Source organism: Vicia villosa, linkage group LG4 (assembly GCF_029867415.1).
Source record: "Vicia villosa cultivar HV-30 ecotype Madison, WI linkage group LG4, Vvil1.0, whole genome shotgun sequence".
In the NCBI taxonomy this organism is placed as follows: Eukaryota; Viridiplantae; Streptophyta; class Magnoliopsida; order Fabales; family Fabaceae; genus Vicia; species Vicia villosa.
In genome coordinates, this window is record NC_081183.1 from 141,932,285 (window position 1) to 142,004,373 (window position 72,089).

Below are 72,089 nucleotides of genomic sequence, written 5' to 3' on the forward strand. Positions count from 1 at the left end.
AGGGAATAATGGGAGAGTATAAAGAGAGAGAGAGAGAGAGGGAGAGAGAGAGAGAGAGGACAGAGGGTAGAGATAGGAAGGAAACATTTCATTTATTCAACAAAAACATACATTGAATGGTTAGTTTCTAACTATATATAACTGTCTTAAGCAGTTATAACAACCCAATCAACTATTAACAGATGGATACAACTAATATATGCATCATATCCCTCCCCTTAAAATCTTCCTTGTCCTCAAAGAACAACTACATCATCAAAATAAGGAAATTGAAGCTTGAGTTTGTATAGCAATTCCCAAGTAGCTTCTTCGATAGCCTCCCCTTTCCACTGAACCAAAACTTCAGTAACCGCCCTATTATGCCTTTGAATAGAGCACCTCTTCAAAATCTTAAATGGCTCTTTAGGATCATCCAAACTTCCCCACTCTTCAGGAAGCGAAACCACAAGAATGTTCTCATCAGGACACGATTTCAAAAGAGACACATGGAATAAAGGATGAATCCGTGAATTAGATGGAAGAATCAAGGTGTATGCAACCTTTCCCACCCTTTGTAGCACCTGGTAAGGACCGTAAAACTGAGGAGAATGCTTTTCGGACGCACGATATTGAGCAGAAGATTGTCTATAGGGTTGTTGTTAGGAGTAAATTAATGGTAAATTTATGTGTTAATAGAAGTGATTTAGTCTCCAAACCAATGCAAAATGTGATGAATCCATAGGTTTTTATGAAGAATTGAACTGAACAAGTTTAGTTCGTGCGTAAAGCAAATCGAATCACTTGTGGGTGTTATTGTTGCAGGTTTAGAGCTGAATTGAAGCTTGAGAAGAACATGAGGAGGAAAGAGAGCTGGAAGTCTCAAAGGCAGAAGAAAAGGATGGAAATTATGTGTTAATAGAAGTGATCTAGTCTCCAAACCAATGCAAAATGTGATGAATCCATAGGTTTTTATGAAGAATTGAACTGAACAAGTTTAGTTCGTGCGTAAAGCAAATCGAATCACTTGTGGGTGTTATTGTTGCAGGTTTAGAGCTGAATTGAAGCTTGAGAAGAACATGAGGAGGAAAGAGAGATGGAAGTCTCAAAGGCAGAAGAAAAGGATGGAAATTGCAAAGAGCGCGCCGCGAGAGTCCAAGAGCGCGCCGCGGAAACATCTCTGTTTTGAAGCGCGCCGCGCCAGCCCGTTGCCGCGCCGCGGCCTCGGCGTTAAAAGCCCAAAAATTCTGTTTAAAAGCCCTAGCTTCCAAGAGAGAAAGGGTGGTTAGAGAACTTTGTGAAGAGCGAAATTAGGAGAGCATTCTGAGATTGCAGCCAAGAATAACAATTGAAGGCCAATTCTTTACCAATCGAAGACATTCCATTGATGAAGATGAATCCTTCTATTAATTCTTGTGTGTTCTTCATGTCTATGGAGAGCTAAATCCCTCTTGTTGAGTCTAAGGTAGTAGTTAACCTATGATTATACATTACCATTGATTAATTCCTGTGAACAATTATTTGAATTCATTATCAATAAGAAACCTTGTTTTTATTCTTAAATTATCGTTGAATCTTTGATCGAAAGAAAGGATTTAACTTTTGCCCTAGGTTACTATATTGATTCAATTGCAATTTGCAGAGATGGAATTGGGATTGGGTTTTCATAATTATCGTTCTTAATCACTATTATCGATATTGATATTTGGAGAGATCGAATCTCATACCGGTAAAAGTTTATCTAATTTGATTTGCAGACATGGAATCTTATTTGAGGATAAGTGAAGATAGTGATTCAAAGGATTGTTCTATTGGGAATTAATTGATAATTGTATAGGATTAGGTTGATGAACCCTAAAGGCTCAACATCTTTCTTTATTTGTTAACACAAAGTCCTTTACTTACTTTTATTTTATTATTTGCTTTTGATATTATTAGAAGTATAAAACAAACCAAACCAAATTTCCTAACTCAAAATAAACAACTATAGAACGGCAGTGATATTAACCAATCCATGTGGATACGATATATTACAAAAAATATTTACCCACAAATACTTTCAACAAATTGGCGCCGTTGCCGGGGATTGGTGTCAATATTGCACGCATTGCAATAGTTTTTATTTTGAGTTATTTCCTTATTTTTAGTTATATTATTTTTAGTTATTTACTTATTTTTAGATTTTTTTTTGTTTAGTTTCTTAATTTTAGATTTTTAGTTTAGTTCCTTTATTTTAGATTTTTAGTTAGTTGCTTTATTTTAGATTTTGTTATTGCAATAGTCTTTTAATTTTGATTTTTTTATTATTATTTTTTTATCTTGTTATTTCACCTGTTTGCTAGTGTTTTTAGATGTTTGTTTGTCAGAATGTTTGATCCAAATATAAATGCTGCGATTCATGCTCAAAACGAGATCCTATTTCAACAAATGGAGTATCTCCTTCAAAGTGTGTCACAGTTCACACCTCAAGTTAATGAGTTTCATGATATTGGATGGTGCACACCGGAAGGTGCGATGGAATATCATATGGCTAACCATGAATACCAACAACAAGGGTTTTCACACTATACTCAAGATTATCAAAGAGGACCCTCTGAGTTAGAGGAAACCATGAATCAATTCATGCAATTCTCTTTAACCATTCAACAAAACCGGGAAACTCAAGATGCTCAACTTACCAAATTCTTAACCGAGCAAAACGTAAGTCAAGTCTCAACTTTTCAAAACCCTACGACTTATGTAGAAACTTGCAATGCTACTTCTATAAGGAGTGTAAAAGTGATTGGTGAGGATGTTGGAAAGAAGAGATTGGAGGAGGAAGTTGATGACAAAGAAGATGTTGTTGAAAAGGATAACATAGAGTATGTAAACATCGAGAAAAATATAGAAGTTGAGTATGAGCTCTCAATGAAGCTGCCTTATCCAAGACCTCCTAAAAAAGTAGATGACGTGTTCGTCGAAGGAACAAAAAAGGAGGATATAATCAAAGAAGTCGTGAATGAGTCAGAAACTTCAAAAGTTGAAACTTGTTCAAAAGAGAATATGATGGACTTAGAGTTGAAGAAGAGTAGTAATGCAAATGAGCATAAACTCTCATTGGAATTACTTCCTCCACAAGTTCCTAATAAAGAAGGGAAGGAGAGTCATTGCTTTCGACCAATGGAAATGTTTAGCCGTTTGCAAATCACCATCCCATTTTTAGAAGGTTTAAAGTTAAAGCCAACATTTGTCAAGGATAGGTTCTCACCGACGAAGAAATTTACGGATAAGGAGGTTATCTCTCTTGAGGAGAGGAAAAAACAAATGAAGGAAGAGAAATCGCGAGTTGAAGTGGTAAGAATTAAGGATGAAGAAACCAAACAAGCAAACATGAAATACTTTTGGGGTTTCACATTGGTAAGAAAAGTACCAAGGAAAAGAGACAATGGTTGATGATTCAACCATGAACCGTCAAGCTATGTGACGTTAAACGAAGCGCTTCGTGGGAGGCAAACCACGCTTCTAATGTTTTATTTTGTTTTGTTTATTTTTATTTCAGGAAATAATAAGGGGACCTTTCTGGTGAAAGCTAGGAAGAATCAATTGATATGGCAATACCCTTTGTGAGTCAACCCTCCCGGGTTTGTTCTAAAACATTGAGGTCAATGTTTAGTTCAAGTTTGGGGGTGGATTTACTCTTTTGCATTTTTCAAATTTTTTTTTTGTTTATTGTTTCTTTTACTCCCAGTTAGAGTAAGTAGTCCCATAACAAAACGAGAATCTCAAGCGGAGTATCAACAATGAAGCAACATGTATGAAAGTGGTAGGAAGTGAATGTTCAAACTTTTTCAGTTTCACTTTCTTTTTTCAAATAAGTAACAAAGCAGGTATGAATTTTCAAACTCAAACTCTTAATGTGTGCAATGAAACTTAAGGTGTTAGTAAATACTGTCAGAAGTTCTTTATGGTACATTGTTTATTGGATCAGCTTAGCCTTAACCATTGTGAGGAAAGCTTTCCATTGTTTACTATATGCAGGAGACCATCAATTATTTTGACGTGTTTGTATCATGCTAAACCGTTTGTTGCATCGTTTGTGGAAATCTGTGAAAGTGATTTAGGCACTTGTTTGAATCTGAGAGTTCTTTTAGCCTATTCCAATGAAAAAACTTATTTGCTTCTGTGAGAGTGTGATCCTTTGCTAACCATTCTTTGAGCCTGAGGTCAAGATAAGCATTATAATATACACCAAGGAAAAGATCTGGTGAGTTTTGATCTCAATAAAAAGTTTTGTTCTGGACCATCAACCATAAAATTTGGTGATGTGTTTTCTCTTTGACCTTTTTAGAAAGTAGGGGAGCATTCATATAATCTGAATACAGGTTGATCTCCAAGTTGGGGAAAGTCACATTTAAAAGAAGAGTAAGTACTTATGGTATTCGGTGAAAGATAAAAGAAGTCGTAGCTTGAAAAAAAAAAAAAAAGAGAGAAGTAACAACGTTTGAATATAAAGATTGTTGAAAAAAAAAAAGTGAAAAAGAAGAATCAAGCTACGAATGAATGAAAAAAGATGGACAGGTAAAGGAAGTAGAGTTTTAGAGAAAAAGAAATAAGTTATGAATTGGATGCTTCCCTATATTAGGAACAACCCTTGATTATCTTCTTTTCTTTGAATCTAAACCACATTACAACCATAGAAAGACCTTCTGATTCTCAGATTCCACAAGACTTGATGCGAGCAATTTGGTGAACGTATGCTATGGATCTTTGTTGATTTAATTGTGTGTATGAGTGTTTAACCCTTCTTTTATTCATCATACTTTTTGATGAGAGGATTAGTGCTGATTCAATTATAATTGTGTAGTGTTGTGAACTTCTGGAGGTAATTTGCTTTCAAAGTTTGTTTCTTGTGTATATTCTGAGTTTGCAGGTAGAAGAGGAGTATCTGACTTAGTTGCTAGATTGAACCACTTGAGAAAAACTTTTTGAAAAACGTGTTGCTTGATTGTCGGTAAACTTTGCTGGAGGTAAGTAATTTTCTTTAGGGACAAACAAAACTCTAAGTTGGGGAGAGTTTGTTAGGAGTAAATTAATGGTAAATTTATGTGTTAATAGAAGTGATTTAGTCTCCAAACCAATGCAAAATGTGATGAATCCATAGGTTTTTATGAAGAATTGAACTGAACAAGTTTAGTTCGTGCGTAAAGCAAATCGAATCACTTGTGGGTGTTATTGTTGCAGGTTTAGAGCTGAATTGAAGCTTGAGAAGAACATGAGGAGGAAAGAGAGCTGGAAGTCTCAAAGGCAGAAGAAAAGGATGGAAATTGCAAAGAGCGCGCCGCGAGAGTCCTAGAGCGCGCCGCGGAAACATCTCTGTTTTGAAGCGCGCCGCGCCAGCCCGTTGCCGCGCCGCGGCCTCGGCGTTAAAAGCCCAAAAATTCTGTTTAAAAGCCCTAGCTTCCAAGAGAGAAAGGGTGGTTAGAGAACTTTGTGAAGAGCGAAATTAGGAGAGCATTCTGAGATTGCAGCCAAGAATAACAATTGAAGGCCAATTCTTTACCAATCGAAGACATTCCATTGATGAAGATGAATCCTTCTATTAATTCTTGTGTGTTCTTCATGTCTATGGAGAGCTAAATCCCTCTTGTTGAGTCTAAGGTAGTAGTTAACCTATGATTATACATTACCATTGATTAATTCCTGTGAACAATTATTTGAATTCATTATCAATAAGAAACCTTGTTTTTATTCTTAAATTATCGTTGAATCTTTGATCGAAAGAAAGGATTTAACTTTTGCCCTAGGTTACTATATTGATTCAATTGCAATTTGCAGAGATGGAATTGGGATTGGGTTTTCATAATTATCGTTCTTAATCACTATTATCGATATTGATATTTGGAGAGATCGAATCTCATACCGGTAAAAGTTTATCTAATTTGATTTGCAGACATGGAATCTTATTTGAGGATAAGTGAAGATAGTGATTCAAAGGATTGTTCTATTGGGAATTAATTGATAATTGTATAGGATTAGGTTGATGAACCCTAAAGGCTCAACATCTTTCTTTATTTGTTAACACAAAGTCCTTTACTTACTTTTATTTTATTATTTGCTTTTGATATTATTAGAAGTATAAAACAAACCAAACCAAATTTCCTAACTCAAAATAAACAACTATAGAACAGCAGTGATATTAACCAATCCCTGTGGATACGATATATTACAGAAAATATTTACCCACAAATACTTTCAACAGTTGTAACTTTAGGAAAACCCAATTTCCTTCCTTGAATTCCTAATCACTACGATGTTTATCAGCCTGGTGCTTCATACGTGCTTGAGCGCAGGCCAAGTTACCATGCAATTTTTGGATCATCTCCTCCCTTAAAATGAAGCTTCTATTGACCGCCTGAACCTTGGTACTTTGAGGGCAATAAGCAAGATGCAGTGGGGGTGCTTGGCCATACACAATCTCATAAGGGGTAGCTTGAATCGCTGAATGATAAGTGGTATTGTACCACCACTCAGCCAAAGGTAACTAATTGACGCATTCCTTAGGCAGCTGCCATGTCATAGCCCTAAAATAATGTTCTAAGCAACGGTTCAAGACTTCACTTTGACCATCCGATTGAGGATGATATGCTGTAGTTAAGCTTTGGGAAATGCCCAACTGACTAAGGAAAGAACCTCAAAATTTACTTGTAAACAAGGATCTCGGTCACTCACAATGTCGGCGGGTGCACCATGTAACTTGTAAATTTCAGAAATGAAAATTTCAGCTAACTTGGATGCAGTAAAAGGGTGAGCAATAGGAATAAAATAGGCATATTTGCTCAGCCAATCAATAACTACCCAAATTGTGTCTTTACCATAATATTTAGGAAGTTTTTCAATGAAGTCCATGGCTATACTTTGCCATACTCCTTCTAGAACTGGTAGGGGATGAAGTAAACCAACAACAACTCTGGGTTCATACTTGCATCTAAGGCAAGTCTCACATTGCTGAATGAACTTTATGACATCCTTGGCAAGGCCTTTCCAATAAAACATGCTCTTGATCCTTGCTATAGAAGCCCTGATGCCTGAGTGGCCTCCTTGATATGAAGAATAAAGCCATTGTAGAATCACCAACCATACTTGTTCATCATTAGGAATGGCCAGCTTCTGTTTCTTATACAATAAATTGTCCAAAATAGAAAAATGAGGATGCATGGTTGGATTAGAGAGAACCTGCAGCTTGAGGTCCTGTAAAGTTGAATCTTATTCGTAGCTCTTAAGGAGAGAATCCCATAACTCAAAAGAAGTAGAAGAGACAGACAATTGTAAAGCTTCACCATGAGGGGCTCTATATAAGGCATCTGCAGCCACATTATCCTTACCTTTCTTATACAAAATTTCATAAGAAAGACCCATGAGCTTAGTGACCCATCTATATTGGGGTGGGGTAGATAGACGTTGCTCCAATAGGTACTTCAAACTATGCTGGTCAGTAGGGATGGTAAATGTGTTCAGGGAAGGGTATTGGTGCCACTTAGAAACTGCATGAACCAGTGCCAATAATTCCCTGTCATAAACTGACAAAAGCCTATTTTTAGGAGATATAACCTTGCTAATAAAAGCCACAGGGTGCCTGTCCTGCATTAGTATAATACCAATTCCAGTGCTTGAAGCATCTGTTTCAACCACTTGCATATTAAGGATGTCCAACACCGGGGAATTACTCAAAGCATCTTTTAATGTAGTGAAGGTGGTGTGTGCTTCTTGGGGCCAATGGAAGGAATCTCGCTTGAGTAAGTCAGTAAGAGGAGAAGCAATGATGTTGTAACCCTTAATGAACCACCTGTAGTAACCCGTCAATCCCAAAAATCCCCCCAATTTCTTAACTGTTTGAGGTGCTGGCCAAGCTCTCACAACTTGAACTTTAATTGGGTTAGTAGTGAATCCTGTAGGTGTAATGAAATGACCCAAGTATTCAATCCATGTAGTGAAGAATTCACACTTACTTCTCTTAACATAGAAGGTGTGAGCTTTGAGGAACTGAAACACTTGTCAAAGATGATCCACATGTGCCTTCAACGATGGGTTGTACACTAATATGTCATCAAAGAAAATAAGAACACGCTTCCTTAATAAACTAGAAAAAATAGTGTTCATTGTTCCTTGAAAAGTAACTGGTGCATTAGACAATTCAAAAGGCATCACCACATAATCATACTACCCACTGAGTTTGAAAAGTTGTTTTTGGTACGTCCTCAGTTTTCATTATTATTTGATGATATCCAACCCTAAGGTCCAGTTTAGAAAACACAACTGCACCCTCAATTCCTCAAATAAATCCTCCACCAAAGGAACTGGAAATTTAGCCTTCACCGTCATTTCATTCAACCTCCTATAATCCACACACATTTGCCAACTCCTATATTTATTTTTGACTAACACAACTGGAGAAGTAAAAGGGGAAGAGCTTGGTTGAATTACTCTGGAATCTAAGAGCTCCCTAACCATGCCATCAATGACATCCTTCGGAGCTGGTGGATATCTATAAGGTCTTAAACTAACTGGGTTAGAACCTTCCTTTAGCATAATTTGATGATCATGGATACCCCTAAAGGGCGGCAGCTGAGTAAGTGTTTCAAAGACCTCTTGGAACTCTTGTAAAACAGATTCTCTATGAGCCATCATCACGAGATCCTCTAGCTCCTCAGTGTTTACAGAACAACACATTGCCTTTGTGGAGCAAGGTAGCAACTACAACATATAACAGAAGCTATCTTCAACCCTTAACTGGTGCAATTTAGAAGCAAAAACCACCATACTTTTATTTTCTTTAACAGTCTGCAACTTCACATGCATACCATTCATAGAAAATTCCATAACCATATTGGTAAAATCCAATTGTATGACTCCCCATTTCCTTAACCATTACATGCCCAATATAGCATCACAACTAGACAATGGTATAACAATAGCATCAGTAAGAAAGTCATAAACTTGAAGCTTTAACCAGATACCTTCACATTGTCCAACACCGTGTATAAGACTGCCATAAGCTACAGTTATCCGTAAAGGTCGCATAGGTTGTAAGATATTGAGCCCCTCCTTACATAATTTCTGACTAATGAAATTATGAGTGCTATCGGTGTCTATGAGTACATGAAATCTCTTTCTGCCCATCCACGCAATCAATCTCATCATAGGATGAGAAGATTCTCCCTGAATGGTATTAAGGGAAACACTAGGGTCAACACTATGCGTAGGATCCTTAGACTCTTCCTCGAAAACATAATCAACTTCACTTGAGTCCAAATGGTTTTCCTCCCCAACTTTTATAAGGAAAACTTTCATTTTTTTTCTCTGAGGGCAATCATGTCCAGGAAAGAATTTGTCATGACAGAAAAAACACAAGGTTTGAGCCCTATGTTCATCCATTTCTTTAGGGGAAAGTTTCTTCTGAAACGTATATGCCGATTTTCCCAAAATGCTCTTCTGAGAACCTTCAACTATCTCTTTCTTCTCATGAGGCATCAATTTCTTGTCAAAGGTGTTAGAAACTGTATTCTTCTTCTCACTCCAAGAATTATGGGTTCAATTTGTAGGCACCAACCGTTTCTGCAACAAATCCAAACTTTCTTACAACTTTTCCATACAAGTAGCTCCCAACACTGTATGAGGGGCGAACATCTTCACACCATTACACAATTCTTGTTGAAGGCATCCTAAATAGCATTGTAGCTTATGAGATTCCGTCAAAGTTGTTCTACCTACCAAATTGTCAAACGATTCCTCATACGCCTCCAGCGAACCAATCTACACCAACTTCTTGAGTTCTTCCATGGGTGAATCAAACTCGAGGCCAAATTGCATATTCAATACCTCAGGGAAATTCAACCATGTCATTCGACCATTTGATCCCTGTTCAAGACTTTAGAACCCACAAAAAGAGTTATCAACAAGAGCGATACTCGCAACCGAGACCTTGTTCACTTCTTGTGTTCCATCCAACGCGAAACAACATTCACATTTCGCAATCCAAGATTCCACATCATCGCGATTGAATTTTGGGAAATCCAAACGCGCTATTCGCGTTGCGATTCGTGGTGCTCCATCGCCAGTGCCACCATGGCGACGCGCCACCGTTAACTCTGACATCTGCAATCCAATTCCCCGTATGGTTTCTTGCACATTGGTGAATTGAAGTTCGAAACGATTCTCCAATTCACAGATTTTTCTGGTGATACATGGCTCCACTGATGCCATGATGCGTTCCTCAGTCTCACGTATGATATTCTGTAGCCGTGTCGCTTCTGCCATGAATGATGTTCCCGTGGTCGACAGGCTCTGATACCAAATATAGGAAAGAATCGGAGAGTATAGAGAGTGAAAGAACATAGAGTAGAGATAAGAAGGAAATATTTCATTTATTCAACAACAACATACATTGAATAGTTAGTTCCTAACTATATATAATTGTCTTAAGCAGTATAACAACTCAATCAACTATTAATAGATAGATACAATTAATATATGCATCAGGGTGGACCCCGTTGGTTTGGGTCTGTCTGTCATCCCTATCCCTACTAAGACTAGACAATCTGGTAATCCATAGATCTCTATTAAATCAAAAAGTTATATAGTTTAACAAAAAAATTAGTTAGTAAACAATCCAACACCATTTCCAAATGCGCCAAATAATCCTTAAAAAAAGAGTTGTAATTAAATAAATAATCAAAGAAAACTATGACAAAAATGTTGGAAAATTATCCTAAGAGTGAAGCTTTTGTTGTGAAAACAATGTGAAGGTCCCCATTTCCTATCACACTAGAAACACACTCCCTTGAATTGACAATCCCAAATCTTTGGCGAAAGTAAATGGGAAGATTATTTGTTAATATGGATATGAGAGTAGTTAGATTGTTGATTTCATAGAAGAAGTTGGGTTTGGAGTAGTGATTGTACTAGTTGTTTTCTGGTTACAATGAAAGGGCTAGTTGAGTGAGATGGGCTACTGAGTCCAAGATTTTATGGGCTAGATGTTTCGTCCAAATGCGCCTTATAAGCACGTGTCATAGAAAATGCCTCCCCCAATGTAGCAAAACGATGGAATTGCAGTTCACAATGTAAATTTCCTTTCAACTCCGTGATGAAAAAATGATAAGTAAAGGTTCATGAGTTCCATTAACCTTGTTCATAAGATCCTTAACTTGGGCGTGGAAGTCTGTTACAGACCCATGACAAAACTTGGAAAGGTTACATTCAACATCTTCATACACTATGGGCCAAGGATGTTGAACATCTAAAAACAACGGATTGCCCATTGAAACCATGCACCAACGCAACCATCCATGTGAAAAACAACAATGTGTAGATGTGAAATTACTGGTGTTTTGTGAAAATTAAAAAAAAACAATAAAAACTCAATCTGAAATATCCAATATGTCGCATTAGAACCATCAAATGAGTAACTTTCAACTTGAGAGAGCGAGTGAATGGACCAAAATGTGGTGGCAGAGTAGGTGTTCTGTTACAAATGTTGGACACTTTTCAGTCCACCTCCAATAGGTGTTGATGCAGCGTAGTATGAATGGAATCATAATGCAATTCAAGTGAGGTTTGAAGGAGGTTTCTAAACATGGCTGCCCGAGCATCAAGTTTGGATTGAAGATAGTTTATAATATCAATAGTACTCATGATCGACGAAAGCACCAATGATACACCTATCGAGCTAAGGTGATCAAATTATGGAGTACTACTATATGGCTCTGCGTTTTCAACTACTCTCTTCAAAGCATCAGCTCCCATGTATTTGAGAACCTAGACGCATAAACCACAGATGAATAATATATACATCATGAACTTCAACACTTCAAAACAGAATATACAAGCATTATATATCATTAATAGCAAAAAATTCAAGACTTATACCTCATTTGCATCTTTGAAGAAGGTGGATTCATCTTTCTTTGGCCATCGTACTTGCCAACACCTGCCGTTAACAAAAAATGGAAAGAAAATAAGTTAGTAAGTATAAAATACAATAAGTAACTTATATGTCAAGCAAAAGCAAAAGCATTTAATCCACATGTCTCTCCTGTAATTTATTAAGAGTCCAGATAATGCAAACATGAAAAATAAATTCCTTATTATAAACATGAAAAATAAGTGACAGAATGTATGACCTTTCTCGTCCGAGGCGCCGGGTCAGTTCTTCTGCTAAAGCTTGACCAGGTGGATCATTATCAGTAGCCAGGATAATGCGAACTGCCTAAAAGAATAGGAGAGAGGAAATCAAATTACTAAGCTGTCCCTTCTGCTCTAGAAAGATCTAATTGAAAGGGAATGCAACAAATCCATGTACCTTATCCAAGTAAGCTTTGCAGTTCCACAGGTATTGATATGCAGCATCCTGGTTTCATAAAGATAAGCATGCACAAATTAATAGGTTAAGAGATAAATCAATTGTTTGAAACATGTACTTTAGACAAGTAGTATTACTGATGTTTGCATCACACCAAATAATAGCACAAACCTTTTCTATTGGTGGCAAATCTTTTGAAGAAACCTTTCCAGGTGCGCCGATGGGAACACTAACACAATTTTGATAGCCAGCCTCTTCAAGTGAAAGCTTATCAATTTCCCCCTCAACCTATTATCATTATCAGACTGTAAAAATATCTTCAATTATCTTTTCGAAGGTTCCGTTTGGAGGATTTCAACAAAATAAGAGAGGGATGGAAGGGAATTTACAATGATGATTTCAGTTGCGTGAGTAATATCGTCAAGTCCATAAAGTACCTTGGCTGTGCCTTTTCTCTGAACATCAAATTTAGCATTTGCATCAATATCAGTTTATTCAGCATCAATTGTCTTTCATATAAAAATGTGTAGCTTAGTAAACCCTCTAATTGGTCCTCCAAACATTTTCTTTTCCAATCCTGAATCAATTATGTTGATAAGGTAAATGTGTGCTTTAACGCTGCTACACAGTAAAGGAACCAACTTCCTAGGTATGAAATTATACACTAATATTGTTTCAATGACAATCATATAATAAGAGATAACTCAACTTTAAACTAAAGCACAACTTCAACATGCCAACATGGTTCAAACTGGAAATGGTACCTGCCAAAATCTTTTCTCCATAGCTCTGTACTTACAACCAACAAGCAACCCATTTTGTTTATAGGTAAAAGCAATAACATTCTGCATAAATTTTGCAATACAAAGTTAAGAACTAACTAGTTAGATTTCTAAGAACTAAACCTTGCACATAAAATACTTACAAAAAATACAAAGTAAAAACACAATTGTCATGATGGATAGCATTAGCATACAAGATAAGATTATAAATGTTATCCCTAGAAAGAAGTAAGGATAGCTCCCATTTAGAAATGGTTCATCGACTTCATTTAGTGGGAAGAGAAAATAGTTTCTGTTGATGCACATTATATCCTACACCAATTAGTCAATCAGGGTCTATTTTTTTAGCAATATGTTAAAGAAAAAATATCCCTAAAATGAATGTTGTCATAAATTTCAGCAAGATTCTAGTATGAGTAACAACGCGGATTAACATTTTGTCATTTATAATGCATCATGTAAAATAAATATCAACATCAGAGTACTCAGTCTGTATTCTCTTCTCCTCCTCCTTCTATAACTTTTAGTTTCAAAAAGAACTAATTTTACAATCATAAAACAAGAAATAGAAGATTTTACAACAGCTTGAAAATACCTTATCATCCGACAGTTGCATTACAGCATTTCTGCTTAAGGTTTTCTCTGATATCAGTCTCTCCTTAAAGAAAGCAACAAGCTAAAATAGGGAAAATAAAAATCATAAGCAAATAATCTGACTAGCACTCGAAAGTGCCAATGTATTGACACAGCACGGACAAGCAAGTAGAGAATCGGCTCTGATAAGGTAATTGACAGTTATTCTGACTTCTGAAACAGTATAAAGTAATTTGAATACCTCAGGACCAAGTGGTTCCAATCCTATGCTCTTCTCATCCATTTGTCCAAAAGGCTTATTCTCCATTTCCCTTTCATCTGCAAAAACCTATAACCACATAATATGTATAAGCAATTCGCCACCCGATCAAAAGTTCTATGCTCGTGAAGAGGCACAAACTCATCAGACATGTTATGTTTACCTGACCAGCCCAACCACATGTGGGTCTAAAACACCTCCACATTGCAAATTCACTACAACAACCAAATGCAAGAACACATAAACTCCAATACAGTATACACATAAATAGAGTGAACCGTCATTTAGAAGATGCTTACCAATCAGTGATAATGTGAAAAGACAAACTCCTCTCCATTAACTGTCCACCTTTACACTAGCATATCAAAAACAAACAAAACTCAGAAACAAAACCAAACACATTGAAAAACTAGATTATAGGTTTGTGGAGCAAAAGAAAAATTGATACCTTTGGACAAAAAAGGTTATGGTAGATCCCAGGAAAACAAGAGTTATCTAAGGTAATACCAAGCGGTTCCATTTTGTGCTTCAATATTTGAACTTTAGGTTCATCAAAAACATGCTTCACACCATCTTCACAAATACAAGTTAAACAATTATGTTAGAGAAACTACACAGCCCATTGGGTTATCCGAAAATTGAAACCAACTACACTTGCAAAAAGTAGGTACCTGTGGTGGAAAGTGGTAATGAATGGCAGCAGAAGGTTTGGGGGGAGATTGATGCATAGGTTATGGGAATGGAGAAAAGGGATTTGGGGAGAGAACGAGAAAGCCAGTGGCTCTGAGAGAGTGACATGTTGAATTTGATTGTGTTTTCATCAATTGAATACCCTCTTGCTATGTCAATATAATTGATTTTGAATTTAATTTTCTGGGTCCTCAAAAGATTTCTAAATTTATATTCATTTGTGCGTGTGTTTTGAGTTCTAACATATTGCTTAGTTAGTATTTTAGAGGGAGATAACATCTTCACGTTATATTTTATTTTATCAATAAAAGAAAATAGAATTTATTAACAAATATATTTGATTTTAGTAGATTTCAAATATTTATATAACTATGATTCAATTAAATAATATTTGTTGATACAATATCCGAAAATATCTATAGCAAGCACATTTATCCAAAAATATCTATAGCAAGCACATTTATTGACATACTAATCAAATCAAATCAAATATTTTTATTTTGTATCAATTGTTATAAAACTAACTAAAACGATAGAGATCAAAGAGAGGTAGAGAAGAGAAAAGTAAGAGAGAAAATAGTATTCTATTATCTTCTTCAAATTAGTTCCCTTTACATTGCAAAGTGGTCCTTATTTATAGGACATTAGGAAGGTGAAAAATCATAACTTTACTATACCACTTAATAGAGAATATGAAAATGAAAGATAAGAATATATATGGACATCCACAATAATATTTCTTCATAACACTCCCCCTTGGATGTCCATTGAGGATATGCCTCGTTAAAACCTTACTAGAAAAACCCAGTGGGAAAAAATCTAGTGAAGGAAAAAGAGTACAATATCCTTTGAAAGTGAACTGCCTCGTTAAAAACCTTACCAGGAAAACCCAGTGGGACAAAACCATGGTGAAGGGAAAAAGAGTGCATAAAATATTTATTTCTCCCCCTCATGCATACATTTATATGTGAGACGATATTCTTTATAGTAGTTGCTAAAAATTTCTTCTTCGAAGTGACTTCATGTAGTGCTAATAGATATGCAGGATTTGATGAAGTTGTTGTCATGATTTGTTTCATAGATCTCCATGAAATTGTTGTACCATCACATGTAAACAAATAACCTCTTTCTCATCTACTATTGTGAGAATCTGACAAGTAACCAGCATCTCTAAGATAACAGAGTATATGTTTTCCTCCGTTCAAATGTCTTCGTGTAGGCGAATAATTATATCTTGGTAATAGATTGACCAGATACGATATATCGAGACGTCTATAATTAACAAGGTATATTAGTGCTCCAATTGCACTACGATATGATACTTCATGACCAAGTAATTTTTGTAATCATTTTCTTGAGGCCTGAAAGGATCTTTCTCTACATCCAATGATATAACAATCATTGGAGTAGGAAACATGTGACATTTGTCCATATAGAAACATTTCAACACTTTTCTATATAGCCTTCTTGATGTACAAATATTCTTTTGTCCAAATGCTCAATTTGCAAACCTAGACATATTTTGTCTTTTCTAGATCCTTCATCTCAAACTCTTTATTTAAGAAATTTATAGCATTTGGAAGCTCTTCAGGAGTTCCAATAATATGTACGTCACCTACATAGATAAATTTTATTACAAATTCTTTTCCACATCATTTTATGAAAATACAAGTACAAATTGAGTTATTTGTATATTTATCATTTAGTAAATATTCACTGAGGTGATTATACCACATGCGTCCGAATTCTTTTAGTCTATAGAGAGACTTGTTCAATTTGATGTAGTAGTTTTCTCAAGATCAACAATTATGTGCCTCTGGTGTATTGAACCCTTCAGGGAGTTTCATGTAAATGTCACTATTAAGTGAACCATATAAATAAGATGTAATTACATCCATCATGTTCAAATTAAGCCCTTCATGTGTTACAAGGCTAATTAATTATCAAAAATCGATTGAATCCACTGCAGGTGAATATGTTTTATCAATCTTAGGTATTTGTGAAAATAATTGAGCGATAAATCAAACTTCATATCATTCTTATTTTTCTTTTTCATAAAAACTCATTAATATCCAATTAGTTTCACACCTTGAAGTGTTCAGACTACAGGTCCAAAAGTGAGTCACTTGTAAAATGAGTTTAATTCTTCTTCAATTGAATATATTTATTTTGGCCAATTCTCACTTAGTCTACAATCTTTAATAGACTTTGACTCATGATCCTCGTTATCACTGATCACTTTTAGCGCTATATTGTATACAAAGACATTGTCAATATTGACTTTATTTGGTTATCTCAATTTCAGTTCCATTCCATTTCATCCATGACATAATTTATCGAGATCTCTTTATTTCATATTTCAAGTACTTGATTTGTTCTTCTGGAACTAAAAATTAAATTATGTCAAAGTGCTCTTAGCATTTTCATATCCTCACTTGGGTCATCTTTAGTTTCTTTTCTTAGTAAAGGACTTTTAACATTGGAACCGACTTTCATACCACGCTTCAGGCGCAGCAACAACTCATTTGCAATATTATATTATCCAATAGGAGAATCCACTTTGAGTGGAGTATTATCAGCTGATAATTTATTTCATAAACTTTGCAAATGAATAATATTTTGAACTTTTGATTCATATTGATTTGTACGAGGATCAAGACAACAATTTATTTTAAATTGTTCATTTGAACTTCTTGTTCATGATTTCAGCTGTTCATTTGAACTTCTTGTTCATGATTTCAGTTGCTTATTCTCTCCCCCTAATATTGGAAAACTTAATTTATATCAAGTAATAATCAGCCTACTGGGCTACAATCAAGTATTTGATTATTTGCTCAAATTATATCCTCAAAATTGAGATTCATATTAATTATATTTTTCCAATATTCTTTCGTGACTCATCTTAATGTATTATATTGGAGCAATTGGAATATACACAACACATCCAAATGTTCACTAAGATGAGAAATATTAGAATAAATTAGGAAGGACTAAGATATAGTATCTTGTTGGCTTGATGCGAATAAATATCTTAATATCATACTTTGGGTGTTTCAAATATATAATTTAGAATTGATGATCTCATAAGTATCAACCATATAATTAACTTTAGACGTCTAAAGAATGGATCTTCGGGTCCATTTTCTTTTTATGAACATATATTACATGATATTCAATATCAATTTTAATAATATATGTGATACTTATACAGGAATTTCTATAAAAAAAAGTTCAGAAAACAAGATCTTAGTCTAATTAGGTGAGAAAATAATTTCACAAACTTTTGGTTGTGAATAGAGACATATGCATGATATTTTAGTCGATGCAACAGTTAATGTCATAAAAACGCAATTTCTCATATTTTTATTTTCTTTTAGAAACACACAAAAATTTAATGGATTGAAGAAACTTCTGGTTCTTCAATACAAATTATTCGCATCATATTATATCCGAGATGACCCAACCGATTTTACCAACGACGCATTTAAGCGTAATTTGTAAACTACTGGTTTACAATGACATGTGCTTAAAGTGTACTAATATAAGTGTAGTCCAAGCCCGAGGGAAAAGTCGGTAGCTTTTCTATTATACATTTTCTGTCCAAATTATGTTGTGTAATACAACGATATTTAATACCTCCAATATAATTTAAAATCAATATAATAGTATCTCATGATTAAACACTTTAATCATACATATGCATATGAACATATTATCATATAATTATAAAAAAATTATCCCTTATAAAATTAAACATATTTAGTCATATAAAATCATATTACTAAAATTATATCGTCATATAATTAATTTATTTTACTATCCTTCAGGGATGATTGACAAGTTCTTCAGGAACTGTATAAATAATTTGTTTTGCTATCCTTCAGGGATGCTTGATAAGTTCTTCAAGAACTATATTAATAATTTGTTTTGCTATCCTTCAAGGATGTTTGATAAGTTCTTCAAGAATTATATAAGCAATTTGTTATAAACAATGATCTAAAAAATATAATCATTCTTCTGGGATACATTAAAATTATGTGTGTCATTCTTCCGGAATGACAATCTTTTAATGAGCATATTACAAGTTATAAAATTTTAGATCGATAAATCAAAAAATCTTTATGAAATCCTTTTGGGATATTTTAGTATTCTTCTTGCAATCCTTCTAGGATGTATGAAAATCACAATTGATATTATCCTAATCAAATAACATATAATAGCTTGAAACTAAATCAAACAAAAAAAACATACCTGGGAGCTTCGTGCTGATAACGTGTTATAAAACTAACTAAAACGATAGAGATCAAAGAGAGGTAGAGAAGAGAAAAGTAAGAGAGAAAGTGGTATTCTATTATCTTCTTCAAATTAGTTCCCTTTACATTGCAAAGTGGTCCTTATATATTTGATTTTAGTAGATTTCAAATATTCCCTATCAATAAAAGAAAATAGAATTTAATTAACAAATATATTTGATTTTAGTAGATTTCAAATATTTATATAACTATGATTCAATTAAATAATATTTGTTGATACAATATCCGAAAATATCTATAGCAAGCACATTTATCCAAAAATATCTATAGCAAGCACATTTATTGACATACTAATCAAATCAAATCAAATATTTTTATTTTGTATCAATTGTTATAAAACTAACTAAAACGATAGAGATCAAAGAGAGGTAGAGAAGAGAAAAGTAAGAGAGAAAATAGTATTCTATTATCTTCTTCAAATTAGTTCCCTTTACATTGCAAAGTGGTCCTTATTTATAGGACATTAGGAAGGTGAAAAATCATAACTTTACTATACCACTTAATAGAGAATATGAAAATGAAAGATAAGAATATATATGGACATCCACAATAATATTTCTTCATAACACTCCCCCTTGGATGTCCATTGAGGATATGCCTCGTTAAAACCTTACTAGAAAAACCCAGTGGGAAAAAATCTAGTGAAGGAAAAAGAGTACAATATCCTTTGAAAGTGAACTGCCTCGTTAAAAACCTTACCAGGAAAACCCAGTGGGACAAAACCATGGTGAAGGGAAAAAGAGTGCATAAAATATTTATTTCTCCCCCTCATGCATACATTTATATGTGAGACGATATTCTTTATAGTAGTTGCTAAAAATTTCTTCTTCGAAGTGACTTCATGTAGTGCTAATAGATATGCAGGATTTGATGAAGTTGTTGTCATGATTTGTTTCATAGATCTCCATGAAATTGTTGTACCATCACATGTAAACAAATAACCTCTTTCTCATCTACTATTGTGAGAATCTGACAAGTAACCAGCATCTCTAAGATAACAGAGTATATGTTTTCCTCCGTTCAAATGTCTTCGTGTAGGCGAATAATTATATCTTGGTAATAGATTGACCAGATACGATATATCGAGACGTCTATAATTAACAAGGTATATTAGTGCTCCAATTGCACTACGATATGATACTTCATGACCAAGTAATTTTTGTAATCATTTTCTTGAGGCCTGAAAGGATCTTTCTCTACATCCAATGATATAACAATCATTGGAGTAGGAAACATGTGACATTTGTCCATATAGAAACATTTCAACACTTTTCTATATAGCCTTCTTGATGTACAAATATTCTTTTGTCCAAATGCTCAATTTGCAAACCTAGACATATTTTGTCTTTTCTAGATCCTTCATCTCAAACTCTTTATTTAAGAAATTTATAGCATTTGGAAGCTCTTCAGGAGTTCCAATAATATGTACGTCACCTACATAGATAAATTTTATTACAAATTCTTTTCCACATCATTTTATGAAAATACAAGTACAAATTGAGTTATTTGTATATTTATCATTTAGTAAATATTCACTGAGGTGATTATACCACATGCGTCCGAATTCTTTTAGTCTATAGAGAGACTTGTTCAATTTGATGTAGTAGTTTTCTCAAGATCAACAATTATGTGCCTCTGGTGTATTGAACCCTTCAGGGAGTTTCATGTAAATGTCACTATTAAGTGAACCATATAAATAAGATGTAATTACATCCATCATGTTCAAATTAAGCCCTTCATGTGTTACAAGGCTAATTAATTATCAAAAATCGATTGAATCCACTGCAGGTGAATATGTTTTATCAATCTTAGGTATTTGTGAAAATAATTGAGCGATAAATCAAACTTCATATCATTCTTATTTTTCTTTTTCATAAAAACTCATTAATATCCAATTAGTTTCACACCTTGAAGTGTTCAGACTACAGGTCCAAAAGTGAGTCACTTGTAAAATGAGTTTAATTCTTCTTCAATTGAATATATTTATTTTGGCCAATTCTCACTTAGTCTACAATCTTTAATAGACTTTGACTCATGATCCTCGTTATCACTGATCACTTTTAGCGCTATATTGTATACAAAGACATTGTCAATATTGACTTTATTTGGTTATCTCAATTTCAGTTCCATTCCATTTCATCCATGACATAATTTATCGAGATCTCTTTATTTCATATTTCAAGTACTTGATTTGTTCTTCTGGAACTAAAAATTAAATTATGTCAAAGTGCTCTTAGCATTTTCATATCCTCACTTGGGTCATCTTTAGTTTCTTTTCTTAGTAAAGGACTTTTAACATTGGAACCGACTTTCATACCACGCTTCAGGCGCAGCAACAACTCATTTGCAATATTATATTATCCAATAGGAGAATCCACTTTGAGTGGAGTATTATCAGCTGATAATTTATTTCATAAACTTTGCAAATGAATAATATTTTGAACTTTTGATTCATATTGATTTGTACGAGGATCAAGACAACAATTTATTTTAAATTGTTCATTTGAACTTCTTGTTCATGATTTCAGCTGTTCATTTGAACTTCTTGTTCATGATTTCAGTTGCTTATTCTCTCCCCCTAATATTGGAAAACTTAATTTATATCAAGTAATAATCAGCCTACTGGGCTACAATCAAGTATTTGATTATTTGCTCAAATTATATCCTCAAAATTGAGATTCATATTAATTATATTTTTCCAATATTCTTTCGTGACTCATCTTAATGTATTATATTGGAGCAATTGGAATATACACAACACATCCAAATGTTCACTAAGATGAGAAATATTAGAATAAATTAGGAAGGACTAAGATATAGTATCTTGTTGGCTTGATGCGAATAAATATCTTAATATCATACTTTGGGTGTTTCAAATATATAATTTAGAATTGATGATCTCATAAGTATCAACCATATAATTAACTTTAGACGTCTAAAGAATGGATCTTCGGGTCCATTTTCTTTTTATGAACATATATTACATGATATTCAATATCAATTTTAATAATATATGTGATACTTATACAGGAATTTCTATAAAAAAAAGTTCAGAAAACAAGATCTTAGTCTAATTAGGTGAGAAAATAATTTCACAAACTTTTGGTTGTGAATAGAGACATATGCATGATATTTTAGTCGATGCAACAGTTAATGTCATAAAAACGCAATTTCTCATATTTTTATTTTCTTTTAGAAACACACAAAAATTTAATGGATTGAAGAAACTTCTGGTTCTTCAATACAAATTATTCGCATCATATTATATCCGAGATGACCCAACCGATTTTACCAACGACGCATTTAAGCGTAATTTGTAAACTACTGGTTTACAATGACATGTGCTTAAAGTGTACTAATATAAGTGTAGTCCAAGCCCGAGGGAAAAGTCGGTAGCTTTTCTATTATACATTTTCTGTCCAAATTATGTTGTGTAATACAACGATATTTAATACCTCCAATATAATTTAAAATCAATATAATAGTATCTCATGATTAAACACTTTAATCATACATATGCATATGAACATATTATCATATAATTATAAAAAAATTATCCCTTATAAAATTAAACATATTTAGTCATATAAAATCATATTACTAAAATTATATCGTCATATAATTAATTTATTTTACTATCCTTCAGGGATGATTGACAAGTTCTTCAGGAACTGTATAAATAATTTGTTTTGCTATCCTTCAGGGATGCTTGATAAGTTCTTCAAGAACTATATTAATAATTTGTTTTGCTATCCTTCAAGGATGTTTGATAAGTTCTTCAAGAATTATATAAGCAATTTGTTATAAACAATGATCTAAAAAATATAATCATTCTTCTGGGATACATTAAAATTATGTGTGTCATTCTTCCGGAATGACAATCTTTTAATGAGCATATTACAAGTTATAAAATTTTAGATCGATAAATCAAAAAATCTTTATGAAATCCTTTTGGGATATTTTAGTATTCTTCTTGCAATCCTTCTAGGATGTATGAAAATCACAATTGATATTATCCTAATCAAATAACATATAATAGCTTGAAACTAAATCAAACAAAAAAAACATACCTGGGAGCTTCGTGCTGATAACGTGTTATAAAACTAACTAAAACGATAGAGATCAAAGAGAGGTAGAGAAGAGAAAAGTAAGAGAGAAAGTGGTATTCTATTATCTTCTTCAAATTAGTTCCCTTTACATTGCAAAGTGGTCCTTATATATTTGATTTTAGTAGATTTCAAATATTCCCTATCAATAAAAGAAAATAGAATTTAATTAACAAATATATTTGATTTTAGTAGATTTCAAATATTTATATAACTATGATTCAATTATATAATATTTGTTGATACAATATCCGAAAATATCTATAGCAAGCACATTTATCCAAAAATATCTATAGCAAGCACATTTATTGACATACTAATCAAATCAAATCAAATATTTTTATTTTGTATCAATTTAATTTTATCGTTACTTCTATTATTCAAATCAAATCAACCACTATATATGTCAGTCAGAGTATTTTTCTTTTGGAGAAACCCTATCACTTTTTCTCGAGGAAAGAAACCATATAAACTTTTTTCTTGACACAGGAAACGCTAATATTACAATATCTCTAATATGAGGAGAAAACAGGAAGTACATTGTGCTGTGGGAATAGACCTTGGCACAACTTATTCATGTGTTGCAGTATGGCAAGAACAACATCATCGAGTTGAGATCATTCACAATGATCAAGGCAATAAAATTACACCTTCTTTTGTTGCATTCACAGAAAATCAGAGATTGATCGGTGATGCTGCTAAGAACCAAGCTTCTGCCAACCCTCAAAACACCGTCTTTGGTATAAACTTCTATTCTTTAACTCTTCCAAAATCTAATTACAAACTATTTATAACAAGTTCATGATCTATTTAGAATTCTTAGGATAGTTTAGGGAATCTTATTCATATGTTTATTTTTTTCAGATGCTAAGAGGTTACTTGGTAGGAAATTTAGTGATCCTATTGTTCAAGATGATATTCTTTTATGGCCATTCAAAGTCATTGCTGGTGACAATGACAGACCCATGATTATGGTTAAGTACAAGGATCAAGAAAAGCAACTATATGCCGAAGAAGTATCATCTATGGTACTCACCAAGATGCGAGAAATTGCTGAGAATTATTTAGAATCACCGGTTAAGAATGCAGTTGTTACTGTGCCAGCTTATTTTAATGATTCTCAAAGAAAAGCAACTATTGATGCCGGTGTTATTGCTGGCCTCAATGTTATGAGAGTAATGAATGAGCCCACTGCCGCAGCAATTGCATATGGCCTTGACAAGAGAACTGGTTGTATTGGAGAAAGGAATATTTTAGTGTTTGATCTCGGTGGTGGCACGTTTGATGTTTCTATACTAACTATTAAGGACAGCGTCTTCCAAGTTAAGGCCACCGCCGGAAACACTCACCTCGGTGGAGAAGACTTTGATAACCGAATGGTGAACTACTTTGTACAAGAGTTCAAGAGAAAGAACAAAGTGGATATTAGTGGAAATTCAAGAGCCTTGACGAGGTTGAGAAAGAACAAAGGCGACATTAGTGCGATATACTCAAAAGCTTTGAGGAGGTTGAGAACGGCTTGTGAGAGGGCAAAAAGGTCACTTTCTTTCCTCCTTACCGCCACTATTGAAGTAGATTCTTTATTTCAAGGCATTGACTTTTCTTCATCAATCAATAGAGCCAAGTTTGAGGAAATGAATATGGACCTTTTTAATGAGTGTATGAAGATTTTTGAAAGTTGTCTAATGGATGCCGAGATGGACAAGAGCATGATAGATGATGTTGTCCTTGTTGGTGGATCTTCTAGGATTCCTAAAGTACAGCAGCTATTACAGGAGTTTTTCAATGGGAAGGAGTTGTGCAAAAGCATTAATCCTGATGAGGCCGTGGCTTATGGGGCAGCAGTTCAGGCTGCATTGTTGAGCGAAGGCGTTGAGAACGTTCCAAAATTGGTGCTGCAGGATGTTACACCTTTGTCTCTTGGCAGATCAATAGTTGGAGATATAATGAGTGTGGTTATTCCAAGGAACACTTGCATTCCTGTCAAAAATACACGAGAATATTTTACCCTTGAAGATAACCAATCGTATTCCTTGATTGAGATTTATGAGGGTGAGAGAACAAGAGCCAGTGACAACAATTTTCTTGGTTCTTTTACTCTATCTGGTCACACCCCAGCTCCTCGTGGTCACACTTACGATGTTTGTTTTTCTATAGATGAAAATGGTATTTTGACAGTTTCTGCCACGGAAAGTTCCACCGGCAAAACGAGTGAAATTACAATAACCAATCACAGAGATAGATTGTCAAGTGAGGAAATTAAAAAATTGGTTCAAGAAGCTGAGAATTACCAACTTGAAGACAAGAAATTCCTAAGGAATGCCGCAGCGCTGAATGCATTGGATGACTACATTTGCAAAATGAGAAATGCTTTAATGAAAAAGGATATTAATCTAAAGCTCTCCTGTCAAGAAATTGAGATTATCAAATCTACAATTGCTGTGATTACAAATTTGGTTGATGAGAATAACCAAGAGGTGGAAATAGATGTTCTGGAGGACCATCTAAAGGGACTTCAGATTACCATGGAAGACATTTTACCAAAGGCTATTTAGTTTTCATTTTATTTTTACCCAACTAAGATTTTGAGGTTTTATAATATTTGGGTACAGACATGTTGTTTAAACCATGCCAACAGCAGTGTACATAATCAGTTAGTGGATTTCCTTTGCTTGAGTAGAGAATATCTCTTTTCCAACTCCACTTTACATTATTTATTTATTAAATAATTACTTATTTCACTCTATGTCAATGCATTGTTGTGACAATTTCTTCCCTAATTTTAGCAAGATAAAGTATAGTTAACACTGTAAAAACAATAATTCATGTTCACTTAACTTCAACCAACCTATGTGAAGAGTTAATCTAACTTTCTTAAGATTTGCTACATTGGAATCCAGACCTGATTTTTGGCTTATGAGTCGTGTATGTGTAAGTCTAACCTTCTGTTTTGCTTTACCTATTACCTATTATAAGTAGTGTTCATAGTTATTGGCAATTATATGAGGCCTGGTTTAGCATAAGGACTTATCATAGAAGTACTTATCTATAAGCTATTTCTATAACAAGAGATAAAATAAAGAGAAACCGTATTCATATAAGCTATAAGTTATTTTTCTGAATCTATCTTGGAGAGCTTATAGATATGTCATAAGCCATTTGCATAAGTTCTCCTAAATAGTTTCACTAGTTCTTATGTCAGTAGGTAATCTCTCTCAAAAAAGTTAATCCAAATAGGCGTTAGATGTATGTTATTTACTAGTATTCATGCGTTAGTGACTTGTTCTGGTAGTTGTCAAACAATATAATCTTGTGATAGTTATCCGTTAAGAAAGCAATAGTAATATCAGTGCTTTCGCCAGGTCCAATTGTCGATACAGTTACACTGAATCCTCCATTTGGAACACGAAGAAAGGGTGCAGATTTGGAGTTTCTATCTGCTGCTATGAAGGTTATAAATATTAATATATGACTAATGAAAAGTCCAATAATATTCCTTTGTTTCATTAGGTTGCTTCTCAAGGTGATCAAATTCGAGGAATAAATTTATGGACGAATACAATGACATCCATAGATATGGTTAAGATCTAGTCATGTAGCCGACCCCTCCTAACGAAAGAAAAACTTATGTTGTTTTGTTGAAGTCTATTGTAGAGTTTGAGTTAGCTTTTCACCTAATGGGAGCTCCTAAGTTAAACTAAGTTATACTTTTTCACTCATGAAAAAGGTTCTTATAAAGATGTAGATGTTTATGGAGAAGTTGAATTGAATGGGACAACTTTTAAAAAGTTGAGATGCATAAGCTAATTTCAACTAACGCGTAATATGAAATCAGTCCGTGTTTGGGTTATGTTGTTGTTATTAATATGTTATGATTATTTGTGCATAATTTACCTTTATCTTCATTATTTAAAAATTAAAATAAGAATAGAACATTTTCCTGGTGTATATAGTTGTTGAATTTGAGTGAAATCGTTTGGAGTTATATTGTTGTCTTCTTCAGGCTAAAAATAACTTGTTGTACACATTTTACAGTCATTAACAGATGGCAAATTTCTTGTACTTGATGGGTTTGTTCAGTTGACTGAGAAGGATGAATGTGCTTACCAGGAGATGATAGATAACTCATCTTTGATATGATGATCATTGTGTCGGGTCTCAATTTATATAGTGTCTCATTGTTGAACATAATATTGAACTACCTTTGGTTTCAATTTAAAAAATGCCGGGAAATTGAAATTGCAGATTTAGGTGTTTCCTTTGATATTCAGTGGTTTTGCAGTTGCTTCTTTCTATTCTTTAATATATTTGTAAAAAATAATTGAATCAGTGGCCTAACATGTATCATATTCAAATTAATAGAATCAAATACAAGTGAGAAAGAAACTTCATTAAAATGATCCACACACATAACACATGATTCTAACATATCAAGATTACACAAAATACTTCAACATCAAAACTGCAGTCCCACCCTAGCCTATCAAAAATAATGCAGCAAAAATAATGATTGCACTTGTGAGCAAAAGAAACTACTACATGATTGCACCAACAAGCAAGGAAAAACCGCAGCTAAAGACACAAAAACGTTGCAACAGAACAGAGATTCCTACTTAAAGAAACACATGCCAAACTTGTTTTAAATCGTCCATCCTAATAAAAAAACTAGATGAATAAATGACCTGAAACGCAAATAGAAACAAAAACATGACACCACCAAATGGAGAAAATTAGAAACAACACAGCCAAAACAAAACAGAATAATTTAATACCAAGAATAACGTACCTTGATACCAACTCCTACAAAGAAATCCTCCTTGATAGAATGATTTGATACTAAAATGAATGTCAAGGAAGCTTCTCAAGTTGCACCAACCAACTACACCAATCAATAACATGACTCAGACTTTAAGCTTTGCGTTTCCTGCATCTGGTTCATCTTCCTCACATCATTTTGATCCAAAGCTATCGATTTACAAGAGAACAAATATTTTTTTATGGAATCAACAAGTGGAGGGTGCCATTCTCACTCAAAGAGTGCACAAAGTAGTAGTGAACCCTCAGATTCTCTCTACTATTTCTAAATTCGTGCTTCCTCATGTTCTCTCGTGCAAACATGTGTTTGAAGTTTGGGATAGAATCCACAAGTATTTCAATGCTCACATGAAAGCTTGAGTTTGTCAACTTCGTGTTGAACTAAAATCTACCAAGAAAGGTAATAACCCAATCACTGAATTTGTTCTGCCTGATAACACTATAGCAAATATATTTGATTTGAGTAAATTTCAAATATTTATATAATTATGATTTGGTCAAATTATATTTGTTGAGATACGATGATGTTCGCCGAAAGGACGGTGTCTTCATGTAAGGTTCTGCCATTACTGGTCCTATTAGTAAGGAGTGTGCTAATCTATGGCCTAGGATTGCGGCCATTGTTTGAGTGGAATCCTGGTTCAACTAGCTTATGTTTTTCTTATAGGGTTTAAAGTCTGCCTTAGATTTATTCTATGCCTGACTTTGTCACCATTTTGGTATTCCTTGACTTGTTGCAAGTATACTTTTGAGGATGTTTTGTTTTTGGCTACACAGATATTATTTGTTTTGAAAATTAAAAAAAAAACTATTATTACCAATCATATCTACATGCATTTTGGGCAAATCAATTACATTTTTATTTTATTTTGTATTAATTTAATTATATTGTGTTTTCTTCTTTTTTTTTTATATGCAGGTTATAAACTACCTATACCTACGTCCAAATAAAAAATAAAAGAGAAAAAAAATGCACTTAATTAAATTTTTACACTATCAATCAACCACAATCATATACTACTATTCAATTAAAACACAATTTTAATTTAAAAAAACTAATATGACATAATTTTAATTAAAACCACAATCATAAATTTTATTTTATCATTAAAAGAAAATAGAATTTAATTAACAAATAGATTTGATTTTAGTAGATTTCAAATATTTATATAACTATGATTCAATTAAATTTGTTGATACAATATCCGAAAATATCTATAGCAAGCACATTTATTGACATACAGCTTGGCATTTATTAACATACTAATCTAATCAAATCAAATCAAATATTTTTATTTTGTATCAATTTAATTTTATCGTTACTTGTATTTATCAAATCACTATATATATGTCAGTCAGAGTATTTTTCTTTTGAAGAAACCCTATCACTTTTTTCTTGAGAAAAGAAACCATATCAACTTTTTTCTTGACACAGGAAACCCAAATATGAAAAGAAAACAGGAAGCGCATTGTGCTGTGGGAATAGACCTTGGCACAACTTATTCATGTGTTGCAGTATGGCAAGAACAACACTGTCGAGTGGAGATCATTCACAATGATCAAGGCAATAAAATTACACCTTCTTTTGTTGCATTCACAGAGAATCAGAGATTGATCGGTGATGCTGCTAAGAATCAAGCTTCTGCCAACCCTCAAAACACTGTCTTTGGTATAAACTTCTATTCTTTTACTCTTCCAAAATCTAATTATAAACTATTTATAACAAGTTCATGCATCTATTTACAATTCTCGGGTCAGTGTAGGGAACCTTATTCATATCTTTATTTTTTTCAGATGCTAAGAGGTTACTTGGTAGGAAATTTAGTGATCCTATTGTTCAAGAAGATATTCTTTTATGGCCATTCAAGGTCATTGCTGGTGACAATGACAGACCCATGATTATGGTTAAGTACAAGGATCAAGAAAAGCAACTATATGCCGAAGAAGTATCATCTATGGTACTCACCAAGATGCGAGAGATTGCCGAGAATTATTTAGAATCACCGGTTAAGAATGCAGTTGTAACTGTGCCAGCTTATTTTAATGATTCTCAAAGAAAAGCAACTATAGATGCCGGTGTTATTGCTGGTCTCAATGTTATGAGGGTAATGAATGAACCTACTGCTGCAGCAATTGCATATGGCCTTGACAAGAGAACTCGTTGTATTGAAGAAAGGAATATTTTAGTGTTTGATCTTGGTGGTGGCACGTTTGATGTTTCTATACTGACTATTAAGGACAGCGTCTTCCAAGTTAAGGCCACTGCCGGAAACACTCACCTCGGGGGAGAGGACTTTGATAACAGAATGGTGAACTACTTTGTACAAGAGTTCAACAGAAAGAACAAAGTCGACATTAGTGGGAATTCAAGAGCTTTGACGAGGTTGAGAAAGAACAAAGGAGACATTAGTGCGATATACTCAAAAGCTTTGAGAAGATTGAGAACGGCTTGTGAGAGGGCGAAAAGGTCACTTTCTTTCCTTGTTACAGCCACTATTGAAGTAGATTCTTTATTTCAAGGCATTGACTTTTCTTCATCAATCAATAGAGCCAAGTTTGAGGAAATGAATATGGACCTTTTTAATGAGTGTATGAAGATTGTTGAAAGTTGTCTAATGGATGCTAAGATGGACAAGAGCATGATAGATGATGTTGTCCTTGTTGGCGGATCTTCTAGAATTCCCAAAGTACAGCAGCTATTAGTTTTTCAATGGGAAGGAGTTGTGCAAAAGCATTAATCCTGATGAGGCTGTGGCTTATGGGGCAGCTGTTCAGGCTGCGTTGTTGAGTGAAGGCGTTATGACTGTTCCAGAGTTGGTGCTGCAGGATGTTACACCTTTGTCTCTTGGCAGGTCAACACACGGAGATATCATGGGTGTGGTGATTCCTAGGAACACTTGCATTCCTGTCATGAAGACAAGATCATATTATTCAGTCATAGATAACCAAACCGAGGACTCAATTGAGGTTTATGAGGGTGAGAGAACAAGAGCCAGTGACAACAATTTGCTTGCTATTTTTCGTCTTTCTGGCATTCCCCCAGCTCCTCGCGGCAGCCTTGTCTCAAATGTTTGTTTTGCTATTGACGAAAACGGTATTTTGACTGTTTCAGCTAATAATAATGTTTCTGGAGTTGCGAGCAAGATTAGAATAACCAATCACAGAGATAGGTTGTCAAGTGAGGAAATTAAAAAATTAATTCAAGAAGCTGAGAATTACCAACTTGAAGACAAGAAATTCCTAAGGAAGGCCACAACCATGAATGCATTGGATGACTACATTTACAAAATGAGAAATGCTTTAAAGAAAGAGGATATTAATCAAAAGCTCTCCTGTCAGGAAATTGAGATTATCGAATCTACAATTGCTGTGATTACAAATTTGATTGATGAGAATAACCAAGATGTGGAAATAGATGTTTTGGAGGACAATCTAAAGGGACTTAAGAGTACCATGGAAGACATTTTAGCTAAGACTATTTAGTTTTATTTTATTTTTTCTCAACCAAGATTTTGAGGTTTTATAATATTTTGGTACAGACATGTATAAATAGATGTTTGGGAGGACAATCTAAAGCATGATCCAGTTACTCTTGTTTCCGTTATGATTAGTTTAGATTTTACTTTATTATTAGTTTACAAGTTTCTTTGAGTCTTCTAAAAAATTTAAATCGGCTGCATATAATCAGTTTGCGGATTTCCTTTCCTTGAGTAGAGAATATCAAAGTTTCTTATTAGAAGATGTTCCCGCCAACCTTGATTATCTAAGCTTGTCTTTTAGATAAATTTCACACTTAGGAACTACTTTTCACATAACACTTAATATCGTCAGTAGTAGCAGCTGAAACACAATTCTATATGCAACTTTATTATAAGTATTAAGTTATTATTGAATGCAAACTATGAAGTTCAATGACTTGAGTGATTAATGGACGCAACGTGAATGTAAGGAAGGACATATTTTTCAATTTAAAACCAACCAAAAAATTGTAATACAAATTTTATGAATCACAAGAATGTCTCCATTTAATCTTCAATAAGATGAATGAAAGAAATATGGATCTCATAGTTAAGACTCTGATGTTTTGAATTAGCAAGACACTAATTTCTCTAAAAACAACTTAAAAATATTTAAAAAATAGTGACACCATCAAAACTATAAAAAAATAGAGATGAAGTTGATTGTAGTAGCTCTTTGAATCCCTACAAGGTTGGTTTTGGGATAGGAGTAGGAAGATATGCTTCAAGTTATTCCCAAAGAACCTTCAAAGCTATGAAAAATTCCGAAACTGAATGAAGGTTAGTAATGTCTTAGTAATGCTTGCATGACCACACTACAACACGCGTGGGCTTTAAAAGCGTTTTTTTTGGGCTTTAAAAGCGCTTTTTTTGGGCTTTAAAAGCGCTGTGAAAGCCAGCGCTGGCGTAGGTAACAAAAGCGCTTTTGAAAGTGCTCTGGTAGACTCCCCCTATAAGAGCGCTTTTCTGGAAAAAGCGCTCTGGTAGACCCCCCTATAAGAGCTCTTTCCTGGAAAAAGCGCTCTCGTAGGGTGGCCTATGAGAGCGCTTTTTCTGGAAAAGCGCTTTTGTAGGTGTCTATTATTTTTATAATTTTTTTATTATTTCTAAACTTGCACTTTTGGCAGCAATATTTCAGAACCTGTAATTTACTATTTTTTGGCAGTATTTTTTCATGAACCTATAATTTATCATTTCTAATCGATATATACCATTATAATCGATATCGATTATATACAAAAAAAGTATTATATTATATACCATTAATGTAAATCAAAATACATATATACATATTTCTAAACCAAAACAACTAAACCAATTCACATATTTCTAAACCAAAACAACTAAATGGGAAACAACTTCCGAGTTCTTATGCAACCAATGTACGCTTCCTGTATTATCTGGAGCTATGTTGTATTGATGCTTTAGTGGAGAACCAGTAGTCACCTGAGCTATGTTGTATTGTGTCACAGAATATGAATCAAGTAACTGTACCCCGAAGGATCCTGCCACAGAAGACTTCGGGGTACAATTACTTGATTCATATTCTGTGGAACATAATCGGCAGGGGCACATTGTGTTCTATCCTTTACCAGTCCATCCACTGTTTGAAGCTCAACCTACAATAGAAAAACGTGATTATTACTAACTACATATAGAAAATCTTGAATCATGTAAAAGTTGATGAAACAGATATAGCAGAAAAGAAAATTAAACCTGCAAACGCTGCTCTGTAGCTCTGGTTGTGCCTCTTAGCACACCCAGTTCATGTTTCAGCACGTGAATTGCTTCACTTACATGGAGCCCTTGTAGGTCTATCATTCTCGCATGCCCTCTACCATTAACTTGCATCTTTGGACCAACTGGATTCCTGAAAAATCATAGAGTTGTACAGTGCTGGAGAAGATTATAACTCCTACATCAACATCACACAAAATTCCAAGCTGCTTCGCCTTCTTCAACAAACTGTTTCTCCGCTTCGAAAACGTAACTTGCCTACTCATAGAATTATCAATCATCCTTATCACGATATTTCCTCTCCCCATTCAAATAAACCCTAACGAACCAGAAAAACACAGATCAAACGAATCAGAACTTCAATTTCATCACCAAAACCAAAAAGCACGAAAATCAAAAGTATAAACATGAAAAACGTAGATCCTGAAAAACTGTAATGAATATTGCAGTTTCATTGTTGCGGTTCAATACAGATATGAGAGAAGACGAATATGGAGGAAAATTGGATCAAGTTTCGGAGAGAGAAAGAAAATCTAGAGAGAGTGAGAGAGAGAAGCGCTTACTGGTTAAACCCTAACCTGAACAGAGAAGAGACGGTTGAAGGCTGGAGATGGAGTGAGGAAGGCGGCGGAGTCGGTTGAAGGCTGGAGAGGGAGTGAGGACGGCGGCAGTGAGGGAGTCACGACGGAGAGGAGACGGTTGCTGGAGGGAGGGAGTTTGAAGACGGAGCAACGAAAGAAAGAAGAAGGTTCGCGTGTTTTGGATCTGAAACAAAACGCGTGTGTTTGTAAAATATAATTTTTTAAATGGGCTACCAGAGCGCTTTTCAAAAGCGCTTTAATAACACCCCCTACCAGAGCGCTTTTTAAAAGCGCTCTCATACCCCCCCCTACCAGAGCGCTTTTTGAAAGCGCTCTCATACCCCCCCCTACCAGAGCGCTTTTTTTGCATCATTGTCCCTTGTTTATTAATTTTGTTTTTAGCGAACCATACGAGAGCGCTTTTGCTAAAAGCGCTTTAGTAGCTGCGCTGCTACAGCTTAAATTTGGCGTAGTGCCATCTATAGGAGAGCTAAGATATTCATACAATATGGTCTGAATGATATTGTTATCTACAGGAATCACTAGTGTTCCTTTCCAAACAGTAAACCAACTCACCACATATTGGATACCTTCCTCAGTTTCCTTGAATTGTGTTATCGAACCAGGCTAGCACAAACATCCTAGATAGAGCATTTGTTGCTAGATTATCTTAACTAGGCTTATACTCAATATTAAAGTCATAACCTAAGAATTTGTGCAACCATACTTGTTGTCCAGGTTTCTGATATTACTGGTCCATTAGACTCTACTAGCTCTTCTGATCAACTCTAAAAGTAAACTTATTACTCCAATTTAGCAGATAATGTCTGAAATTTGCCAAGGCTTCATTAATAGCAAGCAATTATCATATATAAGTTGATTGCTGTTGCATTCTTGGAGCCAATATCTTTGAAAAATAAGCAATATAAGGCACCCTTTTTATCTCATTACATCTCCTATCCCAAATTTCTGATGCATTAGTCTCCAAGATAAGAGGTTGGGAAAAATCAAGTAAGGCTAGAACTGGTGCAATAGTCATAACTTGTTTGAGCTTCTAGAATGATTCTTCTGCTTCATTACTCCACTTGAATTGAAAAACACTCTGCAATAGACTTAGTGTTATTCAATATTCTGAGATGGTGTAACTGAGCCTGTGTGGCTGACTTGGCTCCTTCTCCTTGTAGCGTGAGGAACTTGCCTTGGTGGAAAATTTTGAGTGTCAATGCTGCATAATCTGCCACATGAAGTCCCAAATCTGCTAACCATGTTGATCCTACTATAATGTTTGCCCATGAGATTGGCAATAAGTACAGAAGTACCATAATATCTTCTCCTTGCACATTTAGTGGCAGATTCTATATCTTGCCTTCTACATTCATCATTCGTCTGTTTCCATCACAACTCTAAGGTTATTAGCTAGTTCAATTGCTAATTTGAAAGTTTCAGCTTATAATAATCAGTGAGTATTAATTAAAATGATACTAAGGATTATTTGATAAGTACAATAAAATTTGAAGTTCCTATCTTGATATTACAATATATTAAAAGAAGGCCTGCAAATTTAGGCTTTCATTACACTAACAAAGATACTATTGTTTGTAAGCAAAAATCTTGTATTTGTGGAGATTTTGACTAATTTCATGAACCGAAGCAACTGTGGCTGCCACTGAAACAAGCAAAAATATGCAGTTCAAACTTTGGAGCAAGTACCACTTGAGTGACAATTTTCTTATACGATTTTGTGCAATGTGCATTTGTATAGGGAAGATCACAACTAAAGGCCCAAACCCAACTGCTCCAAGTAGAGAAAGAAACTGATTGAAAAAAGGCATTGCCATGGCAAGGGTGGTCGCAAATATCACAAATATTGTCCTCCAAGTTAGTCTAAACAAATTCAAATCAATTGTTGCATTGCCTAAACTAATTGGATATTCCTTGTTTATGAAACTTGATTTAGGCCATATAGTGCTAGCACTCATTTCAATAAAACGAAAGAATGGTTGACCCAACACTTGATATGCTCCAACCACATGGATTACGACGAATATGTCTCCAAGTGCAACCAACCAATATGGCTCGTAAAATGCAACAAAAATGTTTCCTGGTGTGTGGTCACCAAAAGCGGCGTAGCCAAGACAACTACATAGTAGGAATATCATTGTCATTGCCGATACTCCTATCACATTAACCCTTTTCATTTGTCGATTTTCGGGTGGATGCGACTTTAATGTGTCCTAAAACAAAAATAATACGTTGTTAAAGATATACTATTCGTTGTTAAAGATTCTCCATATTCACGCATTCAGTGTATTAACTGTAATCTCATCAAGATTACATAGAATGCGTCAGTGCGAGAGAATCTCAATGCAGGGAATCCAAATTTCATAACTCAATCTGAATAATGATTTTCTTTACCATTATGTCGTAAATCACAGTAGCATAAGTGCAAGCAAGTGCGATGTTTCCCATTGAACTGCACATCCTCATCACTTTATCTTCAAGAGATAGTTCCGGTCCTACATTGATTCCGGTTATGCTTGTTGGTGCCCATTTTCCTATTGTTATCCATCACTTAATCAAACACAAAACTATGAACTCAAATCCTTTGCAACATTATCCAATCAGTACTATACATATATAAACAAAATACCTGAGATTATACGCGAAAGACAAAGAGCAATCGCGATGAACACATAACCAAACGAGGTAATAGCAGCAATCGTCGAAAGCCAAGTCAATTCATGAAAGTTAGGAATCTGAGACAAGAACATCTGCAATATCCCAAAACCAATCATGTAGGGATTCAAAGAGCTACTACAATCAACCCCATCTCCTTTTCTATGAACACAAACAATCTTCTCCACAGCTGCCAAACTTATCGACGAAGTTATCGTATAACCGACCGTAATTCCAGCAAGTTTAGCATACAAAATCGATCCACAAACCACATGCATGTTCCCACCTAAGTAAACCTTCACAGCTTGCATGTAAGTATAGTTTCTTTTTCCAGTGATTGGATCAGGAAACCTATAGCAATCAGCCATAAGGCCATAGGTAAAAACAGAAATGAATGAAAAGATGAACAAACTTGCAATTCCAAGTATCCATCCTAGTTGAGCCATGGCCCATGATAGAGCTAAAACTCCTGCTCCAATTACTACTGTTATTATGTGTGTTGTTGCTGTTGTTACATTTCCTGTTCTTTTGATTCTGCCATCATCATCGAGTTCTAGTTCCATAAGATGGGAGTTTAATTGATCAGCATCCATCAATGTTTTTTTCGTATCTTTATTATTGTACAATGATTGTTATCAATTTAAGGAAATTTCCCTCAAAGAAAATTGAGTTGTTGTCAATTTTCCTAAGTAAAACATAATCATGAACTGTTACCAAAAAAACAGGTTGTATCTTGTTATAAACCAAGTCTAGATACATTAGTTTTTTAGATATTTTTATATATGATTCTTTGATTATAATTCATTCTAAACAGAGTATTTGTTAGATTTTCCAAGTAATGATTTGACTTTTGAAAGAAAAAATCAAATTATATTTCTTTAGAGACAATATTGATATATTTTAAATTATTAATTCAAATTACTTAATTTGTTTAATTTTCTTTATTATTTACACACTATAATCTATAAGAAATATAGATATTATAAGATAAATAATACACGTTTATTTTTAATATAGTTTTATTTTCATAATCATATAGCATATTTATCTGTAAAAAAAAAGTTAAAATGATATGATTAGTATTTGTACTTGTCAAATAAAATAGATTGTTGCTGCTATATTGATACTCATTTTGACATATACACCGTATTTATATACGATATAGTCCAACTTTTCCATTATTTTATTATTTGCATGTGCCTTTGATCGTACCTGATCAGAAGAATCGTCAAGGCGCAATGTCTGGCTTGAAGAGCAAGATGGGGGGGGGGGGGTACCTGCAAGGTTCTCCGATGCTTAAGTCAGTAGCTATCAGAGAATGAGGTTTAGAGTTAAGAATAGAATACCTGACCCTCTAGTGAAAGAGGGTATTTATAGCCCCCAGCGCTGGGCCAAGGTTCCCTAATTGGGCCAAATCCAACTGGAGGCCCACGTGCTAGGGAACTGCCAGAACGTCCCATGCTAGGGCTGAGTCAGCAGGAGACTCACGTTCTGGATGCACATGGCGTAGGGTTCGGAGATGGTTGACCGAATCCTTCGCTGAGACGTGACGCGTGGTCTTCGTGCGTGGATAACTCCTTGACGGTTATCTAGTAAGTGGGCCCAAAGGTTTGGGCCTGCTCGGCCAGGGTCTTCGCGACGGGCAGCCCCTATCTGTTGTCCAGTAATTGGGCCCAAGGGAAGTGGGCCTGCTCGGCTGGTAATCAAGGGTTGGGCCTGCTCGGCCCAGACCAGAACAGGAGCCCCCCAAGTCATTAGCCTAATAAGGGTGATGACTTTAACGAGGAGGTTTAGCCGAGCACGGGCAACGGTTCCAAATCATGGGCTCCTCGAGGGCTTAGGTCGGTTGCCAGTTGTCTTTGGTTTTTAACCTTATTGGTTGTCACTCGTTAGCGTGATTGACAGGTGTCAGCTGTACAGGCTGTAATCATTATTGCGCCGTTTCTAGGGATGAAAGTAGACGGCGTCTTTTGGAGTTCTCAAGATCTTTGGGACGCGTGGCAGCTTTTCGTGGAGGGAGCCGTCTTTGGGGTGTAGGCAATGATGGCGTCTCCTAGGCTGCCTAGGCCATCATGACACCCTTTGGCCTTCTTTCCCTATATAAGGAGTGAGGAGGTCACTCATTTAGCACTTAACATTTCCCAAGCCTTCAAGATCCGCTCACTGCTCTCCTCCTCGTCTCGTTCATATCTTCTTCGCTTTCTCCAAGTAAGTTCTTCGTCTCCTTCATGTTTTTATTTAAGTTTTATGTATTAGTTTTGAGTGAGGCGAGCATGATTGATGAGCGTGACGAGAAAGGTTTATTAATTAGCCGAGTAAACCTAGAAGATAAACCGTTTTTCTCGTGCGTTTGCCGAGTGAGTTTTGAGTGAATGGAGTTAGAACGTTTGAATGAGACGTCCAGCTTTTAGGATTACTAGAGAGTAGTATGAAGGCCACGAGCGGTGGAGGTTGCACGTCTCGGTGAGGGCATGAGTTTGCCGACTTCCGCTGCGTGCGGCGTATATGCTCTGAGGACACTTTAGCTCGTCGGCCATTTGACGATTGGGGGAGTTTTCCCCGTCCCTTTTCCTCGCCCTTTCACTTGATTTGCGGTGGAAGGGTGGATTTGACCAGTCGAATTCACGGTTTCCTCTGCTTTTCAGGTAAATGGCCGACGAGAACAAGGATGATGTCGTCTTCGACATTTCAGATGGGGAGGAAGCTGTTGGCGCGCAAGAGGACGCTCCCGTCGTAGAGACCTCCCCTAGGGCACTTGAAGAATGGGTGGCCGTTGCTCCGAGGATGATTGCATCGCGCTTCACGAGTCATCCCAAGGAAGCCTTTAACGTCATCGAGGACCTTGACCAAGATGAGTAGCCTTCTTGGGGCGCCTTTGTGCCCAAATCTCACCAGAGGATCTGCTCGCAATTTCCCGGCCCCCGTTTCGCAATGTATGAGTTCGTCCTTAAGGAGGCTGGTCTCCGTCTCCCCTTCACTCATTTGCAACGGAGTGTCTTCAGTTGGTTGCGCCTCTGCCCGTCTCAGCTTCATCCCAACGCTTTAGCGTTCTTAAGGGCCTTTGAGATCGTGTGCGGGTACTTGGAGGTCGAAGCGACTCTGCCCCTTTTCTTCAGAATTTTTCATTTGCAGAGGTTGCGTGATCGGGACGGCAAGTGGAGTTGGGTGTCGTTTAAGCAGCCGAAGAAGCTGTTCGCCATTTACCAGGACTCTGTCAAGCATTTTAAGAGTCGGTATTTTATAATTAAGCCGCTCACTCCTGATGCCGAGAATCATTTGTTCGAGGAGCGCGAGTATATTGAGGATGGGGTGAGGAGAGTGGGCCCAGCTGCTCGGTTCCCGTTAGAGTGGCAACCTGACCATTTTGAGCGTGGGACTGACTATTACATCTTCCGGGACGAGGATCTCAATGAGCGCGATACAGGGGGGTATCAGCGGCTCGCTTCTTTTGTGGACGGGTTTAGACCGGCAATATGTACATATCCCAACGGGGATCCTCTATCCGAGGAGGATGGAGGCCCTATGCTGGAGCCTCGGCACATCAACACCAAAGCTGTCCTCGAGTGCGGAAGTTACGGGGACGCTATGATTTTGTTAGGTGAGATAACTATTATTTGTTCAAACAACACCTTTTTGGTTCTAACTCTTTGTTTTGCAGGAAAAATGGCCGACTTGCACGACAAAGTTACGAAGATGCGGGCCAAGACAAGGGGGCCGCCAAAGTGTCTGGGAAACGATCGCGGGTCGAGGAGGTCAAGGCGGCTGCCGCGAGTGTCCCTGACAGCGGCTCTCCTTCGTCAGTCGGGACGACCTCGCGTGGTTCTCCAGCCGGAAAGAAACAAAAGAATGACGGGACCGGGGAGCTTCGTCCTCTTATCATTGACAACCCCTCCGAGGAGGACATTGTGCTGCCTTCTTGTACTCTGCATAGGGGAATCTTCTCAAAGAAAAATGTTCTCCTCGAGCGCGAGGAGGTGAGGCACATCGTCAGGCGGGACAGGGTGGCTCGAGACAAGGATTTGTCCGAGGACCTCGAAGGGATGATGAGGGTGGCCGCCTTGGCCTTGGCTCTTAACGCTCAGAAAGTCTGTCCTCAGAAGGACTACGATGCTCTCCAGATCAAGTACGATGAGCTGGAGCACGAGTTCGAAAAGTACAAGGACAAGTATGAGGTCCAGAGCGGCATAGTGGAGGATCTCGTTAAAGAGCGTAACAAGGTTGCGGACTTGGAGGCCGAGGGAAAAAGGCTCCGCGAGAGAATTGCTGAGTTGGAGAGGGCTCATCTCCCTGCTGCCGAGGAAGATGAGGACGAGAAAGCCTTGGTGACGCGTTCTCAGCTTCTGGGCAAGGTGAAGGAGCTGGAGATCGACTGCGTCGCTACCTTGGGGGTCGGTTTTAAAGCTGCGGTGGATCAGCTGAAAGTCCTCAACCCGCGTCTGGTGACGAAGGGCATTGGCCAATACCATAAGGTCGTGGACGGGCGAATTGAACCAAACCCGGAGTTCGAGGACTGGGAAGATGAGGAGGAACCCCAGGGCGAGGACGACGGTGCCGAGGACGAAGATGGCGATGTTTGACCAGTCTTTTATTATTGTGGCCTGCGTGCCGATGTTTTATGGCCTGTGTGCCAATATTTTGTGGCCTGCATGCCAAGGTAGCTAGTTGGGCGATGCCCGGATAATTTTTGTAATATTTGGATATCTCCGGCCAATTTGGTCGGTTTTTAATATTCCGTTTTATGCTCCAATGTTTATTTGTGCTTATCTGATCTATGCTTTGTGTTTATGCTCGAATTATGTTTGTGCTCGACCGAGGTTTTATGGCCCGGGCGTGTGGGGAACGGTCCGGGTGCGCAGAGCAGGTGTGCGCTATAAGCGAGCTCGAGGCCGCGGTCGGGGCCAGGTGCTCGCGGCGTGAACGATCCCATCGCGAGCTGGGGTTCTGCCGTGCAGGTACTTCCGCGGAGGGTCTGCGTGTAAGGCCCACCGCGTAGTCGGCTTTGCCTCCTGGTAGGGTTATCCGACTGAAGCTGTCGTGGAGCATACGCGCTTGTACCGTGGCGCGAGTCCTCGCCCAGCTTTCCTCGTGTTCGTCACGAGCGGCCGGGTAGCGTTAGGTTGTTTCTAACTGTAGTAGCGTCTGAGTTTTTCAGCATTCCAAGGTCGAGCTAGTTTTTCGCCGAGAAGGTTCTCGAGGTAATACGCACCGTTTTCGGTTTTATCGTACACTCGGTACGGACCTTCCCAGTTTGGGGCTAGTTTGCCTTCGCGTGAATCTTTCATGTTCCTACGGAGCACTAAGTCTCCGACTTCGAAGGAGCGCTTGATAACTTTGGTGTCATGTCTTAACGCTATTTGTTGTTTCAATTTCGCTTCTCGCAGGGAGGATCCTGTTCGAATCTTCTCGACCATGTCGAGCTCTTCTCTCATGGCTTCGTCGTTGAGTTCTTCCTCAAGAGGTGACTCAGTCCGACGAGATGGTTCTCGGATCTCCACGGGGATCACGGCTTCGGTGCCATAGGTTAGCCTGAATGGTGTTTCGCCCGTGGTTGAATGTGGGGTCGTCCTGTATGCCCAGAGGACGCTGTGTAGCTCTTCGACCCAAGCTTTTTTCGCTTCACCCAACCTTCTCTTCAATCCACGGAGAATGACCCGGTTGGCGGCTTCAGCCTGTCCGTTGGTTTGGGGGTGCTCGACCGAAGTGAAGTGCTGCTTTGTCCCGAGTTTGGCCACGAATTCCTGGAATTTTCTGTCCGTGAACTGGGTGCCGTTGTCGGTTATTATCGCCTGTGGTACCCCGAATCGAGCGAGTATGTTCCTCTTGTAAAATCGGAGTACGTTTTGGGATGTGATTTTAGCGAGCGCTTCAGCTTCTATCCATTTTGTGAAGTAATCTACAGCGACCACCAGGTATTTGTTTTGGTAGGAGCCGACCGGGAAAGGTCCGAGGAGGTCCATTCCCCACGTAGAGAAAGGCCAAGGTGAGGAGAGAGATTTGAGCTCGTTTGGTGGTGCCAGGTGCATGTCGGCGTGACGCTGGCATTTGTCGCATTTCTTGACGTACTCTTTGGCGTCCTGCTGCATGGTCGGCCAATAATAGCCGGCTCTGAGGGCTTTCCTAGCTAGTGACCGTCCACAGAGGTGCTGGCCGTTGATTCCACCATGGAGTTCCTGGAGTACCTCTAGCGCTTGCGAGGCATCGATGCATTTAAGGAGGGGGATGGAGAAACCTCGTCGGTACAGCTTGTTTTCGAGGATAGTGTATGAGCACGCTCGTCTCTTAATTGTTGAGGCTTCTTTCGCGTCGGCGGGGAGCTCGTCTTTTGTGAGGAAGTTGTACACTGGGGTCATCCAGCATTGGTCGTCCCCGATGGCGAATATCTGTAGAGCTCGCGCGTTTTCGCCTACACTTGGCCTGGGCAGAATTTCTTGGATAACCGATTTATTTCCCCCTTTCTTTCTCGTGCTCGCAAGTTTGGACAGTATGTCGGCGCGCGAGTTGTGTTCTCGGGGGATATGCTCGACTTCCGCTTTGGCGAATTTTTTCATCTTATCTCTGACGAGCGTGAGATATTCGGCGAGTACGTCGTTTTTGGCTTGGTATTCGCCGCTGATATGAGATGCGACGAGTTGGGAATCAGTGTAGATCTTGACCTCTCGTGCCCCTATGTCCTCGGCGAGTCTCAGTCCCGCGAGGAGGGCTTCATACTCGGCCTGGTTGTTCGACGTGTTGAAGGAGAGGACTAAAGATACTTCTATGATAAGACCTTCGCCGTTTTCCAAGATAATGCCTGCCCCGCTGCCCGAGCTGCTTGAGGCGCCATCTACGTAGATGGTCCACTTGTCTTTAGTTGCGTTGGGTGAGTCGGCGATAGAGGTCATTTCGGCTACGAAGTCCGCCAGCGCCTGAGCTTTTAACGCCTTCCTGCTCTCATACTGTACGTCGAATTCCGAAAGCTCGAGGGACCATCTTAACATTCTGCCGGCCATGTCTGGTCGGCTGAGGAGTTGTTTGATGGGTTGATCCGTCCGAACGAAGATTGTGTGAGCGAGGAAGTAGTATCGTAGCCTCCTGGCCGCTATTACTAGGGCCATGGCGACTTTCTCGATCTGTTGGTATCGTACCTCGGGTCCCTGTAGGGCTTTGCTGGTAAAATACACAGGTTTTTGCCCGTCTACGGTTTCTCGGATCAAAGCCGCGCTGACTGCCTCGTTTGAGACGGCCAGGTAAAGGTACAGAGGCTCGTTGTCGTCGGGTCGAGAAAGGACGGGCGGCGAGGAAAGCACTTGTTTGAGGTGTGCTAGTGCTTGCTCGCACTCCTCGGACCACTCAAAGGTTGCTTCTTTGCGTAGCAGTTTAAAGAAAGGGAGGGCGTGCTGGGCGGATTTCGCGACGAAACGTGATAGCGCAGTGCGCATCCCGTTTAATACTTGGATGGATTTTTTATTGTTGGGAGTAGGGAGCTCGGAGAACGCTCGGCATTTATCCGGGTTGGCTTCTATTCCCCGTTCGGTCAGATAGAAACCGAGGAATTTTCCTGCTCGAACGCCGAAGGTGCATTTCTCCGGATTGAAGCGCATCTTACAGGATCTGGCCCGCTCGAATACGCGCTCGAGATGGGAGGTGTGGTCGGTGTCCCCTCGAGACTTGACGATCATATCGTCCATGTACACCTCGAGGGTGTCGCCGATCTCCCCTCGGAACACTTTGTTCATCATCCGTTGATACGTGGAGCCCGCGTTTTTGAGGCCGAAGGGCATTACGTTGTAGTAGTAATTGCCCGACTCGGTCATGAATGCCGTGTACTGCTTGTCGCTCCTCGCCATCGGGATCTGGTTGTAACCTGAATAAGCATCCATAAAAGATAATAATTTATAGCCGGCCGAGTTGTCGACCAGTCTATCAATGTTTGGTAACGGATAGGCGTCTTTTGGACATGCCCGGTTAACATCAGTATAATCAACACACATTCTCCATTTTCCATTAGATTTCTTAACAAGTACAACGTTTGAGAGCCAAGTTGAATACTTGGCCTCGGAAATAAAATTTGCCTCTAAGAGGTCTTTTACAGCTTTCTCGGCAGCCTCCGCTTTCTCGGGAGACTGCCGACGCCTACGTTGAACTACGGCCTTTGCGGCTGGATTGATGGAGAGGTGGTGGCAGGCGACCTCAGGGTCGAGTCCGGGCATTTCCGCGGCGCTCCAGGCGAACAGATCAGCATTGGCTCGAAGGCAGGCTATGAGCTGCTTCCTCCGAAGGTCTGGGATCTCTTTACCGATTTTCACTGCTTTGTCAGGGTTTTCGCCCAAGGGGACCAGCTCGAAATCTCCGTCCGGAACTGGTCGGAAGGGGTGAGGTGACTTCGACCTCGACTCTTCCCCAGTCTTTTGTTCTTCTTCTGCAAACCGGGCGTCCAGGTCGACTGAGCTGACGTTGGTTGTCTGATGCTGGTCTCCTCGAGGATGCTTGTCTTCGGCCCTTGGCTTTTTGTTGGAGCTGGTCGGCGGAGCGATCAGTTCTAATCCTTTGACGGAGGCGTCGAAGATTCTTCTGGCTGCTTCAATATCGGCGTTGATGGTGGCCACTCGTCCGGTCCTCGTGTAGAACTTCATCTTCAGGTGGACAGTGGAGGGTATGGCGGTCAGTTCGGCCAGAGTGGGGCGTCCGATGATGCAGTTGTACAGGGTTTTGCAGTCGATCACCAAGAACCTAGTTTTGACTTGCCTAGAAGCCTCCCCTTCTCCGAAGGTGACAATCAGCTCGACGTAACCCCATGGTTTAGTGGTAGCTCCGTTGAAGCCTTGAAGGTCTGAACCCACGTAGGGAGTGAGGTGTGAGTCGTCCAGCTGAAGTGTCCGGAAGAGATGGGAGTACATGATGTCGACCAAGCTGCCTTCATCGACTAGGACCCATCGAACATCGAAGTTCGCCATTCTTGCTCGGACGAGCAGAGGAATTGTGGCGTTTGGAGCTCCGCCGGGTAGTTCTTCCAGGTAGAAAGTGATTGGTTCAGATTTCCCTCGGAACTTTCTCAGTGTGGGGCCGAGGTCTGCGTTGGCGCTGAGCAGCTCATCGAACTTTCTCTTCACTGAACTGATGGTGAGAGGGCCCGGATCTCCGCCGTTGGAGACGACCATGGTGAATGGGAATCCTTCCCATTTGCTGAGTGCGGCAGGTGCCCCGACCGATGGTATGAAATCTTCAGGTCGGGTCACTGACAGGGCTACTTGTAGGGGCCTGTTGTCCGGCGAATTCCCTTCGTCAGAGTTTCTGTGGTCGTCCCTTCGGGAAGGTTCCCCTTTCTGTGTGTATTTTGAAAGGCGACCTTCCTTGATCAGTGTTTCAATAACGTCCTTGAGGTGAATGCAATCCTCGGTCATATGTCCATGGCTCCTGTGGTATTTGCAGTACTTGGACTTGTCAGCTCCTGGCCTCGCGGGGTTTGACTTCGGGGGTCTGATGTTCGACTTTTTGAAGTCAGTGTTTTGGCATTCGGCTAGGATCCTTTCCCGTGAGGCGTTCAGCGGGGTATATTCGTTGAAACGACCAGAAGGTCCCCGGCGTTCTTTGATGTCGAGAGACCTGTCGTCTTTCCTTCTCTCGTGCCCGCGCCTCGAAGTTGAGGGCTCATGGTTTGAACTGCGAGCGGCGTCGTTGTCCCGTGACGCTCTCGTGGTAGCAGCCTCTGCTTCCTCATATCTGATGAAGGCCTGAGCCTTGCGAAGGAGGGCGTTCATGGAGTGGACCTCCTCAATCTTGATGGCCTTTTTGAAGTCGCTTCCGGGGAGGAGCCCTCGTTCGAGTAGGTACCTCTTCATGTAGTCCGCGGTCTGCACTTGGACATCTTCTTTGTTGAACCTGTCGAGGTAGTCTCTCAAAGATTCGTTGGTACCTTGGATTACTGCCTCAAGATTTGCTTCTGATTTCGGTTGCCGACGAGACGCGGTGAAGTGGCTTAGGAAAAGATCCTTCAGTTCAGTCCAGGAGTGGATGGAGTTAGGGGGCAGATTCCTGTACCAATTCATCGCGCCTTTCCTTAGTGTGGTCGGAAAGATGCGGCATTTGATGGATCCTCGTACCACATGGTAGTCCATGACAGCTTCGATGCTCCTTATGTGGTCATCGGGGTCGGTGGTCCCGTCATAGTGGTCCAAGGCTGGTGGGTTTTCCATCCCCCGGGGAAGACGAACACGCCGGATTTGCTCGGACAGGGGACTGCGGAAATCCTCTTCGTCGCTAGGTTCAGGGGAGTTTGAATGTCTGCCCCGCTGGGACTTAGTGCGTGCTTTGCCCGAGATTTTGCGGTTGTCTTTTGGAGAATGCTCGCGGACTTTCTGCACGGCTTTGGAGGGGCCTCGGTGCTCCTGCTCGGGTGAGAGACTCTTGGCTTCAGTGGTTTCAGGTTTCTGATTCTTCCGAGTCTTTCGAGGTGGAGAGCGGGAATAAGACCGCTGGACTGCGCTTGCGACTTCTCCTCGGGGGAGACCGCGAAGAGGAATAGGAACGTGACCGATGGCGTCTCCGTTGGGGGGAGCGATATCGTCGCTTCCTTTCCAGGTCGTGGATGCGGTCGCCCTGTTGGCGGATGAGGCGGTTGGTCTTCTGCAGCTCTTTGAGTAGGAGAATGGCAGTCGGGTCAGCGCCCTCGGGAATGTTGATCTGTTCCTCCTCGTCCGGGCTACGGCTTCTTCGTCTGCCAGAGGTGTGGGTGAACGAGGAAGCGGGTTGCCCGTCTCGGGTATCAGTTTCATTCATCACTTGGAGCTGGTCTGGTTCAGTCTGGGGCCGGGTCTGCCCGTCTTCCCCGTTCTGAACTTGTTCTTCAGGATGGGTTTGTTCGACGTTCTGGACTTGTTGAAGGCCGTGCACATGTTGAATGTGCTGAATCTGTTGCCTCTGTCCGGAAAAAGCACGTTCCTGCCGACGGCGGTTCGTCAGTTCGCGGCTGGAATCTTCAATCAGTTGTTCCAGGACAAAGGGATCAGGACTAGGTGTGTTGTTGTTGGCCATGACGATGGTGAAAGGTTATGCTTTGATCTTTGTTAAAGAAGGGGGAGCAAGGTTCCCACAGACGGCGCCACTGATCGTACCTGATCAGAAGAATCGTCAAGGCGCAATGTCTGGCTTGAAGAGAAAGATGGGGGGGGGTACCTGCAAGGTTCTCCGATGCTTAAGTCAGTAGCTATCAGAGAATGAGGTTTAGAGTTAAGAATAGAATACCTGACCCTCTAGTGAAAGAGGGTATTTATAGCCCCCAGCGCTGGGCCAAGGTTCCTTAATTGGGCCAAATCCAACTAGAGGCCCACGTGCTAGGGAACTGCCAGAACGTCCCATGCTAGGGCTGAGTCAGCAGGAGACTCACGTTCTGGATGCACATGGCGTAGGGTTCGGAGATGGTTGACCGAATCCTTCGCTGAGACGTGACGCGTGGTCTTCGTGCGTGGATAACTCCTTGACGGTTATCTAGTAAGTGGGCCCAAAGGTTTGGGCCTGCTCGGCCAGGGTCTTCGCGACGGGCAGCCCTATCTGTTGTCCAGTAATTGGGCCCAAGGGAAGTGGGCCTGCTCGGCTGGTAATCAAGGGTTGGGCCTGCTCGGCCCAGACCAGAACAGCCTTGAAATTTGAGCCTCCCCACAAATTAAAGCTTAAGGCTACGGTGTAAGTAATCTGGTGTAAGAATTTAGTGTAACTATAGCATATCTCTTGTTGCTATTCTAACACTCTATTCTTACACTATAGCTACACCATATAAAATACATCAATGCATGTGTACTTTTGTATTGGAAAAAGTGAAGAATGATTATTAAATATAATAAAAACAAACAAATTGTATAAAAATAAGGTGTAATTGTAAATTATAGTGTATGAATATCATTCCTGAATAAAATTACGAGTAATGCTATTCTTACACTATTTATTACACCAAATACTTATACCAAACACTATTCATCTTATTTGGTTAATGTAATGTAAAATTTTTGTTAATGCAGTAATGAAGTTGGTTAATGCAACATTCAGGTATTAAAAATAATTTTTAGCAGTCATCAAACTTGGTTATTGCAGTGTAAAAATTTGGTTAACGCAGTAATAAAGTTGGTTAATGCAACATCCAGGTATTAAAAATAATTTTTAGCAGTCATCAAACTTGGTTAATGCAGTGTAAAAATTTGGTTAATGAATAGTATTCGTCCGTACATGAATAGTGTCGTCTGTATATGAATAGTGTCGTCTGTATATACGATGTAGGTGTAAGAATTGGTGTAAGAATAACATTTCTGTAAAATTATAGGAACAACTATGCTATGCTTACATAAAATTTTTACACCGAATGCGTTACACACTTACACCGTATATATGTCATTGGTTTTGTGTTGCACAAATTTCAAAATGAGCCAAAAAAAAACAAAAAAAAACTATTATAAAAATAATGAGTATGTACTTTTAGTATAAAATACAGTGTAATAAGCATGTGTACAAATATATTTTCCCTTATAGGAAAGAGCATGACATATGGTTGCAAGAGGTATATGGTTGCAATTGCAAGCGGTATTGTATCCTAGGTTTGGAACTAGTGAATGAATCTCCAAATTTTGAGGTTGGTGCATTTATTGATGGTTTCTTCGGCCGAGTTATAGGTTGTAAAACAATCTTCTATTTTATATATATATATATATATATATATATATATATATATATATATATATATATATATATATATATATATATATATATATATATATATATATATATATATATATATATATATATATATATATATATATATATATATATATATATATATATATATATATATATATATTAAAACAGAATTCCAACTTATTTGCCATATCATTTAATTTTTGCTACATAAAATTTCTCATCCACTAAAATTTCCCATTACTTGATTCCTATCTAATTTATTTCATCTACAACTATTTATTTTGATATCTTAATGTCACAATAAAACTGTTACAAATTTTTTATTAAAATAATTCTTTAATCTATTTGGTCTACAACTATTTATTTTCATATTTTAATATCACTTTCAATTATTCTATTAAATATTGCATAATTATTACAAATATTTTATTAAAATAACTATTTCCATGATTCCTATCTAATTTAATTGGTCTACAACTATTTATTTTTATATTTTAATGTCACTTTCAATTATCCTATTAAATATTACATAATTATTACAAATATTTTATTAAAATAATTCTTTACATGAATTCTATCTAATTTATTTGGTCTATAATGATTTATTTTTATATTTTAATGTCATTTTCAATTATCCTATTAAATATTATGTGATTGTTACAAATATTTTATTAAATAACTATTTATTTTGATTTTTAATGTAACTTTCAATTATCCTATTAAGTATTACATAATTGTAACAAATATGTTATTAAAATAATTCTTTACATGATTCCTATCTAATTTATTTGGTCTATAATTATTTATTTTTATATTTAAATATCATTTTCAATTATCCTATTAAATATTATGTGATTGTTACAAATATTTTATTAAACACTCTTTCCGTCTTATAATAAGTGTCTCATTTCCACTTTTTTTATGTTTCAAAATAAATGTCTCTTTTGAATTTCAATACAACAATTATTATTTTTTTCACTACTATACCATTATTTATTAATTTTCACGTTTTTCAACTACTCCAAAATCTATAATAAATAAGGGTATTTTAATAAATGATGTTAATTTTATCATTAAAACCAACACATCTAATTATTTTCTTAAAAATCGCGCATAGCTCAAATAAGACATTTAATTTGAGACGGAGGAAGTAACTATTTATTTTGATTTTTAATGTCACTTTCAATTATCCCATTAAGTGTTACATAATTGTTACAAATATGTTATTAAAATAAAACTGTAACCAATTAACCGTTACAAAAAAGAACATAATTATTCCAAGTGAAATATTTTATTATAATTTATTTAAATTCATACACAATAAGTTAGAATAATTACTTTGAAAATTTATATTTGTTTTGGCATATTGTCATGAGAATTTTAAGAAACAACATAAGATATTCCTTTAATAATCATGTCCATCACAAATTTTTGAAAAAAATAGCTAGGCTAGAAGGACGTATCAAAATTAGAGGGAGGAATGCAAGTGGTGTTTCTTCAGAGTGAATAAGAATTCACCTTATTAATATTTGATTCTTTTATATGTATAAGAATTTACCTTATTAATATTTGATTCTTTTGTATGTATTCTATTTTTTAAAACAGTTACCACCATTGAGACTTGGAATTTCGGAAGGCCAACATGTGTTTGTGAGTTTTGTGGAGCTCTCCAATGGTATGAAGAAAGAATACAAAAAAGTAAAAAATCTAGCCATCCAAAAATTTTCACATGTTGCATGGAAGGATGGGTACAACTTCCATTGTTGAAATATCCTCCTATTTTACTCCACAATTTGTTGCTTGATTATGGTGGAGATAGCGTTTCAAAAAAATTTCAACGCAACATTCGAGTTTATAATTCGGCTTTTGCTTTTACATCTATCGGTGGAAAAATTGACCATGATATCAACAAACACAATTGACCATGACCCTCAGATGCAAACCGTTCCGGATTGTTGTGGAAATTTGCTGAACTGGATGGATCAATTGAAGGGCAAACTGAAGTGTAACAGAGCTGCAGCTTTATGGTTAGCAATTTGTTGGTGTATTTGGAAGATGAGAAATGACATAACCTTCAACAATGCAAAGTTTGACTGTGAGGAGTTATTTTACATGATTCGGTGGTACTCTTGGTGGTGGATTGTCTCAGTGTCAAAAGGAAGTATCAAGTGTAATTTCTACGAGTGGTATAAAAATCCTCTATTGTGTGCATGATGATTGTAACTTTACTTTGTTTTTTTGTTTTTCTTGTATAGGGTTGGAGTACCCCCACTACTCCTAATCTTTATGTAAGAGTTGCTTACGAAGAAAAAAAACAATGGTCCTTATGTGTTTCGCATAAATGGTCAAACTTATCACTTACTTGGGTCTCTATGTCTTGAGAGTGGAGAAAAGCCAAAATTCGCACAATTTTATATACATGACACCGAACATGAAGTTTCAAATATATTAGAATTTATCCAAGGTGATAGTGAAAATAGTCTCATTCAAGAAAAACTTGTGACAGATATTATGTTTATGTTGGACACCCACAATGTTTTAGTTAAGTCATTTAGGATGGTTAGAGATAAATATGACAAAGATGTAGTGGGGGAATTTAAACTGCGATTGATTAGCAATAGGGCTAAAGCAAGGGCTTTAGGCCTCAAAAATTTTGGCTTAAAAAAGGCCTCAAAATTTTTTTATTTAGATATAAAAATATATAATGACATTTGCATTACATATATTATTGTAGTTGAATTGTTAATATATAGGCCTCTTTTCCTATTGGTATTTAGTTCAACTCTTAACAACCACAAAATTAATATTTTGAAATACATTTTAAAGACCTCACTTTAAAATTTGCTTTAGGCCTCTAAACGGGTAGGTAAATTTGCTTTAGGCCTCTAAACGGGTTGGGCCGGCCCTGAATAGGGTGAGTGATGGAAGACAATATAACCCACCTTCTTGCTCTGAGGTTGTTGCACTTTTAGTTGATCAAAATTCAAACGAAGAGAGTCATCGATATATCATTGTTGAGGACAAGATATCAGGTCTTCAAAGAATAACAGAATTACACCAAAGTTTCATGGCATTGCAGTACCCATTGTTATTTCCATATGGAGAAAATGGATATAGGATTGGGATAAGTCATCAAAATCCAGACACAGGGAGGTGCTACAAATGAAAAACTGTTACTATGAGACAATATTATTCCTTTCGCTTGCAACAACGAAGCAGAGAGGCACAAAACATTATTACGAGGTGGTCGTTTGTTCCAACAATACATTGTGGATGCTTATGCTTATGCTTTCCTTAATGTACAAAAATCATCTAATGAGAAATGAAAGATAATATTTTATAAATTTTCATTTCTATGTAATTTTGTGTTGTTATTGCAGTCGATGCCTAGTACACCGAAAGTTACGGATGCTGTCAGAGACGCTTTGTACGTGCGGCTTAAGCAATCAATTTCTCATTGAAAGTCAGGGGTGTTGTTGGAGATGCTTTGTACGTTCAACTAAAGCAATAAACTCCCCACTAAAAGTAAGGGGTGCTATCGGAGACGCTTTGTACGTCTGACTAATGCAATTAATTTTCCACAGACAATTGTGACTAACCCCGTTTTTACCGCTAAATACTCCAAATGTTGTCGTAGGTAACATATGTCTACCTCTGATCGGTTTTTCATCTGGTGAAGGAAAGGGGAATCGAACATAAGTCGGGAACGACCTAGACGTCTAATTAACTTTAAAGGAAGACCTCGTAAGTTCGTAAAGATTTAGAGTTATGCGCTCAAGATCCCACAAACACACCTTAAACATGTATAAAAGTAAAAGTAAAACAATTCATTTAAAAAATTATTATATATACATACACGTGCTTTCATTACATGGTATTATACATACACTACGTTTGAGAGAGAGGCCTACAGGTCTACTTCCAAAGTGAAACAATCTTCCCATCTTTGACTACTTGATTTGACCAAATTTTTTCCCCAGTCCCTAGAGATAGTCAAAAGATGGTGGATTTCCTAAGATTAGTTCGGTCTATAAATACAACAAAGTGTATCTATTATTTGCTTCCATGTTACATTTTCTATTTTACATTCTTTTTTTTTTGTGTAAGCAAGACTTTCATTAAAATGGAGAACTAAGGGTTCTCCAACCTTGATACACAAGTAGTGGCCTGAAACCGACAACACGATATTACAATCCAAATATGCCTATGTCATAAAAGACAATGGGTCTTTTGAAAAAACATAAAAACTAACATTTGGAAGAGCAATATCGCCAAAAAAGCTCCATCTCCACACCAAAATCCTAATGTTCCAAACTATATTATTTATGTTCCACACCTCATTTCTAAAACAAAATCCATTTCTAGTCAACCAAATAATCCAAGTAGTTGCCAACCATAACACCCCCAATTTGCCCTTTTTAATTCTTTTAACAAGGCTCCAAGTGTACCATTCCATAAAAGACGGAATACACCCATCCACGGTCCCTCCCGGACAAACCGGAAAATCCACCCACAAAGCAATTTCTCTCCAAACAATCTTAATCACTTTACACCCAACAAACAAATGATCTCTCTCCTCCTTATGCAAACCGCAAAAAACACAATTAGAATTTGGAGAAGAAGAAGATAAAATAATACCTCTACATAATAATTGATCTTTTGTAGGCAACCTATTTGAAGGATAGAAAAACACTTAGAAAGGGGGGGTTTGAATAAGTGTAGCTTTAAAAACTTGACAGATAAAAATAAATTGCACAGTTATTTTTATCCTGGTTCGTTGTTAACTAAACTACTCCAGTCCACCCCCGCAGAGATGATTTACCTCAACTGAGGATTTAATCCACTAATCGCACGGATTACAATGGTTCTCCACTTAGTCAGCAACTAAGTCTTCCAGAGTCTTCTGATCACACACTGATCACTCCAGGAACAACTGCTTAGATACCCTCTAAGACTTTTCTAGAGTATACTGATCCACACGATCACTCTAGTTACAACCTGCTTAGATAACCTCTAAGACTTCCTAGAGTATTCTGATCCACACGATCACTCTAGTTCCTTACAACTTAATGTAATCAATTCTAAGAGTATTACAATTGCTTCTTAAAAGCTATAATCACAAACTGTGATATTTCTCTTAACGTTTAAGCTTAATCTCACTAATATATTACAACAGCAATGTAGTGAGCTTTGATGAAGATGAAGATTCTGAGCTTTGATTTGAACAGCGTTTCAGCAAGTTGATATTCACAGAATAGGTGTAGAATTCGTTAACCTTGCTTCTCATCAGAACTTCATATTTATAGGCGTTGGAGAAGATGACCGTTGAGTGCATTTAATGCTTTGCGTGTTCCGTACAGCATCGCATTTAATGTTATACGCTTTTGTCAACTACCTCGAGCCTTGTTCACGCTGTGTCTACTGACGTAGCCTTTAATAGCTTTTAACGTTCCTTTTGTCAGTCAGCGTAGCCTGCCACTTGTACTTCCTTCTGATCTGATGTTTGTGAATACAACGTTTGAATATCATCAGAGTCAAACAGCTTGGTGCATAGCATCTTCTGATCTTCTGACCTTGAAGTGCTTCTGAGCGTGATACCATCAGAACTTCAGTGCTTCTGATCTCATGTTCTTCTGATGCTTCCATAGACCCATGTTCTGATTCTGCTTCGACCATCTTCTGATGTCTTGCCAGACCATGTTCTGATGTTGCATGCTGAACCCTTGAGACAAAGCTTCTGAGCGCTGAATTATGCATACTCTTTATATAATTCCTGAAAAGGAAATTGCATTGGATTAGAGTACCATATTATCTTAAGCAAAATTCATATTATTGTTATCATCAAAACTAAGATAATTGATCAGAACAAATCTTGTTCTAACAATCTCCCCCTTTTTGATGATGACAAAAACATATATAAATGATATGAATTTGCGATCAGAAAGAGCAGACGGCAAAAGACAAATTACACAGCTATAGCATAAGCATATGAATATGTCTCCCCCTGAGATTAACAATCTCCCCCTGAGATAAATAATCTCCCCCTGAAATAAATACTCGAAGAACTTTAATAAAAGACTTCCCTGATTATTTCGGTAGAGACGATCACATAAGCTTCTGTCTTTAAAGAATTCATAGCTTCTGACTTCTGCTTCCATTGGACAGCTTCAGAACTAGAATTTCTTTAGATCCCTAGAACACTCACAGCTTCTGATTCCTGCTTCCATCTAGGACAGCTTCAGAACTTGAATTTCTTTGATCTTCAGAACATTCACAGCTTCTGATTTCTGCTTCCATTTAGGACAGCTTCAGAACTTGAGTTTTCTGGATCTTTAGAACATTCACAGCTTCTGATTTCTGCTTCCCTCGGATAGCTTCAGAGCTTGAATTTCTACCAACATCACTTCATGCTAGATTTGTATCAGAACATTGTTGAATGTACCAGAGCATCATCAGAGCATCTCTACATCCTGAAATGTTACAGAACAAAAAACTACACGACAAAAGTCAGCATGAACGAGTCAGAACATAAAATGTATATTAGAACACATGATATGTATCAGAGCCATATAGGCTAAAATAATGTTATCAGAGCAAATAGAATTTTGTCAGAGCAAATAGACAAATATGGATCAAATTCTATTTTCAGTGCTTCTGATTCATTCTTCTTTCTTGCTTCTGAAGCTTGACAGCACTCAGCTTGCTTCAGTTTCCATGAGCTTATTCTTTTTACAGAATAACACTTCTTATGGTTTTGCTTCTTGTGTTTGCTTTGAAGATTCTCTTCACTTCTTTATACCTGCAAAACACTTAAACCATATAGAACTTGCAGTTCTTGTTAGTAAATGTGTGGGAGCTTTACCCAGCAACTGATAGATTAATCAAATCATTTATCATTTATCTTTCTCCCCCTTTTTGTCATATCATCAAAAAACACAAAAGATTCAGAGACAAACAAAACGAAACACACGGAGGAAGAAGATGATTTCATTGAAGTACAAACAGCAGGTACAGAAGTACATGAAGATAAGTGAGATCAGATGCACAAAAAACAAAACAGATGCAACGAAAAGAAAGAAACAACACAGACTCAATCTAAGATGGCCCTAGTCTTGACAAGATCTTGGCCAGCATCTCTTTAACCTCATTGTTGTGTCCTTCTTGCCTCACCATGAAAGCGTTATACTTATCATTGAGTGAGCTTTGCTCATCCTGTCTCTTCTGAATTTCTTCCAGAGTCCTTGCAAGACGAGAAGATTCATCAGAAGAAGCTTCACAGCTTCTATCCACAGGGATGACATGTTGATCTGCAGCTTCCATAGATAGATCATTTGCAGGGATTTCCTCAACAGGAACAGTTTTAGCAACATGATCTTCAGCATCTGCTTCTTGCATAGAAGCATCTCCATATTCTGCAGCAGGAATTTCCGAGTCTCCATTCTCAAGTGCCTGAAGAATGGCAGCTAGATTCCTGGGAGCAGAAGGACCTTCAACTTCTGGTGGGTCAACAACTTCTGGAATGACCAAGCTTGGGTCTTTCTCAGAAGGGTTTTCCCTCAGAAAGTCAAATAGGGTCTTGAAATCTCCAAGAAGAACAGGATAATCAGGAATAAAGATAACAATATCCCTGCATGGATTTGCTTCCATTTCAGCAGCCAATCTTAATTGTTCCATCTCATCCAAGAAGGGCTTCTCTTCCAACAGATGTCTTCCTCTGAGACGAACAAACCAGAAGTCTTCATAGTTTCTCAGAATTCCACGAGGCCGTGGGGCAGCAGCTACACAGGCTTCCTGAAGTTCTAAAAACAGAGCATCTGATTCTCTGCGAAGGATCCTCCAGAAGTTCCGCATAGCAACATCATTCAATCCAGAACTTTCAGCAATTCTGAGAGTATCAAAGATACTTCTGAGATTCCTCTTTATGTTTTCAAAAACTACACCAATAGGGTATACAGGGCGAAATTTTATTTGGGTTTTTGAAAAGGCAGGGTTGGAAGTGAAGTACGGATGAGGTTCTCTATCCAACCTATAAGAAGATTCTGCTTCAGTATCAGAATCTAACACTACTACTTCAGCTTCAGGACGAGGCTTGGGAGTGTAGTTGCAATCACGGAGCAGCTGCTCATGTGATGCAGAGGTTGGAAAAGGAGAATCACAAAGATTATTGTGAGAGGTGGAGGGAGTATGTTCAAAGGTGGCATTGGGAGAAGTTTGAGATGGAAAGAGAGTTTGAATGGGTGGTATATCCAAAACATGATCATCAGCAGCTTGGTCAGAAACAAAGTTAGTTGAGGATGAAGGAGAAGGGATGGAGGCATCTGGAATTGGTGAGAGAGAAGGAGAATTGGGTTTGGTTGCATGAGAAGATGGAGGTGTAAGAACATGGACAAAAACCGGTGATTCTGATGTGGCTTTTTCTGGTTCAGGTGTAGGGACAACCTCTATTGGTGCAACTTCTGAACGAACAGCAGGAACAGAATCAGGTTCAGAAATGCATATACCTTTGGAACCTCTCAGAAAAGCTTTGGCCACATCCTCAGTCTTCTTCTGCTTTTTACTCTTCGGCTCTTCAATAATCTTTGCTTTGCCTCTAGAGATTTCTTTCCTTCTGACATAAGCCAGAACTTCTGGTTGATTCTCAGCCTCTTGAGCAGCATTTTCTTCATCTGAGCTTTGAATAATCATCTTCCTTTTTCTGGTTATCTTCTTCTTAACAATTTCAACAATCTCATCATTGTTATTTGCCTTCTTCTTCTTTTTCTTCTTCTCAGCTTCCTTCTTATTCTTCTCAAAATCAGCAGATACGGCCTTAACAACTTTTGCAATCACTTCTTCTGGGACTACTTCATTTTTAGTGGTAGCAGCAACTTTCTTTGCAACCTTCACTTGATTAAAGGAGGGATGATCAAACTTTCTTTTGGTTCTTTCTTCCTTCTTGCGATTCACTTTAATAGGAGCACCTTTGTCTTGATCTTTAAGACTCTTATCCTCTTTTTGTGACTTCAGATACTTAGTTCTGACTTCAGGTACCTCACTATTGAAGAAGGTTTCAAAGTCAGCTAGAACTGGTTTTCTTCTGATTCTTGTTCCAGCTAGAGGTTGAGGAACTTTGAGGATAGTGTCAATTATTTTCATCTTCTTTAAAGAAAAAGCATTCAGACAGGCTCCAGAGGTGACAGCAAGGTCTTTGATAATACCTTCAGACTCCAGACTCTCAACAATCTTGGAATGCACCAGAAGGTTTGTAATAATTCTACCAAAAGGAATGATTGTTCCACCATTTTCTTTTCTGAAAGCGTTTCTGGAATCCTTTACTGCTTTCCACATATGGTTGAAGATAATGTAAATCGCATCAACCTTCTTCTGAGTGGCAATGCAATAAAGAATATACCTTTGCTCATTACTGATGAAATCCGAAGCATGTGTTGCTTTCCTATGGTAGAAGCACCCAAGAAGGATCTTTGCCCAGATTCTGTAGACATCTCTCAAATCCTTGACGTGTTTTGTTTTCTTGACATTTGGATAGAGAGTGGATAGAACATCTCCCAAATCTGCCCTTTGATCAAACTCAAAAACTCCTTCAGGGTTTTTCAGATCAAACATCATTCTTAGGATGTTTTCAGTAATAACAACAAACTTTCCATGGACGAAAGAAAGTATAGATTTTGGAGCAACCACAGCATGTGCCCAGAACTCCTTGACAAGATCCGGATAAACTGGACCAACGAACTCAGCAAACAACGAGGTCCATCCTTGAAAGATGATGTCTTCTTTAAGGTGAAATTGGTTTTCTTCAATGTTGTCAAAGTCAACCATGAGTTCACACAGAACTTCCAATTCATCTTTAGGAATGGAGCATGCAACAACAGGGGTGAGTTCCTGGTTTGTTTCATTATGAATATGGAGAAGAGTAGATGAACCAACAATTTGAGATGAGGAAGCAGCCATTGAAACAGAACGAACAACTAAGAGGAACAAATTTTGGGTTTTCGGTTAGGGTTTTAGAAACGACTAAGAAGATTTCAAAAGAGAGTATGCAAGAAGAAGGAGAGACACGGAGCAAAAAAGAATATATGAGATGATTTGAAAAGAATATATAGAGACGGATTTGAAAAAGAAAAATAATAAAAAATATAAACTGAACAGTTCCAGAATCAAAAGAAATCAATTTTATTAACTGATGAGTGACGTAAGGAGAGAGAACGTGGTAAATGAAATGATTTATAACAGTTACCTAGGTCGGCGTCTTTTCAACTGCACGCTTTGTACTAACCGTACAGACACGTGTTCACCATCAGATAATAGATGACAGCTGTAAATTTCAGAATAGACTTTACGCCTTCAGATTCTGATCACTGCTTCTGATCTGATCAAGTTTCTCTTCTGGAAACACTCCTTCTGAAGTGTGCTGATATAAATCTGAATGATCTTCTGATCCATTACTTCTGATATACACAGCTTCTGGAGATTCACTTCTTTGTTCTGCAGCTTCTGATAAGATAAAACTGTATCTGCAGAAATTCTTAAGCTGCTTTGATTCATCGGAGACAAGTTTATCATCAAACCAGATATTTATTGATTCGTCTACAAACAATGTTTCAGTATTGTATATTCTGTAGCATTTAGAGCATTCAGAATAATCAAGAACGAAACATCAATGCTTTAGAAACAAACAAAACAGATGGTTCCAAGACTGATAAACTATCTTTTCTGATCTCCTACAGACATAGTTTCTTCAACAGATTTAAGTACCAGAACTTGGAAGACAGTTCTTCTTCCCTTCAAGTGTTGAGACCAACTTGAGTCCAGGTGACTTGTCATGTTGACTTTTATCTTCTTTGTTGCCAAGAGAATCTGCAAAAGAAATAGTCTTTTTCTTTGGTACCCATATCTTCTTGGGTCCTTTCTTGTTAGATTTTCTCAAGTTCTGATTGAACTTGGGTTTAACATTGTAATCAATAGGAGGAATAGCATGATAATTTTTAATGTGAGTTTCATGATATTTCCTAGGTTGTGTCACATGCTTTTTGGTGTGTGTTATGTGAAAACTTTGAGCATGTGAAGTGTGCCTAATATCATGGGAGTGGCCATACTTGAACTGATCATACAATGGCTTGTATGTGAATTTCATTTCATCAACAGGTTCAAGTTTGTATGGGGTTTCACCCTCAAAACCAATGCCAACTCTTTTGTTTCCAGACACAGCATATATCATAGAAGCTAGCTGACTTCTGCCAATACTTCTAGATAAGAACTTCCTGAAACTTAAATCATATTCTTTCAGAATATGGTTTAGACTAGGAGTGGATTTTTCTGAATCAGAAGGAGATCCAACATTATTGGATAATTTTAAAAGTTTTTCTTTTAATTCAGAATTCTCCAACTCAAGCTTCTTTGTTTCAAATTCAAATAGCTTTTTTAGCTTTTTCAGCTTTTTGTATTTGAGACTAATCTGAGACTTGAATTCCAGAAGTTCTGTTAGACCGGAAACTAACTCATCTCTAGTAAGTTCAGAAAATACCTCTTCAGAATCTGATTCTGATGTAGATTCTGATCCGTCATGTTCTGTCGCCATCAGCGCACAGTTAGCCTGCTCATCTTCAGAGTCTGAATCATCTTCTGACTCATCCCAGGTTGCCATAAGACCTTTCTTCTTATGAAACTTCTTCTTGGGATTTTCCTTCTGAAGTTTTGGACATTCATTCTTGAAGTGTCCAGGCTCATTGCATTCATAGCACATGACCTTCTTCTTGTCAAATCTTCTGTCATCAGAAGATTCTCCACGTTCAAATTTCTTTGAACTTCTGACGCCTCTGAACTTCCTTTGCTTGTTCTTCCAGAGTTGATTTAGCCTTCTGGAGATCAAGGACAGTTCATCTTCTTCTTCAGATTCTGATTCTTCAGGATCTTCTTCTCTAGCCTGAAAAGCGTTAGTGCATTTCTTGATATTGGATTTTAATGCAATAGACTTACCTTTCTTTTGAGGCTCATTTGCGTCCAGCTCTATTTCATGGCTCCTCAAGGCACTGATAAGCTCTTCCAGAGAAACTTCATTCAGATTCTTTGCAATCTTGAATGCAGTCACCATAGGACCCCATCTTCTGGGTAAGCTTCTGATGATCTTCTTTACGTGATCAGCCTTGGTGTATCCCTTGTCAAGAACTCTCAATCCAGCAGTAAGAGTTTGAAATCTTGAAAACATCTTTTCAATGTCTTCATCATCCTCCATCTTGAAGGCTTCATACTTCTGGATTAAAGCGAGAGCTTTAGTCTCCTTGACTTGAGCATTTCCTTCATGAGTCATTTTCAAGGACTCATATATGTCATAGGCCGTTTCCCTGTTAGATATCTTCTCATACTCAGCATGAGAGATAGCATTCAGCAAAACAGTTCTGCATTTATGATGATTCCTGAAAAGCTTCTTCTGATCATCATTCATTTCTTGCCTTGTCAGCTTTACGCCACTGGCATTTACTGGATGTTTGTAACCATCCAACAGAAGATCCCATAGATCACCATCTAGACCAAGAAAGTAACTTTCCAGTTTATCTTTCCAGTATTCAAAGTTTTCACCATCAAATACCGGCGGTCTAGTATAACCATTGTTACCGTTGTGTTGCTCAGCAGAGCCAGATGTAGATGCAGGTGTAGACTTTTCAATTTCACCAGCCATCTTTTACTGAAGCGTTTTTCTCTTCCTGAATCTTTTCTAAACACGGTTAAGTGCTTGCACCTTAGAACCGGCGCTCTGATGCCAATTGAAGGATAGAAAAACACTTAGAAAGGGGGGGTTTGAATAAGTGTAGCTTTAAAAACTTGACAGATAAAAATAAATTGCACAGTTATTTTTATCCTGGTTCGTTGTTAACTAAACTACTCCAGTCCACCCCCGCAGAGATGATTTACCTCAACTGAGGATTTAATCCACTAATCGCACGGATTACAATGGTTCTCCACTTAGTCAGCAACTAAGTCTTCCAGAGTCTTCTGATCACACACTGATCACTCCAGGAACAACTGCTTAGATACCCTCTAAGACTTTTCTAGAGTATACTGATCCACACGATCACTCTAGTTACAACCTGCTTAGATAACCTCTAAGACTTCCTAGAGTATTCTGATCCACACGATCACTCTAGTTCCTTACAACTTAATGTAATCAATTCTAAGAGTATTACAATTGCTTCTTAAAAGCTATAATCACAAACTGTGATATTTCTCTTAACGTTTAAGCTTAATCTCACTAATATATTACAACAGCAATGTAGTGAGCTTTGATGAAGATGAAGATTCTGAGCTTTGATTTGAACAGCGTTTCAGCAAGTTGATATTCACAGAATAGGTGTAGAATTCGTTAACCTTGCTTCTCATCAGAACTTCATATTTATAGGCGTTGGAGAAGATGACCGTTGAGTGCATTTAATGCTTTGCGTGTTCCGTACAGCATCGCATTTAATGTTATACGCTTTTGTCAACTACCTCGAGCCTTGTTCACGCTGTGTCTACTGACGTAGCCTTTAATAGCTTTTAACGTTCCTTTTGTCAGTCAGCGTAGCCTGCCACTTGTACTTCCTTCTGATCTGATGTTTGTGAATACAACGTTTGAATATCATCAGAGTCAAACAGCTTGGTGCATAGCATCTTCTGATCTTCTGACCTTGAAGTGCTTCTGAGCGTGATACCATCAGAACTTCAGTGCTTCTGATCTCATGTTCTTCTGATGCTTCCATAGACCCATGTTCTGATTCTGCTTCGACCATCTTCTGATGTCTTGCCAGACCATGTTCTGATGTTGCATGCTGAACCCTTGAGACAAAGCTTCTGAGCGCTGAATTATGCATACTCTTTATATAATTCCTGAAAAGGAAATTGCATTGGATTAGAGTACCATATTATCTTAAGCAAAATTCATATTATTGTTATCATCAAAACTAAGATAATTGATCAGAACAAATCTTGTTCTAACAATCTCCCCCTTTTTGATGATGACAAAAACATATATAAATGATATGAATTTGCGATCAGAAAGAGCAGACGGCAAAAGACAAATTACACAGCTATAGCATAAGCATATGAATATGTCTCCCCCTGAGATTAACAATCTCCCCCTGAGATAAATAATCTCCCCCTGAAATAAATACTCGAAGAACTTTAATAAAAGACTTCCCTGATTATTTCGGTAGAGACGATCACATAAGCTTCTGTCTTTAAAGAATTCATAGCTTCTGACTTCTGCTTCCATTGGACAGCTTCAGAACTAGAATTTCTTTAGATCCCTAGAACACTCACAGCTTCTGATTCCTGCTTCCATCTAGGACAGCTTCAGAACTTGAATTTCTTTGATCTTCAGAACATTCACAGCTTCTGATTTCTGCTTCCATTTAGGACAGCTTCAGAACTTGAGTTTTCTGGATCTTTAGAACATTCACAGCTTCTGATTTCTGCTTCCCTCGGATAGCTTCAGAGCTTGAATTTCTACCAACATCACTTCATGCTAGATTTGTATCAGAACATTGTTGAATGTACCAGAGCATCATCAGAGCATCTCTACATCCTGAAATGTTACAGAACAAAAAACTACACGACAAAAGTCAGCATGAACGAGTCAGAACATAAAATGTATATTAGAACACATGATATGTATCAGAGCCATATAGGCTAAAATAATGTTATCAGAGCAAATAGAATTTTGTCAGAGCAAATAGACAAATATGGATCAAATTCTATTTTCAGTGCTTCTGATTCATTCTTCTTTCTTGCTTCTGAAGCTTGACAGCACTCAGCTTGCTTCAGTTTCCATGAGCTTATTCTTTTTACAGAATAACACTTCTTATGGTTTTGCTTCTTGTGTTTGCTTTGAAGATTCTCTTCACTTCTTTATACCTGCAAAACACTTAAACCATATAGAACTTGCAGTTCTTGTTAGTAAATGTGTGGGAGCTTTACCCAGCAACTGATAGATTAATCAAATCATTTATCATTTATCTTTCTCCCCCTTTTTGTCATATCATCAAAAAACACAAAAGATTCAGAGACAAACAAAACGAAACACACGGAGGAAGAAGATGATTTCATTGAAGTACAAACAGCAGGTACAGAAGTACATGAAGATAAGTGAGATCAGATGCACAAAAAACAAAACAGATGCAACGAAAAGAAAGAAACAACACAGACTCAATCTAAGATGGCCCTAGTCTTGACAAGATCTTGGCCAGCATCTCTTTAACCTCATTGTTGTGTCCTTCTTGCCTCACCATGAAAGCGTTATACTTATCATTGAGTGAGCTTTGCTCATCCTGTCTCTTCTGAATTTCTTCCAGAGTCCTTGCAAGACGAGAAGATTCATCAGAAGAAGCTTCACAGCTTCTATCCACAGGGATGACATGTTGATCTGCAGCTTCCATAGATAGATCATTTGCAGGGATTTCCTCAACAGGAACAGTTTTAGCAACATGATCTTCAGCATCTGCTTCTTGCATAGAAGCATCTCCATATTCTGCAGCAGGAATTTCCGAGTCTCCATTCTCAAGTGCCTGAAGAATGGCAGCTAGATTCCTGGGAGCAGAAGGACCTTCAACTTCTGGTGGGTCAACAACTTCTGGAATGACCAAGCTTGGGTCTTTCTCAGAAGGGTTTTCCCTCAGAAAGTCAAATAGGGTCTTGAAATCTCCAAGAAGAACAGGATAATCAGGAATAAAGATAACAATATCCCTGCATGGATTTGCTTCCATTTCAGCAGCCAATCTTAATTGTTCCATCTCATCCAAGAAGGGCTTCTCTTCCAACAGATGTCTTCCTCTGAGACGAACAAACCAGAAGTCTTCATAGTTTCTCAGAATTCCACGAGGCCGTGGGGCAGCAGCTACACAGGCTTCCTGAAGTTCTAAAAACAGAGCATCTGATTCTCTGCGAAGGATCCTCCAGAAGTTCCGCATAGCAACATCATTCAATCCAGAACTTTCAGCAATTCTGAGAGTATCAAAGATACTTCTGAGATTCCTCTTTATGTTTTCAAAAACTACACCAATAGGGTATACAGGGCGAAATTTTATTTGGGTTTTTGAAAAGGCAGGGTTGGAAGTGAAGTACGGATGAGGTTCTCTATCCAACCTATAAGAAGATTCTGCTTCAGTATCAGAATCTAACACTACTACTTCAGCTTCAGGACGAGGCTTGGGAGTGTAGTTGCAATCACGGAGCAGCTGCTCATGTGATGCAGAGGTTGGAAAAGGAGAATCACAAAGATTATTGTGAGAGGTGGAGGGAGTATGTTCAAAGGTGGCATTGGGAGAAGTTTGAGATGGAAAGAGAGTTTGAATGGGTGGTATATCCAAAACATGATCATCAGCAGCTTGGTCAGAAACAAAGTTAGTTGAGGATGAAGGAGAAGGGATGGAGGCATCTGGAATTGGTGAGAGAGAAGGAGAATTGGGTTTGGTTGCATGAGAAGATGGAGGTGTAAGAACATGGACAAAAACCGGTGATTCTGATGTGGCTTTTTCTGGTTCAGGTGTAGGGACAACCTCTATTGGTGCAACTTCTGAACGAACAGCAGGAACAGAATCAGGTTCAGAAATGCATATACCTTTGGAACCTCTCAGAAAAGCTTTGGCCACATCCTCAGTCTTCTTCTGCTTTTTACTCTTCGGCTCTTCAATAATCTTTGCTTTGCCTCTAGAGATTTCTTTCCTTCTGACATAAGCCAGAACTTCTGGTTGATTCTCAGCCTCTTGAGCAGCATTTTCTTCATCTGAGCTTTGAATAATCATCTTCCTTTTTCTGGTTATCTTCTTCTTAACAATTTCAACAATCTCATCATTGTTATTTGCCTTCTTCTTCTTTTTCTTCTTCTCAGCTTCCTTCTTATTCTTCTCAAAATCAGCAGATACGGCCTTAACAACTTTTGCAATCACTTCTTCTGGGACTACTTCATTTTTAGTGGTAGCAGCAACTTTCTTTGCAACCTTCACTTGATTAAAGGAGGGATGATCAAACTTTCTTTTGGTTCTTTCTTCCTTCTTGCGATTCACTTTAATAGGAGCACCTTTGTCTTGATCTTTAAGACTCTTATCCTCTTTTTGTGACTTCAGATACTTAGTTCTGACTTCAGGTACCTCACTATTGAAGAAGGTTTCAAAGTCAGCTAGAACTGGTTTTCTTCTGATTCTTGTTCCAGCTAGAGGTTGAGGAACTTTGAGGATAGTGTCAATTATTTTCATCTTCTTTAAAGAAAAAGCATTCAGACAGGCTCCAGAGGTGACAGCAAGGTCTTTGATAATACCTTCAGACTCCAGACTCTCAACAATCTTGGAATGCACCAGAAGGTTTGTAATAATTCTACCAAAAGGAATGATTGTTCCACCATTTTCTTTTCTGAAAGCGTTTCTGGAATCCTTTACTGCTTTCCACATATGGTTGAAGATAATGTAAATCGCATCAACCTTCTTCTGAGTGGCAATGCAATAAAGAATATACCTTTGCTCATTACTGATGAAATCCGAAGCATGTGTTGCTTTCCTATGGTAGAAGCACCCAAGAAGGATCTTTGCCCAGATTCTGTAGACATCTCTCAAATCCTTGACGTGTTTTGTTTTCTTGACATTTGGATAGAGAGTGGATAGAACATCTCCCAAATCTGCCCTTTGATCAAACTCAAAAACTCCTTCAGGGTTTTTCAGATCAAACATCATTCTTAGGATGTTTTCAGTAATAACAACAAACTTTCCATGGACGAAAGAAAGTATAGATTTTGGAGCAACCACAGCATGTGCCCAGAACTCCTTGACAAGATCCGGATAAACTGGACCAACGAACTCAGCAAACAACGAGGTCCATCCTTGAAAGATGATGTCTTCTTTAAGGTGAAATTGGTTTTCTTCAATGTTGTCAAAGTCAACCATGAGTTCACACAGAACTTCCAATTCATCTTTAGGAATGGAGCATGCAACAACAGGGGTGAGTTCCTGGTTTGTTTCATTATGAATATGGAGAAGAGTAGATGAACCAACAATTTGAGATGAGGAAGCAGCCATTGAAACAGAACGAACAACTAAGAGGAACAAATTTTGGGTTTTCGGTTAGGGTTTTAGAAACGACTAAGAAGATTTCAAAAGAGAGTATGCAAGAAGAAGGAGAGACACGGAGCAAAAAAGAATATATGAGATGATTTGAAAAGAATATATAGAGACGGATTTGAAAAAGAAAAATAATAAAAAATATAAACTGAACAGTTCCAGAATCAAAAGAAATCAATTTTATTAACTGATGAGTGACGTAAGGAGAGAGAACGTGGTAAATGAAATGATTTATAACAGTTACCTAGGTCGGCGTCTTTTCAACTGCACGCTTTGTACTAACCGTACAGACACGTGTTCACCAAATGGAGTATTAAAACCGTTTCCTACCACAAAATGGCAATTGGAAACCAACGGATCTTTAAAGGAAAAGGTAGAAGAGCTAACCTTTAAAATATCGCTCCACCAAAAAGAGGACGAATTATTTTTAGTTGCGTCGCCTCCACATGTAATAAACAAACAAAGGTCGCCGTAGCGGGCTTTTAGAACTTCCAACCATAAAGCCTCCTCCCCTTGTAGAATTCTCCATCTCCATTTGTTTAAAAGTGCAAGATTGAAATCAGAAATATTTTTGATCGCTAACCCCCCTTTCAAGTACGGTAAAGTCACTACTTTCCAACCAACCCAATGGATGCATCTCTTATCCTCCATACCTCCCCATAGGAATTTACTTTGAATCTTGTTAACTTCTTTCACAACTTTCGACGGCATCTTGTAAAAAGACATAGTAAAAATTGTTAGAGAACTCAAAATAGATTTCAAGAGAGTAATTCTACCTCCTAGATTGAGAGAACGATTCTTCCACCCCGCCAACCGCTTTCTCATTTTATCCAAGAGAGGAGACCAAGTGGACATCTTCCTAGGATTACAACCGATAGGAATACCCAAAAAAGAGAAACTACTATCTTCAGTCTTGCAAGAAAGATAATAAGCGGCGGCATCTAAAAAATGAGGGGACACATTAATACCAATTAATTTACTTTTATGAAAATTAATGCCGAGACCCGACACTAACTCAAAAGCTCTCAACACAACCTTAACCGCCTTAACATGCTTCCACGACCCTTCACCAATCAACAAAGTGTCATCCGCAAATTGAAGAATATCCACACTACACCTTCGTTTTATGACAAAATTCTCAAACTCACCTATGTCAATGGACTTTCTAACCAACCTTGTCAAAGCCTCCATTACTAACACGAAAAGAAAAGGCGATAAAGGATCACCTTGACGTAATCCCCTCCTCACCTCAAAATCCTTTGTTGGACTACCATTAACCAACACCGACATGTTACTATTAAAAACCAATAAATTCATCCACTTCCTCCATCTCTCCCCAAAACCAAGAGTTAAAAGCAAGTATCTAAGAAAATCCCATGATACCTTATCGTAAGCTTTTTCAAAATCAACTTTAAAAAGAATACAAGGAGTACCTTCCTTTTTAGCATAGTCTACCACTTCATTAGCAACAAGAACTCCATCGAGCAAGTGTCTTCCCGGGACGAAAGCACTTTGACTATGAGATACTATAGAATTCAAAATTTTCTTCAATCTTCCCGCCAAGATTTTAGCCATCAACTTATACATACAACCTGTCATACCCCAAAATTTACCCCCCATATGCCATTCACTATGATTCAAAGTTCAAGGTTCAATGCCAAAGCTTTGCTCAAACAATCCCCAAGATCCACAGTCAACTGATTCAAACCTGAAGGTCAACTACAATCAGAGCATAGTCAAAGCCTCCCAATTTTGGTCAACATCAAGTATGTGAAGCATAACCATCATTTGATCAAAGATTGATCATGATTCCATTAATAGAAACTCAGAGATGAACAAATACACAAAGGTTCAAATTAGGGTTTCTTAGGAGAAAGTCAACCCAACTTTGACTGGGCATAACTTTCACATGGAACATCAAAAATTCCCCACTCAAAGCCTATGTTGAAGGAAATTGGATTATCTACAAATTTGTCTCTCACAAGCCAGGGCTAGAAATGATTCATTTGAGAGATACAGTGCAAAAGATTACAGGTCATTTTCAGGCATCCTTCAAAAGCAATTTTTTGTCAGAGAGGATATGATCAAGATAAAAGCTCCAAATGAAAAATATGTTCCAAAGTGGCTTGTAGAGGACACTTTGAGGTTTCCAAAAAGTATTAGAACTCTCTCATAGCTTGAAAATTGAGTGAGATACGCTTGATCAAAGTTGGTTGATTTTGGAGGACCAAATGTGAAATAAAGGAGGCCTAAGTTGGATTTCTTGCAAATGGGCCTATCTTTCTATGACTCAACCTTGGCCCACAAGATATCTATGATTATCCAAACCACATGCCACAAATTTTAGCTTTTTATTTTGATTTAATATATTTTTATTTCATTTTTATGATTTAATTAAGTAAAAAAATCAAATATTAAGTTAAAATATCCACATAGGCCAATTCCAATCAATATTAAAGGGCAAAATATATCTTATTTTCGTGCATGATCAAAGGGGAGGAAATTGAAACAATATTTTTCAAAATAGCAAGCTTCCATAAAAGGAAAATATCAATTTTCCAAGATTTGGCAAGAGTGGACTTAAGGAGTTTTGGATCTCTCTTTTAGACCTAATTGGTTCACTATAAGTAGACAAGAGGGGGCATAGGATTAGGGGAGAATTCTGGACAGAGGAGTGCAGCCAAGAACAAAAAAAATCCATCCAAAACTCAAATTCGGTTTGGAGAAATTAGGTCGTTGCAAAGAGATCTAAAGGTGGCAAAAGATTCCTTGGATCATTCTGAACCTGTGTGGATCATCACTCGACCCCAACACCCCCAGAACATTCTCCTATTCATCAAGGTAAGCCATTCTGAAAACCTCTTCGATCTGGGCTGTATACGCATCGCCATTGAGATATAATTGCATATTCATGTTTGTTTCAATGTCATGAACGATTCTGGGTTATTTGTTTTGAGCTTAGGCGTTGTAATCGAGTTTTGCCATTGGATGCCGTTTTGAGTATTAGGGTTTCAGATTAGGGGTTTTTTATAGAGGTTAAATTGGGTTCAATTGAGAGCATCATCAAATTCGCGAGGTTGAGACGAGAGGAACGGCAGGGTCGCGCCATATTTATTTGCCCTTATAGGCTATTCGCTTTTTTTGTGGTTTGAAGTTGCTACGAAACATTCCTAGCTAAACCGTAGCTAAATGTACAGAGGTTGCAGGTCTGTTTGAGGAAGATGATGATGTGTCATCATCTAATTAGCCTATTTGAATTCGCGCGCTCATTTTTTGGTTAACCAGCAGTGACCACATATCTATCTTATAGTCCACGTTATGAACAAGTAATCATGTTAGTTGAGTTGGTGGACGCGCGTTGGTGTTTACCCCAGGGTCCAGGGTTCGATCCCTGGCCCTTCCTATGTTTTTTCACAAATTTATCTCCTGGTTATCCCATGCGTACATGTCCATGAGACTCACCATGCGCCCTCTCAATCTGGCCTTTGATTCATCCACTAGGTGGATCCAACACACCCAGAATTAATTCCCATGCTATACACCCTAATAATAACCACACTGAATCCTAATCCTATTAGTTTAAATAATTTTAATTATTTATTTTGTTTTAATTAAAATATCTTTTAATATATGTTAATTGTATAATAATTATTTTTATGTTAAAATTTCAATTTGTTGTTCGTGCCGATTAAATCGATTAATCGCTATGGTCAATAATGATTTTAATTAAAATGCTATTTAATTAAAATAAAAATCAAATAATATTCGATTAAATGGTTGCAATTATCTTATTGATTGTGATGATTAATCTCGCCTTGTTCTAAATTTAATTTGTTATTATTTGTAATCGTATTAATCGATTATGAGGGGTAACAATACAAAATAAATTCATAAAAAATAATAAAACATATTAATTCATTATTAGTGATAATCGAATCAATCGATTTGAATTGGTAATGGTGCAAAACCCCTAATCTTTTGACTATGGTGATCGAACCTATTGGTCATTGCGGTTAATTGTGCCAAATCAGGGTTGTACGCCCAGAACATCTAAAACAACTTCAAAACACTTTTCAAATACCTTTCAAACTTCAAGTTCAAAATACAGATTTTTATCTACGATAGGCTATTCAAAGCCTTCAAACCTTCAAATCAAATTTCAAACCTTAAGGGCGTACAACCCGTCCCCCGAACTACGTTGACTATGATTCTCCATAAGGAGATACGTAGGCACTTGGCAACAAGGCGAGTCCCCTTCCTCCAAATCTTAATCATGTCTTTAACCCTATTAATTGTTTGTTACCTTTCTTTATGTTTTGCCATAACCCTTATCTTTGCAATGTTAACCTTTAGGAAAGGGTTGAGGGTGCCTAACACCTTCCCTCGACCTGAATATAGTATCTTACCCTGATCTCTGTACTGCGTAGGGTTTCCTATTCGGCCTTCAGAATAGGTGGCGACACTCTAAGCTATAAATTTTTAGGCAGGTTGCTACAACTGGCGACTCTGCTGGGGATAACTATAATGGTGAATACTATGCTCCTATAGGTTTTGGCGGGGTTTAGGTTTGACAACTTTTTAGGGTTTGGCTAATTCGCCTTTATTAGGGTTTGCAATTATTCTTTTTTTGTGTTTTTTGTCTAAAAATATTTAATTGTTTATAATATGTTTATATTTAATTGTTTATGTTAATATATTTATATTTAATTGCCTAATTGTTATATTTTTATATACACTGCTGGCATTATGTAATGTTAAAACCCTAAGTGTGGGAGTTAACTTTGAGATCAATAGGGGAGTATGAATCGCCTACGAGTCTCATTGATAACTCCACTCGGAGTGGGTTGAGTATTCGGAAATGTCCAAAACGAGGCTTGACTTTGTTGAGGGCAGGACTGGATACTTGGCTGATCTCTCCGGGAACCTACCCCAAAAATTCGAACCTCATGGATAAAATGAGTTGTTCTAAAA

General features: G+C 37.6%; 3 protein-coding genes and 1 pseudogene across 4 annotated transcripts; 2 read left to right on the forward strand and 2 right to left on the reverse strand.

The window, feature by feature from the left end:
- Positions 1-11,099: 11,099 nt before the first annotated feature.
- Positions 11,100-14,879, reverse strand: LOC131599813 (primase homolog protein). 2 transcript variants are annotated; one of them, XM_058872065.1, is made up of 13 exons: positions 14,620-14,877; positions 14,397-14,521; positions 14,248-14,303; positions 14,112-14,163; positions 13,931-14,017; positions 13,691-13,771; positions 13,078-13,158; positions 12,703-12,768; positions 12,485-12,601; positions 12,314-12,361; positions 12,135-12,220; positions 11,881-11,941; positions 11,100-11,769 (listed from the first exon to the last, which is right to left on the reverse strand). In XM_058872065.1, the coding sequence occupies exons 1-13, from the start codon at positions 14,744-14,746 to the stop codon at positions 11,695-11,697; spliced, it is 1,062 nt and encodes a 353-aa protein (XP_058728048.1). In that variant the 5' UTR covers positions 14,747-14,877; the 3' UTR covers positions 11,100-11,694. The 2 variants fall into 2 exon arrangements, 1 of the variants encoding a protein (XP_058728048.1); XR_009282926.1 differs by lacking the exons at positions 11,100-11,769; positions 11,881-11,941 and having other exon boundaries at positions 12,703-12,890; positions 14,620-14,879.
- An 8,695-nt stretch (positions 14,880-23,574) lies between these two features.
- LOC131599814 (heat shock cognate 70 kDa protein-like) lies at positions 23,575-25,612 on the forward strand. Its single transcript, XM_058872066.1, has 3 exons — positions 23,575-23,797; positions 23,922-24,510; positions 24,565-25,612. The coding sequence occupies exons 1-3, from the start codon at positions 23,575-23,577 to the stop codon at positions 25,610-25,612; spliced, it is 1,860 nt and encodes a 619-aa protein (XP_058728049.1).
- Positions 25,613-29,318: 3,706 nt separating this feature from the next.
- Positions 29,319-31,355, forward strand: LOC131595338 (heat shock cognate 70 kDa protein-like; annotated as a pseudogene).
- Positions 31,356-35,178: 3,823 nt separating this feature from the next.
- Positions 35,179-37,066, reverse strand: LOC131595339 (amino acid permease 1-like). The gene is made up of 3 exons (XM_058867663.1): positions 36,359-37,066; positions 36,124-36,263; positions 35,179-35,942 (listed from the first exon to the last, which is right to left on the reverse strand). The coding sequence occupies exons 1-3, from the start codon at positions 36,975-36,977 to the stop codon at positions 35,298-35,300; spliced, it is 1,404 nt and encodes a 467-aa protein (XP_058723646.1). The 5' UTR covers positions 36,978-37,066; the 3' UTR covers positions 35,179-35,297.
- Positions 37,067-72,089: the final 35,023 nt, after the last annotated feature.

What these genes read in the sequence shown, in the direction of transcription:
- LOC131599813 (XM_058872065.1), bottom strand. Translation starts at nt 14,746, where the DNA reads ATGTCACTCTCTCAGAGCCACTGGCTTTCTCGTTCTCTCCCCAAATCC. An exon ending in ATAACCTTTTTTGTCCAAAG is followed by an intron (nt 14,304 to 14,396) that starts GTATCAATTTTT and finishes TTGATATGCTAG; the next exon opens with TGTAAAGGTGGACAGTTAAT. An exon ending in ATTTGCCACCAATAGAAAAG is followed by an intron (nt 12,362 to 12,484) that starts GTTTGTGCTATT and finishes TTATGAAACCAG; the next exon opens with GATGCTGCATATCAATACCT.
- LOC131599814 (XM_058872066.1), top strand. Translation starts at nt 23,575, where the DNA reads ATGAGGAGAAAACAGGAAGTACATTGTGCTGTGGGAATAGACCTTGGC. An exon ending in CCCTCAAAACACCGTCTTTG is followed by an intron (nt 23,798 to 23,921) that starts GTATAAACTTCT and finishes TATTTTTTTCAG; the next exon opens with ATGCTAAGAGGTTACTTGGT. An exon ending in AATTCAAGAGCCTTGACGAG is followed by an intron (nt 24,511 to 24,564) that starts GTTGAGAAAGAA and finishes AGCTTTGAGGAG; the next exon opens with GTTGAGAACGGCTTGTGAGA.
- LOC131595339 (XM_058867663.1), bottom strand. Translation starts at nt 36,977, where the DNA reads ATGGATGCTGATCAATTAAACTCCCATCTTATGGAACTAGAACTCGAT. An exon ending in TCTTTCGCGTATAATCTCAG is followed by an intron (nt 36,264 to 36,358) that starts GTATTTTGTTTA and finishes GGATAACAATAG; the next exon opens with GAAAATGGGCACCAACAAGC. An exon ending in CTGTGATTTACGACATAATG is followed by an intron (nt 35,943 to 36,123) that starts GTAAAGAAAATC and finishes TTTTTGTTTTAG; the next exon opens with GACACATTAAAGTCGCATCC.